The 72,089-nt window shown below is 44.7% G+C and overlaps 1 protein-coding gene and 1 pseudogene across 1 annotated transcript in view; both read left to right on the top strand.

The window, feature by feature from the left end:
* Positions 1 to 5,130, top strand: part of LOC141155535 (cytochrome P450 2A13-like) — an 11,723-nt gene extending 6,593 nt beyond the window's left edge. The window contains exons 4-9 of the mRNA XM_073642401.1: positions 27 to 187; positions 286 to 462; positions 575 to 716; positions 2,224 to 2,411; positions 2,507 to 2,648; positions 4,934 to 5,130. Coding sequence (XP_073498502.1) covers positions 27 to 187; positions 286 to 462; positions 575 to 716; positions 2,224 to 2,411; positions 2,507 to 2,648; positions 4,934 to 5,130 — 1,007 coding nt within the window. The remainder of the gene's footprint in view (positions 1 to 26; positions 188 to 285; positions 463 to 574; positions 717 to 2,223; positions 2,412 to 2,506; positions 2,649 to 4,933) is intronic.
* A 26,118-nt stretch (positions 5,131 to 31,248) lies between these two features.
* On the top strand, positions 31,249 to 69,363 carry LOC141154975 (cytochrome P450 2A13-like; annotated as a pseudogene).
* Positions 69,364 to 72,089: the final 2,726 nt, after the last annotated feature.

Genomic DNA, 72,089 nt, shown 5'->3' with positions numbered 1-72,089 from the left:
ACAGATATTTGAACACCCCTTTTCAGGCAATCCCTTTGACCCAGCACATGTGCTGACCTCTGCTGTCTGCAATGTTCTCTGCTCAGTTGTGTTTGGAGACCGTTTTGATTATCAAGATGTCAAATTTAGGACAATTTATACCTTGCTTAAAGAACTGACCCTACTTATGTCTACATCTTGGGGAATGGTAAGCTACTATTTTCTTAACTCTTGGTCAAGTCTTTAAAGAACTTGCCCAACAACAAAAGGGATTGAATAACTATCAAATCAACTTTATATTTTCAGTTTCTTAATCTCTTTCCTAACATTGTCAGTCGTATTTCGGGACCCCATCAGACTATATTTACAAATCTGGAGAAACTGAGGGACTTTATTTCCAAGTCCTTGGAAAATCACAAAGTGACACTTGACCCAAACTGTCCTCATGGTTTCCTTGACTCCTTCCTAATAAAGATGGAAGAGGTGATGTATTAATATTATGTGAAGCTTTACATAAAAAGTGAAACCGGTGAGCTCTCAGTGTCCTTTATAAAATTAACCAACCACACTGCTTATGACAATTACGATTTTGCAGGAGAAGAACAATCCAAAAACTGAATTCCACTTTGATAATTTATCTGGCACAGTCATCGATCTCTTCTTCGCTGGTACAGAAACGACAAGTGTAACCCTGCAGTATGGTTTACTCTACTTGCTCAAATACCCATATGTGGAAAGTAAGTGCTTCTCTGGTTCGCACATTTGCTGGGCTCCTGGGCTCAAATAACCCCCTCCCAAAGACAACATCTGTAAGGAGTTTGTATGATCTCCCTATGTTTGTTGGATGTTCTCTTGATCCTCCCACATTGAAGACATACTGATGGGGAGTTTAGATTGTGTTTTGCCTGGAAAGCTATGGCATATGATGGCGCTATGTAAGCACAATGGTCTAAAATGGCTCAACATAAATGTATCGATAATGCATGAATGTTATTAGAGGTTGTCAAACTTAAGGGGGACTCTCTTTAGGATCTGGATGTCTCTCTGAATGTAGGACCTGTCCTATACAACACACAATCCAATGATTGGTATGGGAATTGTGTAAAGCCACATTTTCACTTGGGTTGAGCTGCTGGAAATTTAATAGCTTTCCCAACCATGGGTTACAGCTGATTGTAGGATCTAACCTATAAATTTTCAACAGGCCCTGCTTGGGCAAGAGTCACTGCCATAAAACTTGAATGAGGATCGCAATGCTCTGACTGGCCATCAGCTGGCACGTCCTAATGGTGACAGCTGCATAGAAATATCCTCATTTATGTTATACTGCCATCTGACTTACAAGTAAGTGTCCAAAGCAAAGAACCAATTAATCTCGTGGTTAATAATACTTAGGTTTGAGTCCTCAGTGGTTGATGCAATCTTTTCAGTTAGCCATTAAAAAGGTATCAACCACTGAGGACTCTCAAATCTAAATATTTTTCTATCTACTGGCTTACACATTACAAAGATATATATTTTTCCTGTGGCTAATGATAGAATTAGTATTTAGAAAATAATAACATTTAAGCACCATTTAATTTTTATCAGTTCTAGTAACCGTTTAGGACATGAGCTGATCCAATCCTCACACTACAAATAACAGAGCATTGCATGGCCTAAAAGTCATCTTGCACTGACGTATCCATCTCCACAAGAAGAAATATTACCTTAGGTCTCCAATTGGAGGCCTTTCATACAGCCAAATTGGATTGCCTGCTTTATATTGAGGGGAAACATGCCAAAACACGTAATTTGCAAACCAAGATTCCAGTTTGCCTTTTATCTGGTCATGTGGCAAGGTGTGCTAAAGGGTAAAAGTTGACTTTTAGGATTACAACCAGTACATGGCAGTAAAGGTCAAATTCTCTCCTCCCCTCTGAAGAGGCAATTTGAATATCTAACTTGGTTGAAATTTGTGGCCTCCAATTATGGACTTGGAAAACTACAGGGATTTAGTAGCAATGTGGTTTTTTTTTTTTTAATCCAACTATTCAGAGAAATATGAGACAAGTAGAACCGGTCTACAAATACCACTCAACAAGAACTATTTAATTTAGCACAGGATCTTATATTGGGTAGAGCCATGTTGATGTGGACAACTTAAGTTGGACACGTTTCTGGTGCCACATGATTTTATTGTATAGAAATGACTGATTTTATATTTTGCGCACACTTAAGTCATGGTTTTATGTGCCCACAAAGGAAAGATTCATGTGGAGGTGGATCTAGTGATTGGCCAGGATCGATGTCCTTCATTAGAAGATCAAGCCCAGATGCCTTACACAAATGCTGTTATACATGAAATTCAAAGGTTTGCAGACATCACCCCAATGGGACTTTCACACGCAACCGTTCAAAACACAACGTTCCGAGGATACCACATTCCCAAGGTCAGAATCAAGAGAACTGAAATGCTGGGAGCGAATGTCCCAGCTTGTGTGTAGTTTTTTTTTTTGTTCATGCTCTGGGTTTCATCTTTTTGCAGGGCACTGTAATTTTTCCATTATTGACCTCAGTCTTGAAGGATCCCAAATATTTTAAGAACCCGCAACAGTTTGATCCCACTAACTTTCTGAATGTTAATGGCAGCTTCCGGAAAAATGACGCCTCTGTGCCTTTCTCATTAGGTAATTTAACAGATTTTGATGATAGAAAATACTGTGGTTATCAACTGATTGTATTATAAAGGCTTCAAGTAGGATCACTGATTCTGTCAAATCATTATACAACATTTAGGCAGAACTGGGACAAGTATTACCTACATCTACAATAGAATTAGGTTGGATTTTTACATGTTCTTCATCTTGAAACTGTGAAATCACTAAACTTATTGGTTTCCAGTAGAGCAAAGTGACCAGCTGTCTCCTACATTAATCATAACCCTGACACAGATGCTAAAGTGAGGTATGTACTCTTCTAGTAGTGTACGTACTTATCATGGTTGGCCCTCCTGTGGGGTAACAAAGGGTTTTAGGCATAACTTCTATTTTTCAATGGAGCACTCGCACTTCCCACCCCTTGTTTAATATCCCTCTTTCCCACTTTGTTTCCTTAACCCTTTTAAGGTGTTTATTTATTTTGTCACTTTTATATAAATTTATACTTTTATATAAATTTTTCTTATTACATTCAGTTGTATAAAAATTGTGATCTAGGCTTCTGTTCTCCCTTAAAGAATTTATATAAGAATTTTGTGTGTTAAAAAAAACCCCTCTTCTGTGACAGCCTGCACATTGCGTGTTCATAGGGGCACTGTAGTGACTGGCACAGGGGTCTTCAGTAGATGCACTGGCTTGCTGACTGGTGCACAAAACAGCATGCCTCCCACCCCACCAGCTTGCTGTTAAAAGTTGCAAGCAGAGCTGCAGCTGTTAGTGGAAGATGACTGATTAAATCAGCCATAATCTGCCAGCAAAGATGCAGATTTGGCTTGCAAGACTGTCAGTCAGGGAGAAGGCATATGAAGTACGTTACGTTAAAGGGAACCAGTCACCATGAAAATGCAGTCCAATCTGTAGGAATGATATAGAGCACAGTAGGTTGTTAGTTTTGACAAGATTCAGTATAATTTGATTCACTAATCTTCTCACAACTATATACCAATCTATGCAGCTCCCCCTACTCAATAACATGATGCCTGCAGAATAAACTGCATTTTCAGTGACAGGTTCCCTTTATTGTGGTGTCTGGTGCGTGCCTCCCCCACCCCCCCCTTCCCCCCCTGGAGCAATGGGGTACTCATTAGCTGGGCTGATCCTATATTGGGGTAATCACAGTGGCAGTAATCCGGTCCGTGGCCCAGGGCAGTCAAATTAAAGAACAGTTAATTGGGGAAATAAATATTTGGGGATAATGTTCGTGATGCCACACATGGTATCTGGCTGTATGGGGCCACCGCTGCGGTGCAGATCCACTGGGGCTGCTGGTGACTCAGCAGAGTTGGTTCAGCTCTCCATGGGCAGAGCTAAGCTCCAGGGCAGTATATGGTGATTTTTTAAAGGTAGATGTCGGTAGGGACAGTGTAATGCAGGGCAGGTGATGCAGCAATAAATGAATGACACTGGGGAGCAGGCTTTACTCAGTTCTTGGGTAGTTCCAAGTTACCGCTACAGCCGTATATAACCGCTCACGTCGTCCTATGTCCTCCAGGGAAGTGATCAGCAAACTCTCAGGTATTTTGGAAGAACTTGAATGGGACCCCGGTCTGTGTACCTGCGCTGACTCTCGCCCTGCGCCTCATACCCAGTGGCTGTGGGGCGTGTCGGGCGACATCCAGACTGTCTCCTTTGCCCTATATGACCACCTTTTTGGTGATTGAGTGGTTACAGCACACAAAATACTGCAACCTCCGGTTTGCTAGCTGAGCTGGCCTGATCCCTCAATGTCGGCGTGAATTCAGGCACATGGGTGGCCTCCATACTCGCCGTGCCCCTGGGATCCCTTCTCACTGTTCCTGTCTTCTCGCCTCACTCTCTCAACTCTACTCCTGCTCCAAGGACTGGAGCCAAGAAAAATGGGCCCTCTCAACTCCACAGAACTCCTCTCAACTACTTCTTCTAGATCTTTCCAGCCTTTTATATACTGCGCTTTCAGTGCTCCCCTGAACTTCTTCCTACACCCACTACATGGTTCCCTCTCCCTTCCAGCCAGGGACAGGGCTCAGCAGTGACCAAGTGCATCTTGCCCTGCCTACTGGTCTGGAGTGGTGTAGAGTTGGATGTAGGTGTGTGGGTCCTGGGTAGTGCTCCTTCCTTAACTGAGAGTGGGGTACCACACATCTGGATGAGATGCAGTACCTCTGTGGCAACTGGACCCACATGTCCAGGTCTTATGAATGTTGGAATTTCACTTTGAATTTGTTTTACTGCCCAAAGTCTAATCTTCTAATTGTCATTACCTGTCTTTACCACAGGCACCAGAAGTTGCATTGGAGAGAGTCTGGCACGGATGATATTATTTCTCTTTCTGACAAATATACTACAGAAGTTCACCCTAAAACCCATATTGACCCCAGATGAAATTAATATCACCCCAGAACCAAATAGAAACATGGCAGTACCAAGGACCTACAAGATGTATGTGATCCCCAGGAGACGGAAGAGCTCTTAAACGTTTATTTCTTTGTCGGGTAACCGCTTAATAATTTTCATGTTTGTTATACAGTAAAAATAAAATTTAAATTTGCCTTATATATTCATAACTACATTGTCTGTGTAAATATTTTTAGAACTTTACACTTCCAGTGATCTCAGGTAATCACTCCTTTTTGATCTTTCTGCTCATCACACAATTCTCTCCTATGCACCAATCCCCCCCCCCCCCAGAACTCACTACCTTGGCGCATTTTAAAATTGGCCTAAAAGAACAACTTGAAAGGCTTGCCACTATACAATTCTGCTACCATTACCACCTGAGCTGTTTTCAACCCTCTGTACCTATCTTTCTCAAAGTCTTACAGATGGGGATGACTGTGGGTAGTATCCTCCTTCTGGTTTGGAGACCTTGTGGTCAATGCCACTGGTTCAGAGGTCAGCTCCAGCCATCATTGTGTCCAAGATAACATTGCTGGTGAGGATTGCATAGTCTAGCTCTGCACCATGATAGCCTTTGATAGCTCTGGCATGAGGGCGATGGAAAGGTTGTCACAGGGGAACATAACACTCATACTGGCCATTTCCTGGGTTTAGTGTAGAGTGGCATCAGAGGCGTGCATAAAAATCATGGGGCCTCAGCAGAAGTTATAACTGCAAACCCACTCACCAGAAGCTATTTGGTCACAGAAGAGCATATCTTACAATTTTGTAGCCTATATAAAGGAACTCTACTCCTCTACTGGAGCCCTAGACTCCCAGAGATGTCAGCTGATGCTACCTATGTCTTCATTGCTTTCAAATCTTATCAGGATGCTGGTACAGTTGACCTTGTGAGGAAAAAAAATCATTTTAAGTGCTCTAACAGCCAGGGCCAACCTTGTGTTGAATGTTGTCCTTAAGTAAATTAACAGCAATAGTGCATGAAAATATAGGGTGCTTGCTTAGTTTACATAATTTTGATTAAAGTAAAAGCATCCCTTCAGTGATACTATTTGGGACAGGCCTAACCTCTAATATTTAAACCTTAACACTTGTCAAGTGACATGCATATGGAGAAATAGGACCCTTGCTAGTGGACACGCAGGGTTAGGAATGTTCAGAATAGGGTCACTGTGGTGGTATGGCTTTCTTAATTTTGCAAAGGGTATCCCACAATGTCACTCTGTGTCCACTAGTGGGGTCTTAACCTTTATCCACATGCACATCACTTTAACAAATTAAGGTTTTAATTTTAAAGGATAGAACTGTCCTGAAAAGGGTCACCATGACATGGTGGAATAGAATTTACTTTTTTTTTTTTTATCTTGTTCCAGTTCATCTCTTTAGGTTTAAATGGTGCCCTGTACAACATCTGATCTTCAGTGCCCCTCTCCTATTTTACTCAATAGTAACATCTCTTGAATCATGGCTGCGGCTTCCGCAATCTTCCCCTCCGTAGTTTGCCTTCCGTGTGCCTCAGGACTCTGCAGGGAGTAGAGGGCGTGGCATGATGACGTGGTGCACTACCACAGCGGTCACGTAAATGGACCTGGAAGTGCTCGTCACATGCGTCCAGGATGCCAGGGGAGCATGAGGGTTTTTTTTTTTTTTGCGCTTTTTACCACATTAGACACAAGTGTGACATGCCGAAGTAGTGCTGTTGCTGAATGTGACATGCCGAAGTAGTGCTGTTGCTGAATGTGACATGCCGAAGTAGTGCTGTTGCTGAATGTGACATGCAACACGCATAGGAGAGAGGAAGTGTTGTGCTCCTGAAGCATCAAGCAACTAGAGGGATTAACAGTCACTGGAGAAGGGGAGTGTTTTACCAGAGCCCCAGGGGGATTGTGGGGTAGTTTACTGTCTGGCCGGAGCTGAAGAGAAAGGTGGCTTACGATCTGTATCTCACGGAAGGAAACAGAATTCAGGTCAAGAGGGAAGCTAAAGAAAGGTCAGTTAGCTCACGGAGTCTAACAGTGTGGAGTATTATCGGCCAGGAAGATGAGGACTGGAAGGAATCCTGTCATAGAGATCATCTCCCTCATCACCCCCTCCCCTCCATCTCCATGTAGGATAAAGAATGCTGTGTACTATTGAGTCCTTGTGAAGGAAAAGCCTGTGGTGTGTATGCATCAAAACTGTGCTACTGGATAATAGACTGTGCTGCAAAGGAGACTGTACTGTTATTACTGGAGCCTGTTGCTCAGAGGCATTTGCATTGCACTGGCCGTGCCTCTTTAAATGTTACTTTTCAATTGTTTATGAAGACTCTTGTCATATGTATCTGGTCAACAAATGAATCTATCATGTGCCTGAGAGAAGCTGCAGCCTATGGTCGCCCTGAGTAACGGTTACCCCCAGGATTCCAGCGAATTCATGCAACCAGTCTCGCCCCTATCTGAACTTAGGCGATGTGCGTATAGCATTGGTGGAACCCTGAGCGGGAATTAGCGTGTAGAGCGAGAAGAGGAAAAGTGTCTGGGAAAACACAGCATCACAGCACCTCAACTGAAATTTTTTACACCAGTTAAAGGGGACCAGCCCTAAAGAAAAACTCAGTAGCAAAAATGGATGTGAAAATACAAATGGATAGAATTAGTGAGCTGCTTCTTCAGTTAACCTGTGAAGAATTGAGAACCGTAGCAGAACATCTAAAGATGTCATTTGAACAGATTTCTAAAGCGGGCAACTGTCAGCTGTCATTAATGCAAAAATGGATGAGCTGGGGGAGAAACAAGCTGAAGACGTCATGGGGACATTCCTCCAGGAAATAACAGTTTCTAACCAGGCTGAAGTTGGAGGATAGAGGGGCGGCACCAATTACCAAAAGTGGGAATCTCCATCCACAGACTGAACTACAGGAATTGAAAGAACAATTCAAATCCCTAACAGCAGCCTGCAGGAATCGACCAAAACCTCTGAACGGGTGATAGACTCAGACAGGACCTTTAACCTGCTTCGGTTAGATAAATCAGGGAGACGGTCCTCTCTAACACCACAAATCACCATAAGGAAAGAATTCAAGATCCTGGGACAGATTGGGGAGTGTGAAAAGAGAGACTGTCTTATAGGAACTTGTTGTACCAGATCGATGCAGGTTTATAGAAAGGCTACTAGATAGATGAGATCGTTGAGTGGGTGGTGAAAGCGATCAGCCCAGGACTGAACCTCCATAGTATGCTAGAGATGAAAAGTCAATTGACCTTGCAACAGCTGAAGATGATTTTAAAAGGGCACTATAAGGAAGAGAGTACTTCAGAATTGTTCCACTGACTCATTAACCTCTCACAGAAAAATAATGAATCACCCCAAAGTTTCATATTCAGAGCAATTGAACTGAAGGATAGACTGTTTGCATCCAGAGATGTAGAAGCGGAAGAAAAGTTTGATGCTGGACTAGTCCAATAGAAGTTCTTGAGATCTTTGGGAATGGGATTAATCAGCAAAGATATCAAGTTGCAGCTGAAACGGTACCTAAAAGATCCTGGCATTTTGGACGAAGTTCTAACTGAAAAACTTAATGAGGCCGCTAATTTAGGGTCAGAGATGGGTCGCTGAGCTAGCTAACTTCAATTTCAGCATCCAGTACAGGCCAGGAAGATGCAATGTGGATGCTGATGGATTGTCCAGAATGCCACTAGAGCCTGAGGAGTTCATGCAAGAATGCTCGGAGGAAGTCAGTCTGGAAGCAATTGAGAGCACTACCCAAGAGTACAAGCTTATCAGGAGGAATACACACCATTGTGGTGTCCGATGACGGTTGAAACCACCATAAAAGCGAGAGAACAAGTTGACCCCCGGTCTATTCAACAACTACCAAAAGGGAAAATCCATAAAGCACAACGGGAAGATCAGATAATTGGTAGAATACTCTTTTATTTGGAGCAAAATCAGTCTCCAAGTAAACGGGAGAGAGACAATGAGTCACCAGCAGTATCTGTTTTAATTAAGAATGGACAAAGTTTTAACTCAGTGAAGACGGTATCCTGTATCGTAAAGGAAGGACATTATGCCAAGGAATGCCAATGGTCACGATCGTTTGGGTTAAAAGACAGGAGGTTACCAGTGCGGGGCGCCTGGTAACCATGACCTGGAGGAGGCCCCAGAAGCAAATCCAAATCTCACCAAACCCCAGAAAGGCACATGAGGTAAAACGGCTGCATCAGTACTATCCCCAAGTGTATTCCCATCTACAACAGCTGCAAAGGAGACAGGGGCATCAGTTACTTAATGCCCAGTGCGGAGGTCAAACGATATACTCCTGGGAGGAGGATTCCTCGGTCAGTAAAGATAGCCTCATCAGTCTAATCGGTGAAAGGTGCTTTATACAGTGCCAGCTAGATGGACTCCTAGCGAGCCTTTTAAATGAAGAATGGAGAAGGCTCTACCTGCCACACACTTGCCTTCGGCCACTAAAAGAACTCTTGGGACTAGTGGTACTTCACGGCAAAGCCACCCACCAAACCGAAATCCCTTTCATAGGCTGAGTGCAAGTGACTTTCCAACACAGGGCCATGAAGAACAGTAATACCATGAGCTTTTCTCGTGATCAGAATGTGACAGAGGATCCTATCCTGGGTTATAGTGTAATCAGTGAGGTCATCATGAAACACAAGGCAGGGGCGTTGGTGGTGGATGCAATCGCCACATCTCTTGCCATACCCAATGCCGTGGCGGAAAATGTGATTCATAGAATAAAGAGAGCACAGAATAAAATGGACCTAAAAGAAGTCAAGGTAGGCTTCCACCCAACCATCACCCTGCAAACCAAATGGTGGGGTTGAGGTGTGGAGTCTGGGTAGAATCAGGAAGAAAATTCCAGAAAAGACTATTTGTGCCAAAAGACTCCTCAGAACTTCCAGGAGGCCTAGTTCAAGGTGAGACAGTGCTTACGATTACTACTGGTGGGTTTGCTCAAGTGACAGTACCGGTGATGAATACTACGAAACACGAAATTAGACTGGATCCAAAGACTGTGCTAGGTCACATCATAACCATTAAAACGGCATATCCAGCCAGTGTGAGACCAGCCCAGGGGTCTACAGTGAATTCAGTCTCCCCACCAATGAACAGGAGTTGCCCAGGAGAGGAAATTGCGCAACCCTCCTCGGGGTCCTGGGATGTCCCAGTACCCCAGGAACACTTGTGTGCTGAAGATCTAGTGGTAGCAAAACAGATGTTGAGAGAAGAGTGTCATGCGTTCTCCAATGATGACTCTGATATAGGCTGTATCCCGTTGTTGCATTTGGAAATCAATTTGAAAGACATGACCCCAGTAATCAGAAGTTACATGTCTGTGCCAAAACCATTACATTGTGAAGTGAAAGAATATTTACAAGATCTCCTCAACAGAGGTTGGGTCCAAAAGTCGAAGTTGTTTTATTCCTCTCCTATTGTCTGTGTTAGGAAGAAGGACGGTATGTTGAGACTCTGTTGTGATTTCTGGGAACTAAACTGAAAGTCAGTACCTGCTCAACACCCAATGCCAAAGATCCAAGATAGGCTATCCAGCATATCAGGAAGCTCTTGGTTCTCTGTCCTCGATCAGGATAAGGCATACCACCAAGGGTTTGTCAAAGAGTCTACTAGACCCTTGACAGCATTCATCACAACGTGGGGATTATATGAGTGTATCCACATACCATCTGGGCTCAGTTCAGCTCCAGCAGAATTCCAGAGGAGCATGGAGACCTGTTTAGAAGGATTGAGGGATGATATCTGCCAGCTGTACTTGTATGACAATGTGGTACACAGCAAAACCTTCCGGGAGCATGATGAACACGTGAGGACCGTATTACAAAGGTATCAACAACATGGATTTAATTTCACTAAAAGAAGTGTGAATTGTTCAAAAGACAAGTCCGATTTCTAGGGAAAATTGTGTCCGGAGAAGGATATTCCATGGACCCAGCAAAAATCGCTTTGGTACTGGCCTTAAAAGACAAGGGGCCCTCTACCGTCGGGGAGTTGAGGCAGATATTAGGATTCCTTTCCTACTATCGTACTTACGTTCGGAACTTCTCCAGGATTGCCACCCCACTATACCTCCTCTTGGGGGGGCGACAGAGACAACAACAACCACGGAGAAAAAGAACGCGGGTAGGACCGGGCTTAAAAGAAACAACGCTGTTTCGTCTCAACAGCCAATTCTCCGGACAGCAGACCACCAGGAGGTATTGGAAGAACTAGTAGACTACCTGGTAAAACCACCCATCTTGGGATATCCTGATTTCAATTTACCATTTGTTCTTCATTGTGATGCTTCTCAAGTTGGACTGGGAGCTGCCTTGTATCAGCATCAAGATGGAAAAATGTAAGTCATTGGGTACGGTTATAGAATGTTGATAGACTCCGAGAAGAATTACCATCTACATATCGGAAAATAAGAGTTCCTGGCATTGAAATGGTATATCTGTGAATGATTTAGCGATTATCTCTACTACAGCAAATAGTTTGAGGTATACACGGACAACAAACCTTTGACCTATGTCCTTATTACAGCCAAACTAGATGCAACAGGTTACTCACCCTTTTTCCTACTGTATGGACGATCGCCAAGACTACCCATTGACATCATGTTCGATACTCCGTTGTCAGAAACATTTAGAAAGTATCTGGGGTATGTTCGGAAATGGAAGGAAAGGATGACAAAGGCATACAACATAGCGTCCAAAGTGGTTACTCAAGGACCGAGCAAGAGTAAGGAGTTCTATGATCGAAAATGTTATGGAGTACAATTGGCACCGGGAAGTCGGGTGCTAGTCAAGAACGTACCTGAGAAAGGTGGTCCAGGAAAACTTTGTTCATACTGGGAAGACGAGGTGTATGTGGTCGTAAGGAGGAAAGCTGATGACAGCCCAGTGTATGAAATTCCATTGGAAACGGGAGACAAGAAAACAGAATAGTCCATCGGAATTTACTACTACCCTGTGATTATCTCCCACCACAATAAGGCTTCCCAGAAGTAGACCGACATCGTCCGAGATCGACTAAGGGACCACCACAGACTGAAGCTAGGGAGGTGGATAGTGACCTTGAAAGTTCCGATGGAGAAGAACACACCGTTGTATTTCTCGGACAGTCAAGGATAGGGATGTACCATCCTCAGGAGAGTGAACTAAGTCCTGAGGCTTCAGAGTTTGTACCAAGGAGTACAGATGAAGTCCAATTCAGATCTGATGATCGAACTCCAGCCCCTGAAGAGACCGATCGACACTCAGGAGGAGCGGAATTACCAGACCGTGCGGAAACAACCGACTCAGGAGAAGTACAGGGGCAGCTCCAAGAGCATCTGAGGAAGCATGGGAATTGAGTGCGGTGGAAGAAACTTCTGTGACCGAAGAACCCGTGGTCTCTGAGGAACAACCCACCAGGAGGATGTCGATTCGAGAAGTGAGGAGGCCCATGATGCTGACGTATGAGACACTTGGTGAACCGAGTCAAGTGCCAAGCACTGTCGACTGGAAACAGGTATCTCTGCCTGCAGACTTGGTAAGCCCACTTGAGTGGTATTCCCCACTGAGAGGCAGTATGGAAGATGTTGTCTGGTGGAAAGACTTGTTTTCATGCTTTGATTTTCCTTAAAAGACTTTTTAGAAATAAAGAACTGTTAAGGCATAGAGAGAGAGAGCTGGTTGACGACGTACAAAAGGCTCCAGCTGAAGAGATGCTGATTGTTTTAATTGTGTTAATTGTTTATTTCTTACAGGCATCCTATAAGAAAGGTCGTAAGATTAGGTTATCAATGTTTATGAACGTTATGCCAATTTGTATATGAAGTTATCCAACTTTCACCACTGTCTCAGAATTGGTCAGATTGACTAATTAAGATGAATGTCGAGGAGGACATTCAAAAAGGAGGGAAGAGTGTGACATGCAGAAGTAGTGCTGTTGCAGTGTGTGACATGTGGAAGTAGTGCTTTTGCTTTAAAAGCATTCAGCAACTATCAGAAGAAACACAAGCACAGGAGAGAGGAAGTGTTGTGCTCCAGAAGCATCCAGCAACTAGAGGTGTTAACACAGTCACATGAGAAGGGGAGTGTTTTAGCAGAGCCCCAGGGGGATTGTGGGGAAGTTGTTTACTGTCTTGCTGGAGCCAAAGAGAAAGGTGGCTTATGATCTGTATCTCACAGAAGGCAAGGGAACAGAATTCAGGTCAGAATGGAAGCTAAATAAAGGTCAGTTAGCTCAGGGAGTCTAACAGTGTGAAGCATTATCGGTCAGGAAGATAAGAACTGGAAAGAAGTCTGTCATAGAGATCATCTCCATGCAGGATAAAGAATGCTGTGTGCTACTGAGTCCTTGTGAAGGAAAAGCCTGTGGTTGTGTATGCATCAAAACTGTGCTGTACTGTGCTACCAGATAATAGACTGTGTACTGCTGTGCTGCAAAGGAGACTGTACTGTTATTACTGGAGCCTGTTGCTCAGAGGCATTTGCATTGCACTGGCCATGCCTCATTAAATGTTACTGTCCTACCGTTTATGAAGACTCTTGTCAGATGTGTCTGGTTAGCAACTGAATCTATTGTGTGCCTGAGAGAAGTTGTAGCCTATGGTCACCCTGAGTAACGGTTCCCCTAGGATTCCAATGAATTCATGTAACTTGTCTCGCCCCTACCTGAACTTAGGCGACGTGCGTGTAACACAAGGAGTGTGCATTGTGTAAAGCCCTGTTACCAGACTCATACCGAAAAAGGCTGTGTCAGTTCTTTATGAATCAGACTTTGGCAGAGTAGATCCCTAGTTTTTCATCATAATTAAAAACCTTGATCAAGTCAGAGATCAGCAAGATCCTCTTTAAAAAAGGGAAGAGGAAGGAAATACGGATTGGGAGGGTTCCCCAGTTTCGAATGCCTCCCTCCTATCGGACATTGAGGAAGAGTCTGACGGCTCTTGTTCCTCAAACTCGTCCTCAGATAGTGGGGCTGGGCGACATTGTTTCCCATTAAATTGATGGTCTTGTTAAAGCAGTACGCAAGACTATAGGCATTATGGTCACTAGACCAGAGAAATCTGTCCAAGATGTCATGTTTAGGGGCCTAAAACAAATTAAAAGAATTTTTTTCGGTTCATGATCAGTTTCAAGATACTTCGAGTGGGAAAGACCAGATAGAAAGGGTTCTCTTCCCCATTCCTCTAAAAGGAAATACCCCTTTGAGGACTTAGCCTCACCTTCTTGGAGAAAGTTCCAAGACTTGTGGCAATAACGAAAGCATCTACGAAGTCATCTCTTCCCTTTGATGATATGAGAGCCCTTAAGAACCCTTTGGACAGAAAAGCCTATACCTTTCTTAAGGAGACATGGGAGACAACTGCTAGAACCTTGAAGTCAGCGGTTGCAGCAACTTGTAAGACCAGGTCTCTGATGATATGGCTGGAACAGCTTGAGTCCCATCTGAAAGATACTGTAGAACGTCCAGTAAAGATATATTGTCCAGCATCCAAAATATGCAAGGAGCTGCTGCTTTCCTAGTGGATGCCTCTGCAGATTTGGCCATGTTGGCAGCAAGATCGGCCACCCTGTCCAATGCGGCTCGTAAAGCTTTATGGCTTAAGTGTTCGCTGGGTGATATCCATGCCAGAACGAGACTACTCTATTCCATCCCAGGGAGATCATTTCTTTGGACTGTCTCTGGATGAAATTTTGGACAAAGCAAGCGATGTGAAGGGATTCCCTTACCGATCTATGTCTACCTATAGACGTTCATTTTGCAAAAGAAGATTTGTCGGTAAAAGACAGCAAAAAGATCAAGACAAATGTGAGGATCGCAGGCCGAAAAGGTAGAGGGCTTCTGTTCGGTTCTTCTTCCCAGGGACCCCAGAATCCGAATCAATGACTCGTAGCCCAGGTAGGGGGGAGGCTGTTGGGTTTCTTACCTGCCTGGACAAATATTTCAGGCAGTAACTGGATCCTTGATCTGATAGGTGTGGATCTGAGGTTTGAGTTCCAGGTGATACCTCACAAGAGATTAATCTTGATCCCGGTCCATTCCTTTGTGAAAGAACAACTAGCCCTACAAAAGAAGGTGCTGGACTTAGTGCAGAAGGCAGTCCTGGTGGAGATCCTAGTGTCAGAAAGCGGGGTTGGGGTTCTACTCTCCCCTCTTCCTGGTTTCAAAACCTGACTGTTCCTTTAGAGCTATCATTGACCTGAAAGACCTGAATAGTTTCTCGAATATTAGCACATTTAAAATGGAGTCCATTAGTTCAACAATAAAATTACCATATTTTTCAGACTATAAGACGCACTTTTTTCCTCCAAAATTTTGGAGGAAAATAGGGGGTGCGTCTTATAGTCCGAATGTTGGGGGGTGTGTGTATATATATATATATGTGGGGAGTGGGGGGAGCGGTAGCGGTTGAGGAGGGGGGCACAGGAGGCAGCAACCGCCCACTGCAGCCTACACTGTCCCCACTGCTAAAGAAAATGAATATTCACTGCTCCCCATGCCCATGGGGCGTGGGGAGCACTGAATATTCATGCTCTTTAATAGCAGCACACAGTGTAGCCGCACTGCGGCTCCTGCTGGTGCCGGAATCGCCTGTGCCCACTGTTAAAGGGCATGAATATTCAACCTCTCTCCATGCCCATGGGCGTGAGGAGGGGGTGAATATTCATGCCCTTTAATAAGCGGGCACACGCGATAGCCCGGCAGCAGCAGGAGCCGCAGGGCGGCTACGCTGTGTGCCGGCTATGAAGGAGCATGAAGTCACTGCTCCCCGCGCACACAGTTCCGGCGTGGGGAGCAGTGACTTCCGGCAGCTGATCTCTCCTTGTGAGCCGCACATGGCAGTGACACCATGAGAGGCTCACATGGAGAGATCAGTGCGGGCAGTCAGGATGCAGCGCTGGAGGAGAGAGAAGAAAGGTGAGTAGGAGTGTTTATTTTTTTTTATGTGCAGCATGATCGGGATTAGAGGGACCATGCATACCAGGGTAAGGATGAGGGGGCCATACATACCAAGGTACGGATGAGGGGGCCATACATACCAGGATAACGCTGAAGGGGCCATACATACCAGGATTAGGATGAGGGGCCATATATACCAGGATAAGGATGAGGGGTGCCATGCATATCAGGACAGGGATGAGGGGTGCCATGCATACCAGGATTGGGGATGAGGGAGCCATGCATATCAGGATGGGGATTGCTGTGCCATGCATACCAGGATGGGGATTGCTGTGCCATGCATACCAGGATAGGGATGAGGGGTGCCATGCATACCAGGATGAAGGTATGCCAGGCATACCAGGATGGGGATGGGGACCATGTATAAAAGGAAGGGGGGGGGGCATATATACCAGAATGGGGGACATTGCCCCTATACCAGTGTCAGCAGAAGACCCCCTCCCCCTTAAAAGTGCATCATTAACACATTTTTTGCTTAATTTTTTTTTATTTTCCTCCTCTAAAACCTAGGTGCATCTTATGGTCCGGTGCGTCATATAGTCCGAAAAATACGGTACTTTTTCTGGGTGTTACATGATAGTATTGGATTTGAAGCATGGTGTGAAGACTTGGGGTCTTCTGTGGGCTTAACACTACTCAGACAACACAGGGTGAGGGTAAAACAAAGTGGCAATACTTTATTGAACCACAAAGCAGACAATAAACACATAGAACAGTCCCAGCAAGTACCCAAGATTGTACAACATTACACAGTCTCACCCTTCCTTCTCCACCCACCTGGGATAGAACAGCTGTGACTTTGGAGACTTCCAGGGCCAGCTACCTCAACCAGTGTCCCCCCGCTTCAGGTGGGCCCCCACAGAGAGGAGGTAGTGGCAAGCTTAGGAAGCTAGCAGTCCATCGAGGTACAAGGCCAGAAGACCCAAGGGTCCCACCCTGGCCTTCCCAAGAGTTTCCATGGGCCCAGGCGACCGGTGGGTCCCTCCTGGCAAGTCCAAATGCCTCCATGGGTTCTAGGCGACCGGTGAGTCCCTCCTAGCAACCCCAAAACAACATATCCATGGGGCCAGGTGACTTCTTTGTCCTCTCCTGGTCTCCCCAAAAGTATCCATGGCCTCTCTGATGGTTAAATGGAGAAAATCTGTATCTTTCCAGTCAGGGCCGATACCCTTAGACTAGAATCGTGTAGAATACAAATTGGTGTCTCTTTGGGTAATGCCATGCAATCTATCTGCTGTCCTGAAGGATGTGTCTCATTCTCCTTGTAAATTCTTTCTCCAATATCTGTTTCAAGTCTCTCTGCTAAAGAAGTACATGTCCTTTCTGCTTCTCTGGGCTCAAGTCTGACTCCTACAAAAGCATATCTCCTTGTTAAGTACACATCTACAGTTCAAGGGTTTTCTTTTTGGGAGGGCAGCCTCACATGGCTCTGCTATTATTGTTTGAGCTAATATATTTACATAGCTGGTATTACAGGGGCTATTGTAAATAAACTTTCAGCTGACTTGGTATAATATGTAATTAGCATAGTAACAACAATATTGTTCACCTAACCAAGAGGAGACAGCAATCAGGGTTAAACAAATACTGGTCTGACCTTTAGAAATTCTCAAACATATACAAGTCAATTTAAACATAATCGTATATTTCTCTTGGATTAACAAATCTAGACGTCTGGCTTATTAACATTTTAGGCTGTATCTTCACAGATGCGTACTATCACATACCTATCCATAAAGAATATCAGAGATACCTGAGGGTGGCCATAGTTATGGACAGAGAAATAAAACATTTTCAGTTTAGGGCCCTGTGGTTTGGTCTTGCTATAGCCCCTCGGGTGTTTGCTAAAGTAGTGTCAGAAGTTATGACTCGTATCTGGGAATGTGATATTTTAATTATCCCTTATCTGGACGACTTTTTAGTGGTAGGAAATTCAGCCTAACAGTGTAAAGAGCACCTAAAGAAGGTGATATCCATCTTTAATAATCTGGGCAGGGTGCTGAATTTATAAAAATTCAGATTGGTGCCCTCAAGGATTCAACAATTTTTAGGAATTATGCTGCATTTAATAGCTCAAAAATGTTACCTCCTGGAAGCTAAAATACAAAGAATTAAGAGCCAGGTGGAGAAAGCCATAACCAAACGGGTAATGTCCCTTAGGGGTGCAATGTCCCTGTTAGGTACCCTCACATCGTGTTCTATGGGCACAAAACCATTACAGGGTTCCGCAGTGGGATGTGTTGCATAATGAAGTTTCTCTTAAAGGGCACTTAGAAGGAATGTTTTCTTTATCACCTCAGTCAGTGAAAGCCTTACAATTGTGGCAGTATGAGACTACATCTATCCGGGGGTCTCCTGGGCACCCAAGGTTACTAGAATAATTATCACAGAGGCTTGCCCCAGAGGGTAGGGAGCCCACCTGGGGGATATGGTAGTTCAGAGAACCTGGTCAGATAACGAGAAGAATCTTTGCTCCAATGCAAAAGACCTTCTGGCAGTGGATAAGGCAGTGAATAATTTCTTAGTCTCCCTCCAAGGTCAAAATGCTAAGGTCCTCTCGGATAATCCAGTTACGATAGTTTATGTGAACCATCAGGGGGGTTCACGGTAAAGATCACTCAAAAGAGTGACAGATCATCTCTATCAGATTGCAGAAAGTAATCTCCTTTCCTTGATGGCCCTCCATATAAAGGGAAGAGAAAACTCCAGAGCGGATTACCTTAGCCGCTATCTTTTGATGCAAGGGGAATGGGAACTAAATCAGGAGATCTTTACCCAAATAGGCCAAAGATTGGGGTCTCCAGCAGTAGACTTATTTGCCACAAAACTAAACCGGAAGACAAGAATCTTCTGTTCTCTGAATCCCTTAGCAGTGGACACCCTCCTGGTACCATGAAACTTTAGCCTGGCATATGCCTTCCCCCCCATTATCATTGCTTCCCAGGGTCATAAGAAAAATCAGGGAAGACAAGCTGAGGGTTCTATTGATCGCATCCTTCTGGCCCAAGAGACCCTGGCTCTCATGTCTGAGGAGCATGTCTATCTCCGAGATTCCGGATCTCCTCTTCCAGGGTCCGATATCCCATCCTCAAACAGCAGGCCTCCTCTTGACGGCATGGAACTTGAAAGGATGTTGCTAAAACAAAAAGGTTTTTCCCAAAATCTAATAACTACCCTGATGCATAGAAGAAAACTGTTTACTACCCGGATTTAGTCCAGAATCTGGAAAAAAATTATCCTTATCAGGGTCTAGAGTTGGTGAGGGGGGTACCAATAGGGAAAATCCAGGAATTTCTACGGAAGGGTCATGAGCTACAGTTGTCCACCAGCACCCTAAAAGTTCAGGTATTTGCCCTGGGCGCCCTGTATAGCTGCGATCTAGCAGATAACTACTGGATTTATCAAGGCAGCTTTTAGGTCCAGACCCGTTGTTAAAAACAGCTTGGTCCTTTGGGATTTAAATCTGGTTCTAACTGCCTTGACTAGCTTGCCGTTTGATCCAATAGAGTCAGCAACTCTTAAAAAACCTCTCCCTTAAGACAGCTTTACTGATAGCTTTAACTTCGGCTAGGAGAATTAGTGACATTCAGGCCCTGTCTATAGCCCCGCCATTTACACAGAACCTGGACGACAGAGTGATTTTTAGGCCAGATCCTGCCTATCTCCCTAAAGTGGCCACTTGCTTCCACAGATTTCAGGAAGTCATCCTAAAGTCTTTTTGTCCCAATCTGCGTAATCAGAAGGGGGCGCAATTACATACGTTAGATGTGAGAAGGTGTGTGGTTAGGTACCTTTCAGTTACCAAAGACTTTATTAAAGATAGCTCATTGTTTATATCTTACCAAGGGTCTAGGAAAGTCACAAAGTCCACCATAGCTAGATGGATTAACCCCTTAATGACCAGAGCATTTTTCATTTTTGTGTTTTCCTTTTTTGCTCCCCTTGTTCCCAGAGCCAGAACTTTTTTATTTTTTGGTCAATATGGCCATGTGAGGGCTTATTTTATGCGGGACGAATTTTACTTTTGAATGACATCACTGGTTTTACCATGTCATGTACAGGAAAATGGGAAAAAATTCCAAGTGCTGTGAAATTGCAAAAAAAAGTGCAATACCACAGTTGTGTTTTTTTTTTTTTTTTTTTTTTACCACGTTCACTGAATGCTAAAACTGACCTGCCATTATTATTCTCCAGGTCATTATGAGTTCGTAGACACCAAACATGTATAGGTTCTTTTTTATTTAAGTGGTGAAAAAAAAATCCAATGTTTGCTTTAAAAAAAAATAAAAAAAATAAAATAAAAAAATCGGCATTTTCCGAGACCCGTAGTGCATCCAATTTTTGGGATCTGGGGCCGGATGAGGGCTTATTTTTTGCGCGCCGAGCTGATGTTTTCATTGATACCATTTTGGGGTAGATCCAATGTTTTTATCGTCTGTTATTGCATCTTATTGCAACGCTGCGGCGACCAAAAACTTAATTCTGGGCTTTTAGAAATTTTTTCTTGTTACGCCGTTTACTGTTTGGATTAATTCTTTTTTTATATTGATAGATCGGGCAATTCTGAATGTGGCAATACCAAATATGTGTATTTGTTGTTTTTTTTAATTTTATTTTGAATGGGGCAAAAGTGATTTAAATTTTTATATTTTTTTTACTTTTTAATATTTTGAAAAACATTTTTTTGCACTTTCTGCATGCTTCAATAGTCTCCATAGGAGATTAGAAGCAGCAGTTATCTGATTGTTTCTGTCACACACAGGCGACGAGCAGATCGCCTCTGTGTATCAGAAATGATCACTTGCTATGAGCGCCGACTACTGGGTGGCGCTCATAGCAAGCGAGACATGACAACCACAGGGTTGCTGTAGACCCTGGGTTGTCATGCCCGCCCATCGGTGACCCGCGATCATGTGACGGGGTCATCGAAGGGCGGGGCTAATGCCGCACTTCCGGTGCAGCGATGTTAAATGCCGCTGTCAGAGATTGACCGTGGCATTTAGCTGGTTAACAGCCGCGGGTGGATTGCGATTCCACCCACGGCTGTTGTGGCACATGTCACCTGTAAGAATCAGCTGACATGTGCCCGGTTCAGTGTGGGCAAATCGCGGGAGCCCGTGCTGAACCGGGGGTACTGACGTGATGAGTACTAATACGCACCACATCGGTAAGGGGTTAAAGAGCCCATTTCTCTAGCATATACACTGTGTGCAGAATTATTAGGCAAGTTGTATTTTAGAGGATTCTTTTTATTATTGATCAACAACTATGTTCTCAATCAACTCAAAAGACTCCTAAATATCCAAGCTTAATATTTTTGGAAGTTGGAGTGTTTTTTTTTTTTAGATTTGGCTATCTTAGGAGGATATCTGTTTGTGCAGGTTACTGTGCAGAATTATTAGGCAACTTAATAAAAACCAAATATAATCCCATCTCACTTGTTTATTTTCACCAGGTAAACCAATATCTGTGCACAAAATTTAGAAATAAACATTTCTGACATGCAAAAACAAAAACAAAAAAAATTAGTCATCAATATAGCCACCTTTCTTTATGATGACACTCAACAGCCTTCCATCCATAGATTCTGTCAGTTGCTTGATCTGTTTTCGATCAACATTGTGTGCAGCAGCCACCACAGCCTCCCAGACACTGTCTCGAGAAGTGTACTGTTTTCTCTCCCTGTAGATCTCACATTTTATGATGGACCACAGATTCTCTATGGGGTTCAGATCAGGTGAACAAGGGGGCCATGTCATTATTTTTTCTTCTTTTAGACCTTTACTGGCCAGCCACGATGTGGAGTAGTTGGATACATGTGATGGAGCATTGTCCTGCATGAAAATCATGTTTTTCTTGAACGATACCGACTTCTTCTTGTACCACTGCTTGAAGAAGTTGTATTCCAGAAACTGGCAGTAGGTCTGGGAGCTGAGCTTCACTCCATCCTCAACCCGAAAAGGTCCCACAAGTTCATCTTTGATGATACCAGAACATACCAGTACCCCACTTCCACCTTGCTGGCGTCTGAGTCGAAGTGGAGCTCTCTGCCCTTTACTGATCCAGCCTCTGGCCCATCCATCTGGCCCATCAAGAGTCACTCTCATTTCATCAGTCCATAAAACCTTTGAAAAATCAGTCTTAAGATATTTCTTGGCCCATTCTTGACGTTTTATCTTATGTTTCTTGTTCAAAGGTGGTCGCTATTCAGCCTTCCTTAGCTTGGCCATGTCCCTGAGTATCGCACACCTTGTGCTTTTTGATACTCCAGTAATGTTGCAGCTCTGAAATATGGCAAAACTGGTGGCGAATGGCATCTTGGCAGCTTCACGCTTGATTTTCCTCAATTCATGGGCAGTTATTTTGCGCCTTTATTGGCCAACACGCTTCTTGCTACCCTGTTGGCTATTTGCCATGAAACGCTTGATTGTTCGGTGATCACGCTTCAAAAGTTTGGAACACGCTCACCGTAGCAGAGTGGTAACCATGATAAACAGCGGGTTACTAGGTGCGCGTGTGCCCCTAGTAACCCGCTGTTTATCATGGTTACCACTCTGCTATGGTGAGCGGTAACCTCCTGCTCACCGTAGCAAAGTGGTAACCATGATAAACAGCGGGTTACTAGGTGCGCGTGTGCCCCTAGTAACCCGCTGTTTATCATGGTTACCAGCCTGCTCCTGCTTCAGCAGGCTGGTAACCAGGAGCAGGACATCGTGGAAAGATTCTTTCCACGATGTCGCTGCTCCCCTGATCGCTGGTGAGCCTGCCTGTTTGACAGCTCACCAGCGATCACATAGCGACGCAGCAACGATCCCTGACAGGTCGTATCGTTGTCGGGATCATTGTAGCGTGCTAAGTGTGCCGGGGCCTTAAGAAATATACATTCCTCACATGTAATAAAGCAGTCAAAAAGTTGCAAATCATGCACACGGGAGCGATTTAACCTTATCACCGAGCAGCTGTAAATACTCGGAGCTCGACCCGAGCATACTCGGACAGAACATACTCGCTCAACCCTAATCATGTACTGCCTACAGGTCATATGGCTAAATATTCCTTGTTACCATCATCTACATAGATTATATTGCTCCATATGAACATTTATCAAAATACTTCAATGCCACCATTGTATTATATTACCTTATTAGCTTAGAGTCCGGACCGGCAACGTAGCTCACGTCCCCCTATAGATTAGATATGGTTGTATCGGCTGACCTCACCTTTTGGGAGAAGAATGCTCCAGGCTGTGGTCCATCCCTAGATTACTTTCATCTCTGTAATTCTCTTGTGGTGATGTCATGGTCGACCGATAAAGTCCTAAGTTACTTACTGGTAACGAGATTTTTTGGAGACCATGACATCACCATTATATTCCCTCCCTTCACATTGTGGGAGCACTCCCTTTTTATTGAATTATAGTCTCATGCTTAAATGGGTATCATATGGTGTAGTAGAAATGTGGTTGTTGTGTTTATTAACCTGGCTGTCCTCTCATGCTCTGTAATCCAACTGAGGTGAAGAGGGGTATCGCCCTTTTTAAGCCTGTAGGTCTCCTGTTCTTGGTGGGCGGACCCTCTCTCGTGGTGCTGTCATGATCTCTGAGAAATCCTGTTACCGGTAAGTAACTTAGGACTTTTTTTGTGACCAGAAACAACTGCAACCAAGATATGCGCTTTATATATTCCTATAAATTTACAGCCGACAACAAAGTTGGCTAATTTTGATGTTTTTATTGGGGTATTTGCTTTCTTGACACTTTCCAAAAGGGTTTCTCTCTCTAGCATAAAAAATATATTGGAGTATTAACCCCTTTTACAACCTTGGATGTATAGATACGTCCAAGGTCATCTCCCTGCATTTGATGCGGGCTCGGGCGCTGAGCCCACATCTGTACATGACAGCTGATTTTTATCAGCTGTCATGTGACTCTAACAGTTGCTGGTGGATCCTCGATACAGCTGTTAGCATGTTAAATGCCGCTGTCAATCTCTGACAGCGACATTTAACTTGCTGTAGCCGGAAACGCGTAATAAGACACACCCATTGGCGCACTTGGCACATGATCTCGGAGGGCCGATTGGTTCTCATGACAGCCAGGGGTCTGCAGAAGACACCCGTGCCTGTCATTGTAAATCTCCTATGATTGTCAGCCCATGGCCGGCGTTCATAGGAGATCATGATTTCTGCTACACATAGCAGGGCTAAAGCCCTGCTATGGGTAGCTCAGGCAATCGGATGATTGCAGCTTCAAGTCTCCTGAGGGGACTATTAAATCAAGTAAAAAAAAAAAAAAAAATGTTTTAAAAAAATGAAAAGCATAAAAGCTTAAATCACCCCCCTTTTGCCCCATTCAAAATAAAACAATAAAAAATACACATTTGGTATCATTGCATTAAGAAATTTCGGATCTATCAAAGTATAAAGTAAATTAATCCGATTGGTCAATGGCATAACAAAAAAAAAAAATCAAAAAGGCCAGAATTACGTTTTGGGTCACCACAACATTACAGCAAAATGCAAGAAAAGGCAATCAAAACATCATATCTACCCCAAATGATATAATTAAAAATGTTAGCTTAGCGCGCAAAAAATAAGCCCTTGCCCAACCTCAGATCACGAAAAATGGAGTTGCTACAGGTCTAGGAAAATGATGATATTTTTTTTCTTACAGATTTTGGATTTTTTTCACCATTTAAATAAAAAGAACCTATACATGTTTGATATGTGAACTTGCATAACCTGGAGAATCATAATATTATGGTAAAAAAAAAAAAATCCCCCCCCCCCAAAAAATGTGATATTTTTTTGCAATTTCACCGTGCTTGGAATCCTTTTCCCATTTTCCAGTACACTATATGGTAAAATCAATGGTTTCATTCAAAAGTACAACTCGTCCTGCAAAAAAACAAGTCCCAATATGGCTATATTGATGGAAAACTAAAAAAGTTATGGCTCTGGGAAGAAGGGGAGCAAAAAAAAAGAGTATTTACAAATACAGAATTCAGGGAAAAATACCCTACAAAAAAAGGAAAAGAAGCAACATAAAGAGAATAGAATAAAGAGTAGAGGATGTGACGAAGGGAAAAGGGAACGGTTTCACTGTTGCACTTGCAGCAGTCTGAATAGATTTCCTAGAGAGGAGAGGAGCAGCTCTGCAATGTATAGAATATATAATGCTGCTTCCTGATCAGATGGGGGAGGGCGGCAGACACCACACAAGAGAGAACATAGTTCACAACGCCTGCAGCTTGCAGGAGACATTACACCTCCTAGGTAACACTTTCTCCGCACACCTGTGTGACAGATATCCAGGTGAGCGCTTGTTCTCTCCTCTTTTCAAACTATTATTTTGGAAATACTTCTATCTGACTTGAAGAATTTTAAAGGGGCTCTGCACGTAAAGTTTGATATCTGCTTGATTTGCCGCTGAATGCAATTAATGATGTTGTAGCCTCTTCGATAGCTCTAGATATGTGTCTGATCTTATGATTGTACTATCTTTTTTGCCCTTTTATACGCTGCTTGCACTCTGACAATATCCACAGGCCGTGTCATGGTGGGGGTGGGGTTCGGATGTGGGTGTGTTGTGTATACAGATCTATATGGATGTTTATAGTCTGCGCTCACTGGTGAGATCACAGATAGTTGGTGAGAACACAACTGGAGGAGATATGACATAGGGCAGACGTGCATTTTCTCTAAAGTTAAAAAAGTTAAAAAAATTACTTGTGTAAGATTTTTTTATTTTTTCGTTAGGGTTTGTTTTTTACAATTGGGAAAGTTGGGTGACAACCAATGTTTCCATCACCATCAGGGGTGGATTAAGAGTAGCAAGGGCCCCGGGCAATTTAGGAGGCGCAGCACACACACACGCAGCACACACACACGCAGTACACACACACGCAGCACACACACGCAACACGCACACACACCTGATGTGTCACATGATCCCCGTGATAGATCATGTGATAGTTCACTTGAAATTAATTTGGCAATTCCGCTGCAGAAACGCTTAAAAAACGCATGGTAAAAACGCTGTGCACATGCTGCGGAAATTTCCGCTGTGGATTATCATTGTGGAAAAATCTACAGCACTACCAATTATTTTGCGGAAGCGCGGCGTTTTCACCGCCATTGACTTGCATTGGAACGCATAATATCCGCATCACTACATGTGCGCATCATTTTACTTAGAAAAACAGAGTAATTACACATGCAGCAATTTTTGTGAAAAAGTCTAAATCCATTTATGTTACATATATGCTGACAAACAATTAAAAACAACAGTTATTTAACAGACAGTGAGCCGTAATAAATGATGAACCGATCAATTGGGGTGGTTTGCAGGTTTACAAGTGTATATCCTGAGTGGCATTAATATCAATCAAATCACATTGCAGTAAACAGTTTAAGGCTGCTTTCACACATTGCTTTTTTTCCTGCGTATTTTTACGCGTGCGTATTTCCTGCTTTTTTTACCTGCGTTTTTTTACGGAGGATGCAGGAGAAATGAAGTGTGAGGATGGAGGATTACACCTGTATGTAATGTAATGTAATGTCTGTGTCTGTGTGTCCTGTGAGTGTCCCCCTAGCAGTGTATGTACAGACAGCTTCTGGCTGCAGTACATACACTGCTTTAAGGGTATGTGCACACGATGCAGAAATGCTCAGGATTTTTTCCTGAGCGTTTCTGCATCTCTCTGGCAGGAAAAAACGCATGCGGATTGTACATGCGGTTTCTTGCCAGGGACATGCGGAAATGAAGCGGTCTTCACTTTCATTTCCGCATGCGGGTTGACAAGCGCTTCCCAAGCGATTTTAGCATCACTTGGAAAGTGCTTGTCAACTTTACACTGTATAAATCCATGCAGCCGGCATGGATTTATATAGTGTGTGAATGTCAAAAAATAAATCTATACTTTACCCTCTGATGGCCCCCGGTGTCCTGCTTCATCGGTCCCGGCTGCCGGCAGTGAAGACTGTAGGACCTTCCGACGTCAGCGTCACGTGACCCGTCACATGACTCTGACGTCAGCGAAGGTCCTTCATTCAACCGCGAAGTGCGCAGGAAGCCGGCAGGACGCAGCGCGGGCCGTCAGAAGGTGAGAATATATATATTTTTTATTTTATTCTTTTGGTACCTGGGTCTGGATGAGAGTCCTCTCCTCCACACCCGGGTACCATCCGCACATTAGACCGCATGAAAAGCGCATCAACATATACAGTGATGCGGATTCCATGCGGTGTAATGCAAGTCAATGGCGGCAAAAGAGCAGCGTTTCCGCAAAATTAATTGACATGCTGCGGATTTTTGACCGCAGCGTTTACGCTGCGGAAAAATCCGCATCATGGGCACAGCACATGCGGATTTCCATTGGGGAACATTGCTGCCCTTCTACCATGCGTTTTTCATGCGTTTCCGCAACTGCAAAAACGCCGCGGAAACGCATGAAAAACGCATCGTGTGAACTCAGCCTAAAACTATGGATACTCACCTATCCGATGGATGGGGGAGCCGTCCGCTCCGGTCCCGCCGCTTCCAGCATCTGCCGGAGAACCGATCAGCTGACTGTAACTTGCTGGCTCCGGTCCCGCACTTTTCAGCATCTGCCGTGAAGCGCTGACTGTCCGCACTTTCCAGCATCTGCCGTGAAGCGGCAAGTTACAGTCAGCACTTCACAGCAGATGCTGGAAGCGGCGGGACCGGAGCGGGCGGTGGTACCGGAGCGGACGGCTCTCCCATCCATCAGATAGGTGAGTATCCATAGTTTCTCCTGCGCCTCCATAAAAAAGCTATGGAATTACGCAGTATGTGAACACCGCACTGCGTAAAAACACACAGTGTCTGAACGGCAAAGTGAATTTCCCATTCACTTTGCTGGCAGACACAAGGCACATTGCGTATTTTGAAAAAGCGCGCGCAAAAATACGCAATGTGTTAACGCAGCCTTACACCAGTCTTTTTTAGTAATCCATAGGGCTTTATCTTCCCCTCTCCACGGGAGGTAGCAAACAGCAGGCAGAGAAAAAACAACAAGTCACAGTTTAACAGCACGCCATTATATACATGTCTCAGTCTATGCCTCAAGTGCAATCATGAATGCAGGCTGCAAACTATCAGTGCTCATGTACCCAGTACACAGTTACCCTGTGCTGAAATCTCAAACCCCAGTTAGTGTCACCTCACTGAATCAAGCAAGAATATCTCATTTTGCGGTGTTGAATCATGTATTACATGCTATTACCAGTCAGGAAGGCTGTTAGGACCCACTTACCACGTGACCCCTGGCCCCAATGCGCATTTCGCACTAGCTTCCTCAAGGGGGCGTGCTTTTTTTTTTTTGTGCACATGCGGATACCATGCGGTTCAATGTGCGGATGGTACCTGGGTCTGGAGAAGAGGAGACTCTCATCCAGACCCGGGTACCATAGTACCTGTAAATTAAAGAATAAAATAAAAAATAAATATTATACTTACCTTCCGATGGCCCCCGGTGTCTTTAGCCGATGCGTCTTAGCTTGCCGGCAGCTCGCGGTAGACTAAAGGACCTGTGGTGACGTCATTTAGTCATGTGACGGGTCACGCATTCGCTGACATCAGCAGGCCATCAGAAGGTAAGTATATATTTATTTTTTATTTTTTACCATTCTTTTACGGTCACACTATATAAATACATGTCGTTTGCATGGATTTATATAGTGTGACCAAGTTGTCAAGTACTTTCCAAGTGATCCTGAAATCGCTTGGAAAGCGCTTGACAACCCGCATGCGGAAATGCATGAAAAAAACGCTTCACATCCGCATGTCCCTGGCAGGAAATACGCATGTACAATCCACATGCGTTTTTTCTGCCAGGGAGATGCAGAAACACTAAAAAAAAAATCCGGAGCATTTCTGCATCGTGGGCACATAGCCTTACATTAATTGTATGACTTAATATTGAGCACACGTAGCCATCTATAGACAGTGGGAGGCCGCACGTAGCCATCTATACACAGCGGGAGGCCGCACGTAGCCATCTATACACAGCGGGAGGCCATACGTAGCCATCTATACACAGCAAGAGGCCGCATGTAGCCATCTATACACAGCGGAAGGCCGCACGAAGCCATCTATACACAGCGGAAGGCCGCACGTAGCCATCTATACACAGCGGAAGGCCGCACATAGCCATCTATACACAGCGGGAGGCCGCACATAGCCATCTATACACAGCGGGAGGCCGCACGTAGCCATCTATACACAGCGGGAGGCCGCACGTAGCCATCTATACACAGCGGAAGGCCGCACGTAGCCATCTAAATACAGCGGGAGGCCGCACGTAGCCATCTATACACAGCGGGAGGCAGCACGGTGCCATCTATACACAGTGGGAGGCCGCACAGTGCCATCAATACACAGCAGGAGGCCGCATGGTGCCATCTATACACAGCGGGAGGCTGTACGGCGCCCCCCCCAGAGACAACGGGAGGCACGCAGTCACGCACACACAGAAACATATACACACACGCATAAACACATTTGAAACACAAAAATACATATAAACAGACATCACACAATGATATCTGCCTGCACACATTCACTCACTCACACTCACACACACTCACCATCCCCCGGCTCGGCTCCAGTCGTCCAGCTTCTCTCTGGTGCAGCAGTGCAGACCAGGCGCGCACTGCGTGACGTCACACTAGCAGACACGACCGCGCACAGGGCCGTGTCTCCTAGCTGTGAGGTGGCCGGGCCAGCAAACAGGGAAGTTAACAGGTGCAGTGCTGGCCCGGTCGAAGAAGAAGCAGCGGCCGTGCACCAATGCTGGGGAGCGGTCTGGGGGCCCCCCCGCCACTGTCTGCCGGTATGTGCCGCAGCGCCGAAAATATTATAATGAGGGCAATCTGGCCAAGGACCTCCCGGAGACCCGGGGCCCCGGGCGGTAGCCCAGTTTGCCCTCATTATAATCCGCCTATGATCACCATTGCAGTTTTCTTGGGGGTAAGTTGTCAGGCAGCTTACCCAGGGTTCTGAAAGGCAAGTCTGAACAGCAAGGCATAAACCCTCTGGGCGTTCTGCAAGGACAATGGATTTGAAGGAAGCAATACTAGCTGTCATCCAACTTTCCTAGAAGCCAGTGGCGTACCACTAATAGCTGCAGACTACACTGCCACTATGGGGCCCTTGAGTCAGGAGGCCTAGTGCCTGCCAATACAGTTGAAAACAATGATGTCAGCTCCCCCCTCCATCATTCTCCCTGCGCGTCTGGCCAAGCAGTATAGTGTTCAGAACACACACTGCAGATACTATTTGGAGAACTGGATGGGGACCCTAAAACAGTTTGCAGGACTATGTAGGGGACATTATACAGTTTGCAGAACTATGTGGAGGCCATTATACTGTTTGCAGGGTTATATGGTGGCCATTATACAGTTTGCAGGGCTATGTGGAGGTCATTATACTGTTTGCAGGGCTCTATGGGGGCCATTATATAGTTTGCAGGGCTATATGAGGGCCATTATACAGTTTGCAGGGCTATGTGGAGGTCATTATACTGTTTGCAGGGCTATATGGGGGGCATTATATAGTTTGTAGGGCTATATGAGGGCCATTATACAGTTTGCAGGGCTATGTGAAGGTCATTATAGTGTTTTCAGGGCTCTATGGGGTCCATTATATAGATTGCAGGACTCTATGGGGTCCATTATATTGTTTGCAGGGCTCTATGGGGCCATTATATAGTTTTCAGGGCTCTATGGGGGCCATTATATAGCTTGCAGGGCTATGTGTGGGCATTATGCTATTTGGAGGGTTATATAGGAGTGATTATGCAGTTTGCTGGACTATTTGTGAACCATTATACTATTTGGAGGGCTATGTGGGGGTGCATTATACAGTACAGAGGGCTGTATGGGGGCCGTTATACTATTTGAAGGGTTAAGTGGGGGGCCATAATATAGTTTGGACGGCTATATGGGGGTCATCAAACTGTTTGCGAGTGGGGTACATTATATTGTGTGCAGGCCATTATAAAATGTGGAGGGTTGTGTCTGGGCCATCATACTGTAATTAAAAGGAAAGGATTAAAAAAAAATGCAAGTGATGAATCGGGTCCTCCATGACACTATAGTAATTCCATATCCTTATAGGGAGAGACGTAAACCTCTTGTCCATCAGCTGAGCTCCTTACTGTAGATCTCGCACAGAGAGTGTAAAAGTTACACATTGTATATATGTGTCTCTCCCTGTACTCAGGTTACAGACCACAATGGAGCTGGGAGTATCCGGAACTCTTCTCCTCGTAGTCTTGATCAGTCTTATCCTGTATTTCTTCACATGGAGGAGGAATCTAAAACAGAAAAATATGCCCCCCGGACCACCGCCGCTGCCCTTACTGGGCAGCCTGCTAGATGTGAACACTAAAGAAATTCCTATGTCTCTGATGAAGGTGAGTCTGGGTTAAACAAAAAGTACTATGGCATGTGCAAAAATGTCCTATATCCCTAAATGTCCTATATCACTATATGTCCTGTAGTGATAATGCTACGACCCGCAATCTCACTAATGTCGGTACAAAATCCTCATTTCGTTATTTTTCCGTTGATCATATACAGTAAAATTATTTTAACTTGGCACCAAAGGGACCTGATGGTAGCAGGAGAATCCAAAAAATCAGGCTTTGCAGCGATCATAGAATAAAAGTCCATAAGTTTAATATTTATTCAAAAGTGACACTGAGTGACATTAACCCTTCATAAGCCTGCATGTTTTACACTCAACTGTTCTTAATCATAGTTTACTGGGACCTGATAAATGCAGCTCATGTGCAGTACGGCTATCTGAGCTCTATCCAGTAATGGTGCGCCTGCGGGGTTTCTATATACTAGAGGTAAATAATGAAGTTTCCTACTGAATGACAGCGAGCATAGATCTTAAAAATAAAAATTGAAGCTGTCATATCCCTAAAATGCTATCAACCTGCAGATGTAGGGTTTATCTGCTGGTTAATAGCGTTACATTGATGTCCTGTCACATTGCTGAAAGCTACTGGGAAAAAAATGAATTTTTTCCTCCTGGCAGCGGCCAACTTTCAGTTATGGGGGCGTGACCCACACAGCTACAGTCTCTGCTCTGGCACTTTGATAGACAGCTGCCATGCTTCTGTGCAGAGTGAGCTGTCAATCAAAGTGTCGGGGTGTGCTTACAGCTCACTGTGTATTGAGTGATGACTGTAGCCACTCAGTGCTCACCCCCCGTGGCTGAAAGTTGGCAGCTCCTTAGGCGGAAATAAGTTTTCTTCTTGTAGCTGTGCTTTAAGTAAGGCAACTAGACAGCATTGTAACACTATTAACCTACGCATTAACCCTATATCTGCAAGTTAATAGCATTTGGGGACCTGATTGGTTCCCTTTAATTCAGCAAGTATACTAGAAAGTTGTATAACTCTTCATTATGCAAAAAAGACCCATACATACTATATTTAATCAATGTGGAATACCCCCTTTTTAAAAATTCTCTGTAAAATACCAGCTCTTGACCATCTTATCTGAGAATGAACCCTGCATTGGAGTGTTCTGTTATTCCTCCAGGGGCCCATCAGTTACATGGATTCTGAGGGCCCATCCTTCAGCTTCATGTAGATATTACTTGATCCTCATTCACAAGGTCTACCACAAAATGTTTCAGTTTTCAAATCAATTTTTAATGGCTGTGTGTCTTGTAGGGAAAACATGTCACTGCAGTTTTTGGTTGCCTTGTTATTTTGTCTCATGCCGGCTCCTTGCCCTGGACTAGGGCCCCTCTTTGAGCACAGGTAGCAGCATTGAGCATTTAAGAGGTGTAATGCAGATGTCAGAAATGCAACGCGCAGAGACATGAAGTGAGGGCTGTCAAGTATGTGTAAAAACAATATATATATATATATATATATATATATATATATATATATATATATATATATATATATATATATATATATATATATATATATATATATATATATGCTTTATACAAGGGGTTAGTAACAAGAATGAACAGGTAATTTACAATAACAATGAACAATCTCCCAAAATAATGCGATGCGCCCTGGCGTGGGAGTCATCACGGCAGTTCTTTAACTTTGTGAATGGCCCTAGCGGGAGTCACCGGTTATTCCCCTAAGCCGCAAGTCTTTTTCTAACAAAGTCAATTAAATCCAGTTTGGCTTTTTATACTTCGCCCATCCCCCTCCCAACCTGACATCCTAAACCCCACTGTCCCCGGTACCGTGGATGATCATTTCAAGTGACGGCCCTGTTCAGTGATGCAGCTCCTCTGTTTCTTCTGGCGTGACTCCTCCAACGCAGTTCTCTCTTATCTCCTCTTTGCTTGGCCATTGGAGGTGGTCTCTCGCGCCTTGGATAGCGGGGTCCAGACCTTGTCGGTTGACGGGCAATGTCAGGTACTGTGAAGTCACTCAGTTCCACAAGTAGATCCAGGCTCTCCTCAGCGGCCGCGGCACTCGGGGGACCTCTGCGGTGAATCCGGCATTTGTTCACCGGCGTCCGCATGTCCTGCCTCGTAGGTCTCTAACTCTGACTTGTCAGGTTGGTTTCCTCAGCGCATCCAGCGCGCGTCTCCTTCTCTCTGCAGCTTGACGCCGAAATCACCTCAAATTTGACGCGCTCGACTGTTATATTGAAAAGCTCCTCACAGGACGTCACCTGACAGAGCCTCACGTTCAAATCTGTTCCCCCTTCAACATTCCTAAGACATCTTGGTTCTGTTGGATTGCGGTCAACCAGGAGATGACAATAAGGGCAAGTGGATTCTTTGCGAGATTGATGCCTCCTCGAGGCAGTGTAAGTTCAGACAAGAGTTGAGCACACTCCTCTGTTTTTTATGGAATCTGAGACCAGATAAACTCCTCTTGAGCATACCGGATAGGAGGGATTCCGGCATCAGCCCGTTCAGTTCTGCGGGGTTCCTCCCGCGAAGGTGATTCCAGGGTATCTGATAAATCAACCAGTAGAGATTGTAAATCGCCTCCTGATCAATTTTGTATCTTACTCGGGACTGAAGGGCTCAATTGCTTTGTAGCCCATCCTTCTTCGTCTTCCAGAGTCCCTATTTGTGGCACTTTGTAGCATCGGCGTATCTGCCCCCTGCCAGGCAGAGACGCCGTCCCACTCACCTCCTCGCTCCCCGCTCTGCGTTCTCCAGTGCTCCTCTTCCTGCCGCCGGCGCGCGCAGCTCCCCGGGTACTGTGCTTAGGGGGTGCACGCGTTCCCTCCCTCTTAAAGGGGCCGCGCACGCCGTCCTAAGGAGTCCCCGGCCAATAGCCAAGGGTCCTCCCATATATAAGGCACCTCCTCCAAAATGGAGGTGCCCGAACAAAAGTTGTTGCACAGTGTTTCTGACCTCTGCTTCAGCCCTCAGGTCCCGCTGCGAGCCTGACTACCAGTCTTGCCCGCCTGCCTGTTACCTGCCGTGCCTTCCAGCCCGCTCACCTGGGAGCACTTGCCTGTTGCCTGCCTGTTACCTGCCGTGCCTGCCAGCCCGCTCACCTGGGAGCACTTGCCTGTGACCTGCCTGTTACCTGCTTGTTACCTGCCGTGCCTACCCGGAGACTCCTGCCGTCACTTGCCGTGACCACCTGCCAGCCCACCTAGAGACTCCTGCCGTCACTTGCCGTGTCTACCTGATAGCCTACCTGGAGGCTTCTGCTCGCCAGCCTGCCTGCTGTGCCTGCCTGCTATTCCGGGCAGTCTCTGCCATCTGTACCGTGGGAGTCACCTGCTCCCTTACAAGGTCGTCCCCAGAGTAGCACCTGGTCCTTCGGCTCGGTCCCTCCCTGGTCACGGAGTCGTTAGCCGCCGTACGACCAAGGTCGGTCCGAGTTGATACTTAGTTACGCCCCTCTGGGTCCCTCCTAGCACCGTAGCACAGAGGTTCCATCTCCTGGACCCATAACAGTTTGCTCGGGCCATGGAACCCGGTGGCCCCCAGACCCCCGCAATCTCTGACCTGCACCAGGAGGTCTTACGTCAGAGGGCTCAACAGGAGTCGGTCATGTCCTTCTTGCGGTCTGTTAACTCTCGCCTAGGCGCATTGTCCGATCCGTCTGTGTCCACCTCTGGTCAAGCAGCGCCTGCTTCCGCGGCACCACAACCTAGTCCTATTATGGCGTCCGGCCATGGACCCCGGTTCTCGGCACCTCCACGTTTTGCTGGGAACCCCACTTTAGCTCGAGGTTTCATAAACCAGTGCACCCTACACTTTGAACTCTTGGCACATCAGTTCATCTCTGACCGGGCCAAGGTGGCATTCATCATGTCCCATCTCACTGGGGAAGCACTGGCATGGCTAAATGAGAGAGGGAACACCCTGGTGTCCGAACTATCGTCTTTCCTCGCTGCTTTCCGGAAAGTCTTCGATGAACCAGGACGAAAATCCTCTTTAGCCTCCTCTCTGCTACGTCTCCACCAAGAGAGTCTCACCATGGGCCATTATGCCATACGGTTCTGTACCCTCGCTTCTGAGCTTGCCTGGGACAATGAGGCTCTGGTGTCCGTCTTCTGGGAGGGTCTTTCCTGTCGGATTAAGGACTAGTTAGCCGGTCGGGACATTCCTACCACCCTGGATGACCTGGTGTCACTAGCTACCCGGATTGACATCCGTTTCCAAGAACGTACCAAAGAGACTACCCGGGAGAGAAAGTTTCCTCGCCTTGCTCCTACTTTCCAGAGACCTGCCTCTCAACCAGTCACTCCCCGGGCGCACTCACCCGAAGTGAGTGCAGATCGACCAGACCAAGATGGTCAAATCTCTCCAAGAGTCACGCCGAGCCGAGGGGAGCTGTTTCTATTGTGGCAGTAAGGAGCACTTCATCCATTCCTGCCCGGAGAAGCCGGGAAACTCCAGTGTCTAGGACCGCTCGGAGAGGTAATCCTAGGCAAAAGTAAGCCCTCTCCGTCCCTGATTTTGTCTGTCTCTATCTCCTGGGGAGAGAACCGTCACTTTGAAATTGCTCACCTGGATTCTGGAGCTGCTGGAAACCTCATTTCCCAGTCCCTGGTAGAGAGATACCAGATTCCCACCAAACCTCTGGCTGAACCATTGTCAGTCGCCTCCGTGGATGGAAGACTCCTTCCGGTGACCATCCTGCTCGTCACTGAACCCATAACCCTGCAGGTGGGAATGCTGCACTCTGAGAAGATCTCCATCCATGTGCTGTCCGGACTCTCTAACTCCCTATTGCTAGGTCTACCCTGGCTCCAGACACATCAACCCATGCTGAACTGGCAAACCGGTGAAGGGTTCCGGTGGGGGCAGGATTGCCATAGGACCTGCCTGGTTCCGGTTCGCCCGGCTCGTCCTCCACCTACCCCGGCTAATTTACCCTGTCTACAGGCACCTTACTGGTCCTATGCAGATGTCTTCGGTAAAAAGGAAGCAGAGACACTGCCACCTCATAGGCCATATGATTGCCCGATCAACCTGGTACCCGGCGCCACTCCACCCCGTGGGCGTATTTACCCGTTGTCGTCGGCCGAAACCCGGGCCATGTTGGAGTACATCGAGGAGAATCTGGCCAGGGGATTCATCCGGAAATCTACCTCCCCGGCTGGAACCGGATTCTTCTTCGTCAAGAAGAAAGATGGTTCATTACGCCCCTGTATTGACTATAGAGGACTCAACCAAATCATGGTAAAAAACAAATACCTACTGCCGCTCATCTCCGTGTTGTTTGACCATCTTAAGGGAGCTAGGATCTTTACCAAGCTAGATCTACGTGGGGTGTATAACCTGGTCCAAATCCGTCAAGGAGACGAGTGGAAGACGGCATTCAATACCCCGGATGGTCACTATGAATACCGTGTGATGCCCTTCGGTCTCTGCAATGCTCCCGCCGTCTTCCAAGAATTGGTCAACGACATCTTCTGTGATATTCTTTACTCTTGCGTGGTGGTATACCTGGACGACATCTTGATCTTCTCTCTGGATCTTCCCACACACCGGAGGGATGTTCGTCAGGTCCTGCTTAGGCTCAGGCAGAATCACCTCTATGCAAAATTTGAGAAGTGCCTCTTCGAGCAGACCTCTCTTCCATTCCTGGGCTATGTTATCTCCCAGACAGGCCTACGGATGGATCCCGAGAAGCTCTCTGCTGTCCAAAAGTGGCCCCATTTGGAGGGGTTGAAGGTGATTCAGCGATTCCTGGGCTTCGCCAACTACTATCGTCTCTTCATCCCGCACTCCTCTTCCCGGACTAATCCCATATCTGCGCCCACCCGTTAGGGAGCAAATCCCAAGGAATGGTCGCCCGAAGCTGAGGAGGCCTTCCTTTCCTTAAAGCAAGCCTTCTCCTCTGCCCCAGTGCTGCACCGTCCGGACTGCAACAAACAGTTCTACCTGGAGGTTGATTCTTCCTCCTCTGGAGCCAGAGCGGTGCTCACCCAAAAGTCTTCTTCCGGGAGAATTGTAACCTGCGGCTTCTTCTCCAAACTCTTCTCCTCATCTGAGCGCAACTACTCCATAGGAGACCGAGAACTGTTAGCCATTAAATTGGTGCTGGAGGAGTGGCGTTACCTGCTTGAAGGGGCTCTATACCCGGTGATCATCTATGCGGATCACAAAAACCTGGCATATCTCCAGAATGCCGAAAGACTCAATCCGCGTCAGGCCCGGTGGTCTTTGTTCTTCGCCCGCTTCGACTTCGTCCTACATTTCCACCCGGCGGACAAGAATGTCAAAGCCGATGCCTTGTCCCGATCCTCCTGTCCTCCGATCAAGAGGAGGAGCCTATGCACATCATCGACTCCTCCAAAGTGATGAATGTGGCCCCCTTGGATCTGACTCGTCTTCCACCCGGTAAGACGTTTGTAGCGGTACCAGATCGTGAGATGGTTCTTTACTGGGGTCATTCATCTAAACTAGCCGGCCATGCTGGCCAAAAGAAGACCTTCCTACTCATTACCCGGCATTACTGGTGGCCTATCCTGCGCAAGGATGTGGAAGTCTTCGTCTCGGCCTGTTCGTCCTGTGCCCTCAACAAAGTTCCCAGGCATCTTCCAGCCGGTCGCCTCCTGCCTCTTCCCGTACCTGCTGCCCTGTGGCAGCACATTGCCATGGACTTTATTACTGATATCCCTGTTTCTGCCGGTTGTACAGTCATTTGGGTGGTCGCCGACTGCTTCATCCCTCTGCCTGGTCTCCTGTCTGCATCGGAGCTGACCAAGGGTTTCTTCTGTCATATCTTCCGTCTCCATGGCCTACCCCTCCACATTGTGTCGGATTGAGGGGTTCAGTTCACCTCACGTTTCTGGAGAGCTACCTGTAAGCTACTGGATGTCACCTTGGATTTCTCCTCCGCCTACCATCCACAGTCCAATGGCCAAGTGGAGCGTATCAACCAAATCCTTACCAGCTACCTCTGGCACTTTGTTAACACTCACCATACCGATTGGGTGGAGCTCCTACCATGGGCCGAATTCTCCTACAACAACCATGAGAGTGTATCTACTTCTAAATCCCTGTTCTTCGTGGTCTACGGTCAACTTCCTCGGATTCCGTTTCCCATCTCCGCCTCGGTGGACAACCCTGCCGCGGAGGTTCTTGTCAGCAAATTCTCCACCATTTGGCAAAATACTAGTTCCGCACTTCTTCAGTCCTCAGAGCGGATGAAGAGACATGCTGACAAGAGACGTCTGGATCCGCCTCAATTCCGCCCGGGAGATAAAGTCTGGCTCTCTTCCAAACATGTCCGACTCAAAATACCCTCCTATAAGTTGGGTCCTTTGTTCATCGGTTGATTTGAAGTTCTCAAACAAATCAACCCAGTGGCCTACAAGTTAAAACTCCCAGCCACCTTACGGATTCCGAACTCCTTCCATGTATCTCTCCTCAAACCTGTTGTGTTTAACTCTTTTTCCAACAATCCAGGTACTCCCCCTGCTCCGGTTTCCTCTGAGGACATTTTTGAGGTAGAGAAAATTCTGGCCACTAAGAGGGTAAGAGGAAAGACCCTTTTTCTAGTAGATTGGAAGGGGTTTGGCCCAGAGGAGAGAACTTATGAACCCAGGGAGAACATTCATGCCCCGCTTCTCCTTGAAGAATTCCTTTCTGGCCTAAAAAAGAGGGGGCGTAAAGGGGGGGGGGGGGGGGGGTACTGTAGCATCGGCGTGTCTGCCCCCTGCCAGGCAGAGACACCGTCCCACTCACCTCCTCGCTCCCCACGCTCCCCGCTCTGCGTTCTCCAGCGCTCCTCTTCCTGCTGCCGGCGCACGCAGCTCCCCGGGCACTGTGTTTAAGGCCCATGCGCGCTCCCTCCAATAGCCGAGGGTCCTCCCATATATAAGGCACCTCCTCCAAAATGGAGGTGCCCGAGCAAAAGTTGTTGCACAGTGTTTCTGATCTCTGCTTCAGCCCTCAGGTCCCGCTGCTAGCCTGACTACCAGTCTTGCCCGCCAGCCTGTTACCTGCCTGTTACCTGCCATGCCTGCCAGCCCGCTCACCTGGGAGCACTTGCCTGTTGCCTGCCTGTTACCTGCCGTGCCTGCCAGCCCACTCACCTGGGAGCACTTGCCTGTTGTCTGCCTGTTACCTGCCATGCCTGCCAGCCCGCTCACCTGGGAGCACTTGCCTGTTGCCTGCCTGTTACCTGCCGTACCTGCCAGCCCACTCACCTGGGAGCACTTGCCTGTGACCTGCCTTTTACCCTCTTGTTACCTGCCAGCTCACCTAGAGACTCCTGCCGTCACTTGCCGTGTCTACCTGATAGCCTACCTGGAGGCTTCTGCTCGCCAGCCTGCCTGCTGTGCCTGCCTGCTATTCCAGTCAGTCTCTGCCATCTGTACCGTGGGAGTCACCTGCTCCCTTACAAGGTCGTCCCCAGAGTAGCACCTGGTCCCTCAGCTCGGTCCCTCCCTGGTCACGGAGTCATTAGCTGCCGTACGACCAGGGTCGGTCTGAGTTGATACTTAGTTACGCCCCTCTGGGTCCCTCCTTGCACAGTAGCACAGAGGTTCCACCTCCCAGACCCGTAACACACTTAAGTATATTTTTCCGCAGGCTCAACTCTGTTACAGTCCCCTGCTTCGGACGAACAGGGCCGTAGCATATTACGGTGCAACACCCTAGATGTTGTGGCATCACCCCCTGCTGGCCTAACCTCGTAGACTGAATTCTTTGGGTGGATCTGTTTCAACACTCGATATGGTACTGCCTCCCAACAATGGTCTAGCTTACTCTCAACCGGTTTGGCCCTCACTAACACACGATCTCCTGGTCGGAGTGAGCCCACCGAAATCGAGGGCCACCCTGTATGCTCTACTTCCTGAAACTTCTGCGCAACCAGCTTTCTCACTTTATGAAGCCGCCGTCTGTGTTCTCGAATCCAGGTACTCGGACTGTTGCTCGGACCGGGATCTTCTGAGTCTAGCTCCAGTTCAGTAATCTATCGTCCGTTCCTTCCAAACAGCAGCATATAGGGTGTGTAACCAGTAGTCGCATGAACGCGATTATTATACACCCACACCAACTCGGACACAAACTCAGGCCATTTAATTTTCTTGTCCTCTTCCTTAACATCTCCAGCAAGGTTCGGTTGAAGCGCTCACATGCCCCATTTCCTTGGGGGTGATAGGGCGTTGTTCAAGATTTGTTGATCCCGTAGATATGGTATAACTCATCCATGACTCGCCCTTGGAAGCAGGCCTCTTGGTCAGAATGTATCTGCTTCGGGCACCCATAGATCCGAATGAAATCTTGACAAATGGCCTTGGCTGTGGTTTCTGCTGTCTTTTCCCGGGTAGGTGTCACCACTGCAAACTTGGTGAAGTGCCCGGTCATTACCAAGCAGTGTCCGTAGCCTTTGTATGAAGTTCCAATTGTCAGATAATTTATCATGAAAGCCTCTAATGGTGCAGAAGTTCAGATGGTCTGAATGAGAGCTCTTTGTTCAGGGGGCTTACTCAACTCACATAGGCGACACTTTTGGCAAACTTCTTCTATTTCTTGCTGCACTTGGGGCCAATACACCAGTCGTTGTAACCACCGAAAGGTCTTCTCCATTCCGAAGTGGGCACCCCTTCCATGAGCCTGCTGGGCTAACTGTGCTACTAATGTTCCTTGGACTAATACCTGCCAGGTCACGTCAAACTTTCGAGGTAGCTGGACTTTCTGGCATAGCAAGCCATCCTTCAGGAAGAGCCTTTCCCACTGACCTAAGATTTGTAAGGTAGTTGGGAGTGAAGCAGCTCTGGCCTCCTGGTTGGGTCTCTGACCTAGAGCGACCCATTCTTTAAGCTTTGCCAACTCTGGTTCGGACTGTTGCAACTGTATCCACTCATCTCTTGAGCGGCCCAGGATTTGAGTGGGCCTTGCCTTTTCTTTGGACTCCTGGTCATCGACTACAGCTGCAGCGAATTGACGAAAATCTGGAAACTCGTCACCTTCCAGTTCTTCATCTATATCTCTCTTCGGCCCCATCTGATTGACCCTGGACAGGCCATCTGCATGAGTGTTCAGGGCCTTGAACCGAATAGTGATTTTGTACTGATATTTGGACATCCTTGCGAGCCGCCGTTGCTCCAATGCTCCCAGCTTTACGTTCTCCAAATGAGCCAAAGGGTTATTGTCTGTCCGCACTTATATTTCTGAACCTGACAAGTACTCTGTAAACTTCTTGGTCATGGCCCACACCAGTGCCAGTAACTCCAACTTGAATGAACTGTAGTTGTCCGGATTCTTCTCAGTATCCCGGAACGACCGACTGGCATACGCAATCACCCGCTTTTCCTTCCTGCACTTGAGCCAACGCTGCTTCCAGTCCATGTAAGCTTCCGTCAGTGTACAACACAAAAGGCTGTGAAAAATCAGCATAGGCCAGAATTGGGGCATTCGTTAGCGCCATTTTAAATGCTCGAAATGCTTTTTCCTGTTATGGACCCCACTGAATAGGCTGTAGCTTGGCTCCTTTAGCCGTTCCTCTCTGCAATTCATTAAGCGGGACTGCAATCTTAGCAAAGTCTTTTATGAATCTGCGATAGTATCCAGTCCTAGAAACGCCCTCAGCTTCCTTAGGTTGATTGGTGTGGGCCACTTTTGCATTGCTGCTACTTTCTCCGCGGTGGGGTACAATCCTGTACTAGACAGTGTGCCCCAAATATTCAATCTCTCGCTTGAAGAGATGACACTTGCGGGGCTTGATTTTCAATCCATGCCTCTGAAGTCATTCCAACACTTGTTCCAGTCGGTGGAGATGATCTTCAAACGTGGCGGAATAGATGATTATATTGTCTAGATAAATTAAAGTAACCTCAAAGTTGAGGTCCCCCAAGCATCTCTCTATCAATCTTTGGAAAGTCCCTGGTGCATTTGTCAGTCCAAACGGCATCCGGTTGAACTCAAACAAACCCATAGGAAGGACATAGGCAGTTTTTGGACAATCCTTCTCAGCCACTGGGACCTGCCAGTAGCCACTGGCCAGGTCGAGAGAATAGAAGAATTTAGCATTTCCTGACGCAGATAGAGACTCTTCAGTTTGGGGTAATGGATAAGAGTCCCGTACTGTACATGCATTCAACTTCTGATAGTCTACACAGAATCTCAGGGTACCATCTTTTTTCCGAACCAGTACAATAGGAGCTGCCCAGGGACTCTGACTTTCGCGGATCACGCCGTTCCGCAACATATGAGCTAAGAGTTCTTTCACCTCCTGGTACATTTGAGGTGGAATCTGGCGATACTTCTCTCGAATGGGAGCTGTATTTCCTGTGGGCATTTCATGTTGAATGTCCCGAGTGCAGCCGAAATTGTCTTCATGTTGTGCAAACACCCCTTGATAAGTCTGTAGAAGCTGTGCAGTCTGTCTAACTTACCCAGCAGAGAACTCAGTAATATTAGCCTCCATTTGTTCTAAGAGGTGATGCCCAGTTAACGGTTGTCTTTCCGTTTCTTGTCTGTTGAGGGACACCTTCAGGGTCCATGGTTCCCCTTCTACGGGTGCCAACCCTATAGCATCAGCTCTGGTGAGATCCTCTGGCATTACGCAAACTCGCGCCATCTCTTGGCGGGGCAATAACTGCAAACTTGCGCCACTTAGATTAATGCAACGCACGGGTAGCCTACCCTCTCGCACGGTGGCCAGTGTGCATGCCACCAGAAGCCTAGAGGGCACTTCCTCTCCCTCTTTGGGTTCAATCTGAATGTCCATACCCTCTAAGAACACATGTGCCTGTACTGGCAAAGTGAGTACAGTCTGTCCCACTGGCAGGGTCACTGTAGCTTTAGGGGGCATTGACACTTTACCCAGATACTGAGAGGTAGCAGGCCATTTTTGAATTTGACGGACTCGTACGAGGTGGTGTAACACCTTCTTGCTGGCTGGGTTATGAGTGGCGCGAGTCCAGTTAATTCTGTCAGAACCCTCAGCCAGGAACTGTCCATCCTCTTTAAGCACATTCATGCCCAGGGTTACAATGGGCCCATCGCCTCCAGGTCCTGTGGTCAGTACTATCCCTTTTCAACCAAGGTTCTTTCCGCATGCCCAAACCGACATCCATACCACTCCTGCTACTGGAATAGGTAAATGATTAGCTGCTACCAACTTGACAGTAGGTTCCTTCCAGGAATGAGCAACTTCTGGAAAGTGACTTTGAAAATACTCCTCAGGCATAGTAGTCACCTGAGACCCATTGTCCATTAAACAATGAATCCGCTGTCTGTTAAATTCAGCCCAAATAATAGGCCGCTCGGAGACAATGGCTTCAGAGCCCCTTCTTCCATGCCCTGAAGTTTGAAACCCCACGGTATGCTCCACAACCATGAGGCGTCTTAGTTTAACGGCCGCCCTCGCTTTCTCTTTTCTCGATTTGGACAGTCTTTGGAAATATGCCCCCTGCCACCACAGGTCCAACACTCTGGTCCTCGCTCTACTGACGGGCTGGGTGCATGACGCGTTGGAGCCTGATAGGAACGTCTTTCTCGCTCTGGTCTCCGTTCACGTGGGGTGGCGCGGTCCATTAGCAAGGGGGCCGCAGGGGTCTCCCTAATAGTGCTCAGCACATCTCGAAGATCTCGAATTTCCTGACATATCTCTCGCGCCCAGTCGGGCAGTGGGCGAAAAACGGCATGCTGGGAAGTGAGTGGAAAAGGAGTCATTGCTTCATGACTTCTGACGGTGGCTTTGAGAACAGGAACTTCCTCCTCTAAAATTTTAGCTTCAGCCCCAACCTCCAAGAAACCCAGACTGGGCTTCAAACGCAGCTGCTCCTTTAAGATTTGCCTCAGGGCCCCTGACGGGCTTCTCCATCAAGGGTTAAGAGAGCCAACTTAGCCTGAGCTGAGGGGATACATGCGTAACATCTCAGTCTTTCTACCCAGTACTACAGTGACGTGCCATCCCGCCGTGAACTTGGGAAGGTGGCTCAGCATAGTTCCCAAGGGTATATGTCCACTGACAGACCCGGACACAGACTGATCCCCCATCTCTGCGTCTGAATGTTGCATTCTGCCGACTACGCCAAATGTAATGCAGGTGTCAAAAATGCAACGCGCAGAGACACGAAGTGATGGCAGTCAGACATGTGTAAAAACAATATATATATATGACTGCTTTGTACACTCTTTGCATTCTCTTGATGAGCTTCAAGAGGTAGTCACCCGAAATGGTCTTCCAACAATCTTGAAGGAGTTCCCAGAGATGCTTAGCACTTGTTGGCCCTTTTGCCTTCACTCTGCGGTCCAGCTCACCCCAAATCATCTCGATTGGGTTCAGGTCTGGTGACTGTGGAGGCCAGGTCATCTGGCGTAGCACCCCATCACTCTCCTTCTTGGTCAAATAGCCCTTACACAGCCTGGAGGTGTGTTTGGGGTCATTGTCCTGTTGAAAAATAAATGATGGTCCAACTAAACGCAAACCGGATAGAATAGCATGCCGCTGCACGATGCTGTGGTAGCCATGCTGGTTCAGTATGCCTTCAATTTTTAATAAATCCCCGACAGTGTCACCAGCAAAGCTCCCCCACACCATAACAACTCCTTCTCCATGCTTCACGGTGGGAAACAGGCATGTAGAGTCCATCCATTCACCTTTTCTGCATCACACAGACACAGTGGTTGGAACCAAAGATCTCAAATTTGGGCTCATCAGACCAAAGCACAGATTTCCACTGGTCTAATGTCCATTCCTTGTGTTTTTTAGCCCAAAAAAGTCTCTTCTACTTGTTGACTGTCCTTAGCAGTGATTTCCTAGCAGTGGTTTCCTATTTTACCACGAAGGCCTGCTGCACAAAGTCTCCTCTTAACAGTTGTTGTAGAGATGTGTCTGCTGCTAGAACTCTGTGTGGAATTGACCTGGTCTCTAATCTTAGCTGCTGTTAACCTGCGATTTCTGAGGCTGGTGACTCAGATAAACTTCTCCTCAAAAGCAGAGGTGACTCTTAGTCTTCCTTTCCTGGGGCGGTCCTCATGTGAGCCAGTTTCTTTGTAGCGCTTGGTGGTTTTTGCAACTGCACTTGGGGACACTTTCAAAGTTTGCCCAATTTTTCGGACTGACTGACCTTCATTTCTTAAAGTAATGATGGCCACTCGTTTTTCTTTACTTAGCTGCTTTTTTCTTGCCATAATACAAATTTTAACAGTCTATTCAGTAGGACTATCAGGTGTGTATCCACCAGACTTCTGCACAACACAACTGATGGTCCCAACCCCATTTATAAGGCAAGAAATCCCACTTATTAAACCTGACAGGACACACCTGTGAAGTGAAAACCATTTCCGGTGACTACCTCTTGAAGCTCATCAAGAGAAGGCCAGGAGTGTGCAAAGCAGTCATCAAAGCAAAAGGTGGCTACTTTGAAGAACCTAGGATATAAGACATATTTTCAGTTGTTTCACACTTTTTTGTTAAGTATATAATTCCACATGTGTTAATTCATAGTTTTGATGCCTTCACTGTGAATGTACAATTTTCAAAGTCATGAAAATCCTGAAAAATCTTTAAATGAGAAGGTGTGTCCAAACTTTTGGTCTGTACTGTGTGTGTGTATATACAGTGCCTACAAGTAGTATTCAACCCCCTGCAGATTTAGCTGGTTTGATAAGATGCAAATAAGTTAGAGCCTTCAAACTGCAAACGAGAGTAGGTTTTATGAACAGAAGCATAAATCTTACAAACCAAAAAGTTATGTTGCTCAGTTGAATTTTATTAAATTTTAAACATAAAAGTGTGGGTCAATTATTATTCAACCCCTATGTTTAATATTTTGTGGAATAACCCTTGTTTGCAATTACAGCTAATAATCGTCTTTTATAAGACCTGATCAGGCCGGCACAGGTCTGTGGAGTTATCTTGGCCCACTCCTCCATGCAGATCTTCTCCAAGTTATCTAGGTTCTTTGGGTGTCTCATGTGGGCTTTATTCTTGAGCTCCTTCCACAAGTTTTCAATTGGGTTAAGGTCAGGAGACTGACTAGGCCACTCCAACACCTTGACTTTTTCCCTCTTGAACCAGGCCTTGGTTTTCTTGGCTGTGTGCTTTGGGTCGTTGTCTTGTTGGAAGATTAAATTACGACCCATCTTAAGATCCTTGATGGAGGAGCGGAGGTTCTTGGCCAAAATCTCCAGGTAAGCCGTGCTATCCATCTTCCCATGGATGCGGACCAGATGGCCAGGCCCCTTGGCAGAGAAACAGCCCCACAGCATGATGCTGCCACCACCATGCTTGACTGTAGGGATGGTATTCTTGGGGTCGTATGCAGTGCCATCCAGTCTCCAAACGTCACGTGTGTGGTTGGCACCAAAGATCTCGATCTTGGTCTCATCAGACCATAGAACCTTGAACCAGTCTGTCTCAGAGTCCTCCAAGTGATCATGAGCAAACTGTAGACGAGCCTTGACATGACGCTTTGAAAGTAAAGGTACCTTACAGGCTCGTCTGGAACGGAGACCATTGCGGTGGAGTACGTTACTTATGGTATTGACTGAAACCAATGTCCCCACTGCCATGAGATCTTCCCGGAGCTCCTTCCTTGTTGTCCTTGGGTTAGCCTTGACTCTTCGGACAAGCCTGGCCTCGGCACGGGAGGACACTTTCAAAGGCTGTCCAGGCCGCGGAAGGCTAACAGTAGTTCCCTAAGCCTTCCACTTACGGATGATGCTCCCAACAGTGGAGACAGGTAGGCCCAACTCCTTGGAAAGGGTTTTGTACCCCTTGCCAGCCTTGTGACCCTCCACGATCTTGTCTCTGATGGCCTTGGAATGCTCCTTTGTCTTTCCCATGTTGACCATGTCTGAGTGCTGTTCACAAGTTTGGGGAGGGTCTTAAATAGTCAGAAAAGGCTGGCAAAAGAGATCTTTAATCCACACATGTGAAGCTCATTATTCTTGGTGCCTGAACTACTTCTTAATACTTTAGGGGGACCAAACAGAATTCTTGTGGTTTGAGGGGTTGAATAATAAATGACACTCTGAATTAACTTTTAACTTTTTAAAAAAAAAAAAAAAAAAATAAACAAAACAAAATTTGCTGCAGTGCATTTCCCACTTCCAGGCTGATCTACAGTACAAATGTCACAATGCCAAGTTAATTCCGCATGTGTCAACCAGCTAAATCTGCAGGGGGTTGAATACTACTTGTAGGCACTGTATATATACATATATGTGATGCGCCCTTACGTGGGAGTCACCACGGCAGTTTTTTAAAGGGGTTGTCCAGTACTTTATATTACCCCCTTCCAATGTATCCCTCCCAAGGATTATTGTAATTACCTTACATTGCAGATACTGCCTGTGAGCGGCGCTATCACTGGCCGCTCACAGGCATCACGTGTCAGCCGGCTCTGACGTCTGCTGACGTCACGACAAGTGCTGGCAGCAGCCGGGGGTCTCTGTCTTCTGTGTTCCACGTTGGATGCCAGGCTTTGGGCGGGGTTACCCCCCCCGCGTCACACCCGTCATCCACCGCGTGCTCTGCCTCTCCCCATTCCTTGGGATAGCGCGATGTGGATGCTGAGTGTGACACGGGGGGTAACCCCGCTCACAACTCAGCAGCCACCGCGGGGACCCCAGTGCTGAGTCACACCTAACTTGTCGTGACATCAGCGCGGGTCACGTGATGCCTATGAGCGGCCAAGGATAGCGCCGCTCGCAGGCAGAAACAGCAACGTAAGGTATTTACAAAAATTCTTAAGGGCCCCAGGGGGATACTTTGGGGGGGGTAATATAAAGTATTGGACAACTTCTTGAACTCTAAATGGCCCTAGCGGGGGTCACCGGTTATTCCTGCTAGGCCGCAAGTCTTTTTCTAACAAAGTCAATTAAATCCAGTTTGGCTTTTTCAATTTTGCCCATCCCTCTGCCAACCCGACATCCTAAACCCCACTGTTCCCGGTACCGTGGATGATCATTTGAAGTGACGGCCCTGTTCAGTGATGCAGCTCCTCTGATTCAGCTGGCGTGACTCCTCTGATCCAGTTCTTTCTTTACTCGGCCGTTGGAGGCGGTCACTCGCGCTTGGAAAGCGGGGTCCAGACCTTGTCGGTTGACGGGCAATGTCGGGTACTGTGAAGTCACTCAGTACCACAAGCAGATCCCGGCTCTCCTCAGTGGCCACGGCACTCGGGGGACTTCTGCAGTGAATTTGTTCACCGGCGTCCGCCTGTCCTGCCTCGTAGGTCTCTGACTCCGACCTGTCAGGCTGGTTTCCTCAGCGCATCCAGCACGTGTCTCCTCCTCTTTGCAGCTTGGCCCCCAAATCACCTCCGGTTTGGTGCGCTCAACCATTATATTTAAAAACTCCTCACTGGATGTCACCTGACCCGGGTCTCACTTTCAAATCTGTTCACCCTTCAACATTCCTATGGCATCTTGGTTCCGTTTGATTGCGGTCAACCAGCAGATGAAAATAAGGCTTTTTGACTTCTATTACATTGGTTATCAACTTCAAGAAAACTTTTCCTGATATGTACAGTTAGTTGTAATATCCGCCAATAAAACTGCACTCTGTCCCCTTCTCAACAGTTTCCCTTCACACTATCCCCATCTGCACACTCCCACCCCCAATGCTGCCTTCTCTTCACACTGTCCCGTCACATTGTACCCCCCATGCGGCCATCTCTCCATACAACCCCCATACTGTACTCGACCAACACTGCCCCCTCTCCTCTCACTGTTCTGTGCCCCCTTTTTACACTGTCTCCCAAACGCTGTTCCTGTCTTCCTTCCATCCCCTTTACACTCACTGTTTCTTGTGCTCTCACTGAATTCACATACGTGAAGTGGCAATCACACTGTGTTATATGGATTTGCCTCAACCCCACTCACAAACACTGTTTGTTGTATAGTTGGCATTGGCAACATTCCTGAGGTTGTATTAGTCTGTCTTCCCCTCCCAGGTATACCTCACATCCATTCTGGGAAGGCCCAGTATACCCCAGTACACCCTCTTTTTGATGAAAAAGATAAGAGAGTTTTTCCAGTGTTTTATGGCTTTCTCTCCCTATCACTATGGCTAAGTTATGAGATGTGACGCCTTCTCACACTCCAGATTCACCACTAATTGTGGGCTGCATTCCCTGCTTCTGCTTTTATGCAGGCTATTATAATCCCTTCTAAATGGCTGTGTTATACCGTGTGTAGTGATAACTGCAAGGCTGTCAAAATCTTCTACAATGTGTAAAATAATGGTGGACATTTTAGAGGATTCGTGCAAAGTGACGGGTGTCTTGTTTGAAGTCACCAACTTCTTGAAAATTTGACATGAATTTGACATTAAATGGATTTTCTTTTCTCTAATTACCATATGTCTGACACATTAATATATGTAACAATGCTTTATAGGTAAAAACTAGTGATGAGCGAGCACTAAAATGCTTGGGTACTCGTTGTTCGAGTCCAGCAAATTGGGATGCTCGAGTGCTCGTTACAATGTAAATCTAAGGGAAACTCGAGCATTTTTCCGGCAGCTCCCCCCGGCGGTCTGCAGAGGGCCTAAACATTTCCCAAATCGATGGGAACACTGCTCAAATGACATGGGAACAGCATGGGGAAGACCCCTGGAAGCATTTCTAACTCACAGGTCACTGCAGTCAACAACGTTGTCAGAGGTATTAAGCCAATTTTATGGACTCTCAATAAAACAAACAAAAACGAAACCAAAATGGATTTTCCTGGTAAATATGTTAAGGAACATCCTTTCCAGGATAATGACTTGTATATAAGGCAAAATAAATAACCAAAAACAAAAATACTCCTCCACACATTGGGCTATGTTCACACGTTTTGATGCATTTTTGCACTTTTGCATTGCTTTCAACCAAGACAAATGCGTTCACCGGGAAATATCATTTGAACATTTTACAACCTTATCTGGCCATGTGGTGTGTGAAATATCATCAGACACATCCTGTTTCATTTATGAAGGAGGGATTGTGAAGGTCACAAACACTATTTTACAGCCTTACTATTCTTAAAGGGTCAGCAGTTGGCCCTCGCTATTGTTAGAGAGCCATCAGTCGGCTATGCTTTGCTGTTCCCATTATTAATGAGTGGGTCTCCTATACTGTTATTATGCAGTGACTGCAAGGGCTGTCAAAAATTTGGACGCAACCCAATACCCCTTTGAAGAGACATAGAGGAGGGTCTCAGTAAAAAAAAAATGTTCCCATTATAAAGGAACGGGTCTCCTATAGTGGTAATGCCCATGCTGTGACTGCAAGGGCTGCCAAAATTTGGGAAAAACCCCACTAACAGTTTAAAGACACATAGAGGTGGGCCACCTGACATATTCCCATTAGAAAGTAGAGGGTCTCCAATACTGTTTGCCTCTGCAGTGACTGCAATGGCTGTCAAAAATTTAGAGGCACTCCAATGCCCCTTCCAAGAGACGTAGAGGTCAGGGTCTCCTGAAAACAATGTTCCAAGTATTAGGAAGAGGGTGTCCCATACTGTTTGCCTATGCCTATGTTTGCCTATGCAGTGAAGCAACGGCTGCCAAAAATTTGGAGGAACTCCAATGTCCTTCGCAAGAGACATATATATGTTGATATGGCACATATGGTGGTGATATAATGGTGGAGAATGAAGATGCGGAGAAGGAGGAGCACGAGCAATTAGACAAAATCAGAAAGTGTATACCCATGTCTGGGTGTGAAGACAGAGGTGCAGGGGAATAGGGTTAGACCTCCCAAAAAAAGACACTGTATTTGAGTTTGTTACGCTGCTATCATTCGGTGGTGTTGAGAAGTTTGGCCCAATCAAGCCCTTGTTCATTTTTATAAGAGTCAGCCTGTCAGCATTTCCAGTTGACAGGCGGATGCGCCTATCAATTGTAATTCCACCGGTGGCACTAAAAACCCGCTCTGACAAAACGCTACGGCAGGGCAGGCCAGGACCTCCAAGGCGTAGAGAGCCAGTTCATGCCATGTGTCCAGTATGGATATCCAATAATTATAAGGCACAGAGGAAAGGTACTCCCTCAGCATCTTCCGCAACTTTTCCCTCCTTGGGAGAGTACCCTGCGCATCAGGGCTTGTACGATGGGAGGGTCTGAGAAAACGGTCCCAGAACTTTGTCAGTGTTCCTCTGCCTCTGCTCGATTGCATTTGTGTCTCTCACGCCTGTACTCCTTGGTTGTCCAACGAACTGTGAACTCTGCCGCCTGCATTTTCAGATGGGAATTTTTTTAATCATTTCGCAACAAGGGCCTTCTCTTTCTGCCCTATTTTATTAGGCCTGTCCTGCGTGGGAAAAAGAGACAAAGTTCTCCTTGTAGTGTGGGTCTATAAGTGTCACCTACCAATAATGACTTTCACCCAAAATTTGGACAACGCGAGGGTCACGGGAAAGCCAGCGTAACATAAACTCAGCCATGTTTGCCAGACTGCAAAGAGGCAAGACTTTCGTGTCTTCACCAAGAGGATGACTGACCATGCTGTTCTCCTCATCCTCCTCATCTTCTCCTCCTCCCTGTCCTCAGGCCATGCACGCTGAACAGACGGTTTGAAAGTTGTGCAGGTAGTACCATCTATAATGCAGGAAACTAGCTCCTGTTCTTCCTCCTCCTCCTCCTCTTCCTCATTGTCACCCAATCCACATTGGGATGAAATGAGGCTGGGCTGTGTGTAATCACCCTGTATGGTTCCTTTCTCCATCTCATCATGCTCCGCCTGCAATGCATCCTCTTTAATTATGAGCAGAGAGCATTTCAGAAGACAGAGAAGCGGGATGGTAACATTACTTAAGGCGTCATCGCCGCTCACCATCTTGGTGGAGTCCTCAAAGTTTTGGAGGATGGTACAGATGTCTGACATCCATGTTCACAGATCTGCCTGCTCTTTCTGAGCTGTCCACAATTCTTTAGCGTTGTGCGGTTTGTCACCTAAACATATTAGCTTCAGCACAGCCTGTTTCCGCTTGCCTGAGGCAGTGCTGCAGTGCTTCCAGCTTGCGACTGAAGTGGTAATTTTGAAGATGGAGGCTGAAGAGGAAGAGTAGGAGGTGCAGGAGCTGTAGAATTTGGATGCAACCCTGATTGACCCAGGGCCCGCAATCCTCGGCTTCGGGAGGACGTGTTCCGTCCCAAGGTCCGACTGGGTCCCGGCTTCCACTATATTAACCTATTGTGCCATCATCGAGATGTACCGTCCCTGCCCACAAGCACTTGTCCACGTGTCCGTAGTTAGGTGGACTTTCCCTGTAACTGTTGTTGAGGGCACGTCTAATGTTAAAGGACATGCTCTTGTAATGCGAGGACAGCACACTGGGAGAAATAGTGGCTGCTCGGGACCGAGTACTGAGGGACAGCCGCCGCCATCAGGTTGCGAAAAGCTTCCGTCTCCACGAACCTAAAAGGCAACATTTCAAGTGCAGGCATTTGCGAAATGTGTGAATTTAGTAGTGTGGCCTGTGGGGCGTTGGCTGCGTATTTGCGCTTGCGTTCCAAGGACTGGGGTAGGGACAACTGAACGCTGCTCTGGGACAAGGACGTGGACGTGCTTGCTGATGATGCTAGTTGAGAGTGTTCAACGACAGGTGCAGGACGGGAGCTATCTTGGCATACGCCATGGATAGGGGATTGGCATGCACGCACAACAGCGGAAGAAGTAGAGATGTCTCCTGCAGACCCTGTTGCTGGACCCTGGGGTTTGGCCCACTTAGTCAGGTGCTTTACTGCCATGTGCCTGATCATGCTGATGGCGGTCAGGCTGCTAGTTTTGCTACCCCTGCTGATGCTGGCCTGGCAGGTGGTGCAAATGGCCTTTTTGGGGTTATCTGCAGAGTCTTTAAAAAATAACCATACTCAGGAAGACCTAGTAGTTGTACTGGCAACTTCGGTCGTGTTGGCGTTACGAAGAACGCTTTCCCGCCTTGTATCTGCGGCCACCACACTGCTTCTTCCTGCCTGCAGTGATGATACGCCTCCCTCCCCCTGTGTGCTGCTGTCCTCGCTCTGTAAGTCCCCCTGCCAGGTGGGGTCAGTTACTATATCATCCACCACCTTGTCTTCCATTTCCGCACCCTGGTCCTCCTCCTGACTTTCTGGCAATTGTGTCTCATCATCATCATCATCATCATCCACCTCTTGCGCCAGTAATTGCACTTTCCCACCGTTACCTTTGTATCCAGTGGCTACTCCAATATTTGGACATCGCTACAAACGTTCTCCTCTTGACTCTCTTGAAGCTGGCCGGGTGAGAGGCCCGAATCTACAAATGTAAAAGTGAACAGCTCTTCAGAGTGTCCAAGTATGGGATAAGTTGTCTCCGGGCAGTCGGCATGGTGGGAGGAAGGAAGATCAGGGTGAGGAATATGCGGTCCAGACTCACGGCTACTGAGACTTGACCGTGTGGAAGACAGGGTGGTGGTGGTGGTAGCAAAGTGACTGGAACCATTATCTGCTATCCAACCAACAACCTTTTGTCACTGATCTGGGTTCAATAGTGGTGTACTGTGGTCCCCTAGTAATTGGGACAGGAAGGTTGAGCAGGAAGATATGGGTGGTTGTTGTGGAGCAATTTCAGCTTGCCCACGGCCACGTCCTCGGCCTCTACCTCTGCATGCACCATCACAATCACGTCCACTTTCCCATCCCTTGCCACGCACCTTGCCCATTTATAATGGAGGACAATATTTTCCACGTTTACCAGAAATGGCTGATTTTGGAACATAGTTATATGTGATACGTCTGACAGAGAACCACAATTTTAAATAGCAGGCCTGTAATTTACTAATATTATTCCACACAGAGACCTAGTGTGAATGGCTTGACTGACACACTGCTACAGAATGGAAATGGAAGAAATAGCTGATTTTGGAACATAGTTATATGTGATACGTCTGACAGAGAACCACGGTTTTAAATATCAGGCCTGTAACTTACTAATACTATTCTACACAGAGACCTAGTGTGAATAGCTTGACCGACACACTGCAACAGAATGGAAAAGGAGGCCAATATTTTTCACGTTCAGTTTCAATTTCTGGATTTTTATTGCTGAAATATGGAACAGATCTGGCTTTATTCTGCAGTGAGAACAAGCCAATGGAGCAGAAAAATGGTGTACTCTGGATTGCTTTTTAAGCAAATAACCAGGATTAAGGTAAAAAAAAAATTGCCCTGGCCCCATATATCTGGGGCTATGTCTACAAATATCTGTAATTATTACAGCAGCATCAGACAGGACATTCAATGGGACCCTCTTGTGCTGTATCATACACTGCAGTCTGCCACATACACTGCCTGCCTGCCTGGTACTGATTATATGCAGCTGGATTAGTCCTCAGAAGGATTGTTAGTACTGATTGATATATACAGTACAGACCAAAAGTTTGGACACACCACCTCATTTAAAGATTTTTCTGTATTTTCATGACTATTAAAATTGTACATACACACTGAAGGCATCAAAACTATGAATTAACACATGTGTAATTATATTCTTAACAAAAAAGTGTGAAACAACTGAAAATATGTCATATATTCTAGGTTCTTCAAAGTAGCCACCTTTTGCTTTGATGACTGCTTTGCACACTCTTGGCATTCTCTTGATGAGCTTCAAGAAGTAGTTACCGGAAATGGTCTTCCAACAATCTTGAAGGAGTTCCCAGAGATGCTTAGCACTTGTTGGCCCTTTTGCCTTCACTTGCGGTCCAGCTCACCCCAAACCATCTCGATTGGGTTCAGGTCTGCTGACTGTGGAGGCCAGGTCATCTGGCATAGCACCCCATCACTCTCCTTCTTGGTCAAATAGCCCTTACACAGGCTGGAGGTGTGTTTGGGGTCATTATCCTGTTGAAAAATAAATGATGGTCCAACTAAACGCAAACCGAATGGAATAGCATGCCGCTGCAAGATGCTGTGGTAGCCATGCTGGTTCAGTATGCCTTCAATTTTGAATAAATCCCCAACAGTGTCACCAGCAAAGCACCCCCACACCATCACACCTCCTTCTCCATGCTTCACGGTGGGAACCAGGCATGGCATCTGTTCACCTTTTCTGCGTCGCACAAAGACACGGTGGTTGGAACCAAAGATCTCAAATTTGGACTCATCAGATCAAAGCACAGATTTCCACTGGTCTAATGTCCATTCCTTGTGTTCTTTAGGCCAAACAAGTCTCTTCTGCTTGTTGCCTGTCCTTAGCAGTGATTTCCTAGCAGCTATTTTACCATGAAGGCCTGCTGCACAAAGTCTCCTTTTAACAGTTGTTGAAGAGATGTGTCTGCTGCTAGAACTGTGTGTGGCATTGACCTGGTCTCTAATCTGAGCTGCTGTTAACCTGCGATTTCAGAGGCTGGTGACTCGGATAAACTTATCCTCAGAAGCAGAGGTGATTCTTGGTCTTCCTTTCCTGGGGCGATCCTCGTGTGAGCCAGTTTCTTTGTAGAGCTTGATGGTTTTTGCAACTGCACTTGGGGACACTTTCAAAGTTTGCCCTATTTTTCGGACTGACTGACATTCATTTCTTAAAGTAATGATGGCCACTCGTTTTTCTTTACTCAGCGGCTTTTTGCTTGCCATAATACTAATTCTGACAGTCTATTCAGTAGGACTATCAGCTGTGTATCCACCTGACTTCTGCACAACACAACTGATGGTCCCAATCCCATTTATAAGGCAAGAAATCACACTTATTAAACCTGACAGGGCACACCTGTGAAGTGAAAACTATTTCCGGTGACTACCTCTTGAAGCTCATCAAGAGAATGCCAAGAGTGTGCAAAGCAGTCATCAAAGCAAAAGGTGGCTACTTTGAAGAACCTAGAATATAAGACATATTTTCAGTTGTTTCACACTTTTTTGTTAAGTATATAATTCCACATGTTTTAGTTCATAGTTTTGATGCCTTCAGTGAGAATGTACAATTTTAATAGTCATGAAAATACAGAAAAATCTTTAAATGAGAAGGTGTGTCCAAACTTGTGGTCTGTACTGTATGTATATATATATTCATATATGTTCAATGGACCCTCTTGCACTATATGCACTGCGGTCTGCCACATACACTGCCTGTCTGCCTAACTCCTGCTATGACCACTGAATATATGCAACTGGATTAGTCCTCAGAAGGACTGTTAGTTCAGATGGATGGATATATATATATATATATATATATATATATATATATTTATAATGTGTGTGTGTGTGTATATATATATATATATATATATATATATAGTTAGGTCCATATATATTTGGACAGAGACAACATTTTTCTAATTTTGGTTCTAGACATTACCACAATGAATTTTAAACAAAACAATTCAGATGCAGTTGAAGTTCACACTTTCACCTTTCATTTGAGGGTATCCACATTAAAATTGGATTAAGGGTTTAGGAGTTTCAGCTCCTTAACATGTGCCACCCTGTTTTTAAAGGGACCAAAAGTAATTGGACAATTGACTCCAAGGCTATTTCATGGACAGGTGTGGGCAATCCCTTCATTATGTCATTCTCAATTAAGCAGATAAAAGGCCTGGAGTTGATTTGAGGTGTGGTGCTTGCATTTGAAAGGTTTTGCCTAATAGTGGTATAGAGAAGATTCAGTATTGATTTGATGTTTCTCTTCCAGTTGAGTGAGACCTATGGTCCGGTGTTCACCATCTACCTGTCCAGTGCACCAGTAGTGGTCCTTATCGATTATGATTGTGTGAAAGAGGCTTTGATAGACAATGCTGATGTGTTTAGCATGAGAGGACACTTGGAATTTACTCATCTGATCACTAAAGGTTATGGTGAGTAACAGATAATACACAGAGACTATAGGATCCTATGTAAACATATCACAGTATCATGAATTGCCTTGCCTTATATAAAAATTACGTACCTGGAGTGAAAATTTAGTTTTTGACAGAAAAATAGAAAAATAAAAAACACTCTCAGAAAAAAAGTAATGGAAATGTAGAAAATCACTGTAATCATGTCACTTATACTACAGGGTGGGCCATTTATATGGATACACCTAAATGAAATGGAAATGGTTGGTGATATCAACTTCATGTTTGTGACACATTAGTATATGGGAGGGGGAAAACTTTTCCAGATGGGTGGTGATCATGGCGGCCATTTTGAAGTCAGCCATTTTGGATCCAACTTTATTTTTTTCAATGGAAAGAGGGTCATGTGACACATCAAATTTATTGAGAATTTCATAAGAAAAACAATGGTATGTTTGGTTTTAGCGTAACTTTATTCTTTCATGAGTTTTTTACAAGTTTATGACCACTTATAAAATGTGTTCAAAGTGCAGCCCATTGTGTTGGATTGTCAATGCAACCCTCTTCTCCCACTCTTGACACACTGATAGCAACACTGCAGAAGAAATGCTAGCACAGGCTTCCAGTATCTGTTGTTTCAGATGCTGCACATCTCATATCTTCACAGCATAGACAATTGCCTTCAGATAACCCCAAAGATAAAAGTCTAAGGGGGTCGGATCTGGAGACCTTGGTGGCCATTCAACTGGCCCACAATGAACAATCCACTTTCCAGGAAACTGTTCATGTAGGAATGCTCGGACCTGACACCCATAATGTGGTGGTGCACCATCTTGTTGGAAAATCTCAGGGAACGTGCCATCTTCAGTGCATAAAGAGGGCAACACATCATCATGTAGCAATTTTAGATATCCAGTGGCATTGAGGTTTCCATTGATGAAGAATGGCCCAACTATCTTTGTACCCCATATACCACACCATACCATCAAGATACGAGATGTGCAGCATCTGAAACAACGGATACTGGAAGCCTGTGCTAGCATTTCTTCTGCGGTGTTGCTATCAGTGTGTCAAGAGTGGGAGAAGAGGGTTGAATTGACAATTCAACACAATGGGCAGCACTTTGAACACATTTTATAAGTGGTTATAAACTTGTAAAAAACTCATGAAAGAATAAAGTTACATTAAAACCAAGCACACCATTGTTTTTCTTATGAAATTCTCAAAAAGTTTGATGTGTCACATGACCCTCTTCCCATTGAAAAAAATAAAGTTGGATCCAAAATGGCCAGCTTCAAAATGGCTGCCATGTTCACCTCCCATCTAGAAAAGTTTTCCCCCTCCCATATACCAATGTGCCACAAACAGGAAGTTGATATCGCCAACCATTCCCATTTAATTTAGGTGTATGCATATAAATGGCCCACCCTGTAGATAGTGAATATAAATTAGAAAAACCCAAGAAACAAACATAAGAACAATTGCAAATTGCTGCTTATATTGCCCACCCCTCAAATAATGTAAAACAAATTTCAAAACATTTATGAGAAAACGGGCATATAGCTGGCATAGATTTTTTTTCTGGCTCACAGATGACCCATAATATGCGTCTAGTATAAATTAATCTTGATATATTCCCACTTTGGGCTAGACAGTAGATATGAGTTGATTTTTCACTTGTTGAAATTTTCCTTCAATTTATTCGCTACAAATCAAATTTCTTAGGGGAGATTTCAAATGATCCGCTCATCTCTGCTAGATAGTTTGTCAGGTCCCTCATGCCCTCCAACCCAGCAGCATTCACCTGTGTATCAGTAAATCCCCTGCTTATCCAGACTTGTATAACTTTGAGTGAATGCAAGGTTTAAAAAAAGCATTTATATTGTCCCCGTTTCCTATGCTAATGAGGGCTTTTACTAGTCGATGTGGCGTTAGTTGCCCCAGACTAGTCAGCCCTCGTTCCATGTTATCACGCCCCTGTGGGTGATATCATCAACTAGTCAAATCCCTCATTAGCATAGGAAACTGGGACATTATAAATGCTTATACCTTTCTATACCTTGTTTTCACTCAATAACATAATACAGGACTGGTTAGGCAGGGAATTTGTTGATACATAGGTGAATGCTGCTGGGTTGGAGGGCATGGGGGACCTGACAGGTTAAACTTTAAATAGAGATGAGCTGAAAAGGCTAAATTTGAAAGTTTGCCAGATGGCACAAATTTTCCAGGGAAATTAAATTCTCAGCAAAGATATTCTTCACAAATTAGATGTCCCTTATTATGCTCTGAGTATAGTAGATGTAATATGTTAAAAAAAAAACAACATACCTTAACGCACACCTATCCGGCCCCTCCGCTTGTAACAATCCCCTGTCCATTTTTTGTCACATCTTACCACCTCCGCAAATGATGTAACTTCAAGCCTCTTCACTTTAGACGGAGACTACCGGCTCAGATGAGATTGTTTTGCGCATGTGCACGTAAGGTCATGGCGAAAGGGGATTTTTGTCAAATTCCAGTAAAATTCTATTCCACTTGAATAAATTCTCTAATTTCTTGTCTTAAAATGTATAAGATTTATCACAGCAGCTCATGCTATTTGATAAATCTGGTGCATCTTTACAATGTCTACTCTGTTTGCACCACCTATTGTTTGGCTTTCTTTTTGCCAAAAATCTGCATCAAAATTTTGTACTTTAGCCTATGCCTCTTAGCAATAAACTGTAGCCATGAAATACCATATCAACTGAAACATTCATCATTTCAAAATAGCTGCATCCGGAAGGGTTTAACCACTTCACCCCAAGCCTGTTTTCACCTGCCTGACAAGTCCATTTTTTTTAATCCTGACTAGTGTTACTTTATGATGTAATAATTCTAGAACGCTTCAACAAATTCCAGTGATTCTGAGACTTTTTTCTTGGCATTTTGCACTTTATGATAGTGGTAAATTTTGGTTGATATGATTTGCGTTTATGAAAATATCAAAAATTTAACAAAATTACCAAATTTTGCAATTTTCTAAGTTTGAATTTATATGCCCATAAACCAGATAATTATGCTACACAAAATAGTTCATAAATCACATTTACCACGCGTCTACTTCACCAGCATCATTTTTTAAACATATTTTTTAGTTAGGAAGTTGGAAAAGTTAAAAATGTATAAGCAATTTCTAATTATTCCAACAAAATTTACAAAGCCAACTTTTTTAGGGACCATATGCAATTTGAAGAGACTTTGAGGGGCCTATGTGACATAAAGTACCCAAAAGTGACACCATTTTAAAATATGCACCCCTCAAAGTGCTCAACACCACATTCAAGAAATTTATTTACCCATTAGGGGCTTCACAGGACTTAAAGCAATGTGGAAAAATAAAATGAAAATGTTACTTTTCCCTACAAAAAATTTGTTGTAGACCTAAATGTAGGATTTTCACAAGGGTAACAGGAGAAAATGGACAGTATAATTTGTTTTGCAGTTTCTCCTGAGTACATCAATACCCCATATGTGGTGCAAAACTACTGTTTGGGAACAAGGCAGGGCTCAGAAGGAAAAGAAGAGCATTTGTCTTTTGAAGCGCAGAATTGGCTAGAATAGATAGTGGACGTCATGTCACATTTGCAGAGCCCCTGATGTGCCCAAACAGTGGACCCCAACCCCCACCCTAAGTGACCACATTTTGGAAACTTTCCTCCTCAAGTAACTTATCTAGAGGTGTAGTGAGCACATTGAACCCACAGGTGCTTCACAGAATTTTATGTGAGCCGTGAAAATGAAAAAAAAAAAATTTCTCCCAAAAAAATGTTGCTTTAGCCCCAAATTGTTCATTTTTACAAGACTAACAAGAGAAAATGGACCAAACAATCTATTGTGCAATTTCTCCTGAGAACACCAAATGACTATTTGGGCACAGAGCAGGGCTTGGAAGGGAAGAAGTGCCAATTGAATTCTAGAACGCAAAATTGACTGGAATAGATTGTGGATGCCATGTCACATTTGAAGAGCCCCTCCAAATGCTGCAATCGATATTGATCGTATTGATATAACTGTACCTCATGGGTCAGAACCCCTTTCTTACCATACCGTGAAGGTATGTTAAAGGTCATCAAAGGGTTAATGCTCTGTTACCAGTTATTTAAGTATGGTCTATATCTTTATTATCTCCTAATCTCAGGAGTGTTATTAAGCAACGGGGAGAGATGCAAACAGCTACGCCGGTTTTCTCTTTCTACCTTGAGAAATTTTGGAATGGGTAAGAGAAGCATTGAAGAACGAATACAAGAGGAAGTTTGTTACATAATGGAAGAGATTGAGAAGCTTGGAGGTGAGTCAACAAAAGTGGAAGAGGAGATGAGAAGTTGAAGCTTGACTTACATTATTTCAGTTTTGGATTCTCGAATGGCGTGATATAATTTTATAAAATACTCCAAATAAAATACATTATATCACATTTTGGTTTACAATATACTGTACTTTTTTAATAATTTATCTATAACACTACAGAGCTTTTCCCAAGAATACACATTGATGGCCTATCCATTACTGTATGATCGGTGGGTATCTAACTGCGGAGCCCCAACTATTCACCAGAACTATGAGACTGAATTGCAGTACCCAGATACAGCCTCTGTGTAACTGTGAAAAATGAAAAAAAAATCTAAATACTCTCCAATTAGAGACATCAATTCCACAAGAAACACAATGTAACGCATTATCCAAGCTGCAATTCACATCACAAGAACCGGGTAGCCAGACATAGCATAGACATCTCGGGAGTGCTGGTGATCTCATGTCACACATCTCTCAGGATGTCGAGTTAACAGCCAAGGTAAAGAATGACACATCTTTAGGTTATTGATTCAACAGATATGAACATCTCCTTGCAGGCACTCCGTTTGACCCAACAGATCTGCTGACCTTATTTGTCTCGAATATTATCTGCTTTATTGTGTTTGGAGAACGTTTTGACTATGAAGATGTCAAATTCATGACCATTCTTAATCTACTAAAAGAAATGTTTGTAGTTATGTCTTCTAGTTGGGGAATGGTAAGTTTCAACATTTTGCTTAACTCTTGGTAAACTGTTTGATGAACCAGTTCTACTATACAAGGATTTGCAAAATTATTAGATTTCATCTGCTGTATTAATTATACGGAGCTTACTGACCCTCTTGTTTACTACTTTTCAGCTTCTTAATGTCTTTCCTAAGATTATTAGTCTTCTTCCCGGACCCCACCAAAAGATATTTACTAATTTGGAAAAGCTAAAATATTTTGTTGCGGAGTCTTTGGAAGAACATAAAGCAACTCTTGACCCCAATTGTCCACGGGATTTAATTGACTGCTTCCTAATAAAGATGGAGGAGGTGACGTATAAAAATTAACATTTTTTGTGTGAAAATCTTTACATAAATAGTCTACACTGTGTGCACAATTAGGTAATTTGTATTTTTGATGGTTTAATTTTTTTATTGAACAACTGCAATGCTGTCGATCAATCCAAAAGATTAATAAACTTGAAACCTGAATATTTAAAGGATTGAAAGTGAGTTTTTGTCTCTTAGAATATCTGTGTGTAGAATTATTGGGCAACTAAATGAAAAACGCACATTTTCCAATCTGAATTATTTATTTTTTCTGTTAAAGTAAGAATAATAACTAAAGAACTCAAAATGTACAAGAATAGATTTCTGACATTTCCAAAAGAAAATATCAGTGAACTATATTGTAATATAGCTGCTCTTATTTTCAATAACAGTCATAAGCTTTTCCATCCATGGAGTCTGTCAATTTCTTAATCTATTGAAGATTAACTTTTTGGGCAGCACTAATCACAACCTCCCAGACACGGTTCAGAGAGGTCTACTGTTTTGTTTCACCGTAAATTTCCGTTTAAGAAGGGCCCACAAGTTCTCAATAGGGTTTAGATCAGGTAAGGAAGGAGCCATGTCATTATTCTTTCATTATTAAAGCACCACTCCAGCGGTTTTCTTTTTTTTTATTGCTGCATTGGAATGGTGCTATTAATGTAAGGCCTCTGCACTTAGTCTTATACTTACCATCTGCCATCTTCTGCTGTTATCGGCACCATTCTGGTCGGTCTCCAGTAGTTTGTGACCTGCTTTATCTCTCCGGTGTTTGCTGGAGCGAGCCAGAGGTCACTTTTCAATGTAAGTCTATGAGAACTTCATTCTGGTCCTTATAGACTTACATTGAAAGCTTGTGACTGTTACCTCTGATTTCCGGTCAGTCAGAAATTGCGGTCATAAGATGGCAATGCGGGACCAGAGGGGCGCCAGGAACAGCTGATGATGGTAGCTGGTGTGTATAATACCAGGGTCAGGGAACATACATTGGTAGCACCACTCTAGTGCTGAAATAAAAAAAAAACGCTGGAGTGGTGCTTTCAGGCCTTTACTGCCAGCCGAGCAGTGGAAACTTTGATGCTGTCATGAAGAATTGTCCTTGTAGTAGGTTTGTGAGTTGGTTGTGACTCCATCTTCAACCCAAAAAGGTCCAATTAACTCCTCTTTAATAATACCAGCCCATAGCATCTGAGTGGAAGTGGTGATCTGTGCCCAAAAACTAATTCAGCCACGGGCTCATCCATCACCGGTCTCATCAGTCCATAAAACCCTTGAAAAATCGGTCTTGACATTTCACTATCTGTGTTTTGTTTCGTGGTGGTCTGGTTTCATCCCTCCTTACCTTTGCTGTATTTCTGAGCACTGAACACCTTGTACTTCTGGGCACTCCATGGAGGTTACAGTTCTGGAATATGACAGCACTGGAGGATAATCGCTTTCTGGTCGTGTCATGTTTGATTCTTTTCAAATGTTTGGCAGTGATGTGGGGCTTTTTTTGGCGACCTAGTTGACTTTTTGCAGTAAAACTGCCAATGAAAGTGCCACCTATTGGAAGTAGCAATCCTAAAAATCAATATCAACCTTTTTAACGAGCATTGCCACATGATTTGGGCTAAAAGCCCAACTACTGTAGAATATCAATCTGCAGACACAGTGTTTCGGGTGTTTCCCCCTCATCAGTGCAAAGTATGAGATCTGATTTGGCTGTGTAAGATGCTTAAGAATAGAATCTAAGGGGTAATGTTTCTCCTTGTGAAGAGTGACATGCCTGGCATGTCAGTGTAAGGAGGTTTATATGCCATTACACTTCTATGGAAAATTAAATATGCAAATTGAGAGGGAGAGGACATGAACTCTAGTGCCACCTATTGGAGGTAGCAATCCTAGAAGTCAATAGAATTCAAGTCCTCTTCCTCTCCCTCTCTGAAGAGGCAATTTGCATATTTCATTTCCCAGAGGAGCATTGCCTGGTATATAAGCCTTCTTACATGGACCTGGCAGAGTCAGTAAAATCTCTTTTTGGTTCATTTTGTGAGAGAAAAACAATCTGTGTAAAAATTCTGCACACAGTCTAGTTTTCATAGTATCTACAAAATTAATTATAAAATTAACTAACCACACTTTCTATGCAAGCAAACCATTACAAATTCTCTGTGACTTTGCAGGAGAAGAGCAATCCAAAAACTGAATTTCACTTTGATAATTTATTTGGCACGGTCCTCGACCTCTTTTTCGCTGGCATAGAAACGTTAAGCAGAACGCTGCAGTATGGTTTACTCTACCTGCTCAAATATCCAAACATAGAAAGTAAGTGCTTCTTGGCATCTTATCAGAGGATTTAGGATTTATTAGTCATAAAGGCTCTTTCCAGGATTATAAAAACATGGTTTCTTTCCACTCAAAAACAGAAGCACAATTGTTCATCGATTGTAACTTGTTTTGCAGCTCAGTTCGGTCAAAGTGAATGGGATTGAACTGCAATTCCAGATACAACTTGTAGACAAGTGTTGCTCTGTTTTTGGAACAAGGCAGCCATGTTTTTAGAATTTGAATACTTCCTTCGAAAGGAAATGATCTAATTCTTAATTATTTTATGAAGATCAGTTTTCGTAAGGGGAGAACATTTTTAAAAGAAGGGTTCAGCTTAAATGTATCTGTATACTTCAATGATGTCTAGCTTAGAAAATCTATTTTCATAAACGCTATTGAGGACTTCTGAGTAACTAAGAGGAGCTTTCTTCAGGACCTCCGCCACAGTGAAAAGAGGTTAATAGGGGTATTATTCACCCTGTAGGTCCAGTCCTGCATCACATTGATTGGAATGGGCACTGTATAATGACACATTTTTCCATTGGTGGGGATGTTGGTAATTCTAACCTAAGGGCTCATTCAGACGTCAGTGGTCTTCCGTCCAATCTCGGACCGCAATGTATGGACTGGTATCAGATCTACCAAGAATGACAGCCTCATAGAAATACATGAAGTTATTACGCTCGGGTCATGTTTGCATGAGCCCTTACTGCCATGTTTCCAAACCACTGATAATAGCTAGTGGCAAGCAGGGGGACACTTCGTGACTAGTTTAGTTCATTTTCTTGGGACCCTTCTATCAAGTAGGAATTGTCTAAATCAGAAAACCAATTGTGGATAAAGATGGCGTTATAGAATTTGTAAAAATTATATATGTGTAATACCCCATAAATTATTTTGGGTAATCCCCAAAAATGGTAGTTTTTGTTAGAATCAAACTAGAGCCATGTTGATGTGGGCAACTCAAAATGTCTACCTTCCTGGCACCATGTCCTCTGTGGCTTCACTGTAATAAGTATACCATAACAGTAGGTATCAGAGAAATTTTACATTTTGGTAATACCTTTTCAAACCATGCGTTGTCATATGTGCCCATAAAGGCAAGATTCATGAGGAGATGGATCGTGTGATGGGTCAGAATCAATGCCCTTCTGTAGAAGATTGAGTCCAGATGCCTTACACAGATGCCGTTATACATGAAATTCAGAGGTTCGCAGCCATCGCACCTTTGGGACTTCCTCATGCAATCAGTCAAGACACAACATTCCGGGGATGCCACATTCCCAAGGTCTGAGATAATAAACTGTTACCTTAATGCTGGGTTACAACATCTTGTATATTTACTTTAGGTCCCAAATATAACCATAATATATACACAGGTGGGCAAAATTGTTGGTACCCATCGTTTAATGAAAGAAACATCCACAATGGTAAGAGAAATAACTTGAATCTGACAAAAGTAATAATAAATTAAAAATCTATGAAAATGAACAAATGAGTCAGACTTTGCTTTTCAACCCTGCTTCCACAGAATTTAAAAAAAAAATTAAACTCCTGAAATAGGCCTGGACAGAAATGATGGTACCCCTGAAAATAATGTGACAAAAGGGACATGTTAAATCAAGTTATGTCCACTAATTAGCATCACAGGTGTCTGCAATTTTCTAATCAGTCAGTGGGCCTGTATATAGGACTACAGATACTCACTGTGCTGTTTGATGACATGGTGTGTACCACACTCAACATGGACCAGAGGAAGCAAAGGAAAGAGTTGTCTCAGGAGATTTGAAAGAAAATTATAGACAAGCATGTTAAAGGTAAATGTTATAAGACCATCTCCAAGCAGCTTGATGTTCCAATGACTACAGTTGCACATATTATTCAGAAATTTAAGATTCATGGGACTGTAGCCAACCTCCCTGGACGTAGCCACAGGATGAAAATTGATGACAAATCAAAGAGATGGATAATACGAATGGTAACAAAAAAGACCCGGGTAACTTCAAAAGAGATTAAAGGTGAACTTCAAGCTCAAGGAACATCAGTGTCAGATCGCACCATCCATCGTTGTTTGATCCAAACTGGACTTCATGGGAGACGACCAAGGAGAACACCATTGTTGAAAAAACCATAAAAAAACCATAAAAAATCTCAAGACTACCAAGGGATTCTAGACAGAAAAGTGTTGCCCAGTGTCAGAAAACTTGGTCTCAGTCGCAGATCATGGGTCTTGCAATAGAATAATGACCCAAAACACACAGCTAAAAACACGCAAGAATGGCTAAGAGGAAAACATTGGACTATTCTGAAGTGGCCTTCTATGAGCCCTGACCTAAATCCTTTTGAGCATCTTTGAAAAGAGCTGAAACATCCCGTCTGGAAAAGGCAACCTTCAAACACGAGACAACTGGAGCAGTTTGCTCTTGAGGAGTTGGCCAAAATACCTGTCGAGAGGTGCAGAAGTCTCATTGACAGTTACAGGAATTGTTTGATTGCAGTGATTGCCTCAAAAGGTTGTTCAACAAAATATTAAGTTAAGAAGAACCATCATTTCTGTCCAGGCCGATTTCATGAGTTTAATTTTGTAAAAAATTCTGTGGAAGCAGGGTTGAAAAGCAATGTCTGACTTTCATTTGTTAATTTTCATAGATTTTTAATGTATTACTTTTTTCAGATTCCAGTTATTTCTGTCACCATTGTGGGTTTTTCTTTCATTAAACGAGGGGTACCAACAATTTTCACCACGTGTGTACTTTATATCTTTGGAGCTATCAGGTTTTATTAAGTTCAAAGAAAGTAAACCATAAACATGAGAGTAGCAAATAAATATAGTACAAAGGAAGAATGTCATGTGATTGGAAACCTTATAAAATCATGGTACTGTCAAGTTTTTGTGCTGAATTTCACACTTTGGTTTTGCAGGACACTGCAGTTCTTACAATGCTGACATCCGTCTTGAGGGACCCCAAATATTTTAAAAACCCAGAACAGTTTGATCCCACAAACTTTCTGAACGACGATGGCAGCTTCCGGGAGAATGAAGCATTTGTGCCCTTTTCATTAGGTAATGTTTTTGCTACATTAGTTAAAATGTGCTTCCTTTCTGTTGTCAGATATTTCTCCAAGACAATTTAATCACCATATTGATTGTTTTGTATGATCAAAGAGATCAATGTCAACAGTGTATCATAGTGGTTGTCAACTGATGGCAGTGTGGGAGGTTCAAGTACAATCATTGACTCTGTCAAAGCATCATGCATCACATTTAGCCAGGAATGATACAAGTATTAAATATCACCCACCAATAAGTTTAAATTTAGGATGATTTTACACGTCATGCCCTAGTTTGGGATTTTGGTTGTGAAATCAGCACTGAAATCTTATTTTGTTTTCTGAAAACAGCATTTATTTTCATCAGAAATAAAAGTGTCAACAGAAAAGTGACGAGTTGTCTCATAGGTTGGTCATAATTTTGACATGACTTCCACCTTTTAGCACCAATGTCCTCTACTAGTAGGAATTTATGTAGTCCATCACTGGCTGCTCTATGGAATTGTCCCAATGGACCTCATTGGGGTAACAAATGGCTAGTAGGCATAGTTAGATGTTACGTGATCCAACTAAAAGTGGTGCTGCTTTGCCTGTCTTAACTAATATCTACTGGTCTGTTTAAGATCCATATAAACTTAGATTGAAACTACTAGCATTGCAGCAGATATGAAGCAAGTAGAAGCAGAGAGAAATCTGAAAGATAGATACTGATGAAAAAGAAGTAATGTGAATAGAGAAAGAGTCCAGGCAGTGTAAACTGGGATCTAGAGGGCATCAGAAAGGACATAGTAGTGAAAACCATGACAGATGTTTGTAGTCATGATAAAGGGAGTATTTTCAATGTTCAGTTATGCCTCCTAATGGGAACTTTCCACTATAGCAACATTTTCAAAGCTTATATGAAATCCCTGTGTGATGACTTGATCCTTAAATTCTTTTTTTTTCTGTAAAACAAAAGTCAAGAGTCAAATCCTTTTAATGCATTTTGGGTAAGTGTCTTGTCTCACACTGTTTTCGGCTCAAATTCAAAGGTGATGAATCTCATCACAAGCATCGCACTTTACAATACAAATTATTAATGGTCATGTCCAGGTCTTATGAAAACTGTAATTTCGTTTCCATCAGTATGTTACAAAAATGTCAGATTATTTTATTATCATTACTTGGTACTCCCTTACTACAGGCAAAAGGAGTTGCATCGGAGAGGGCCTGGCACGGATGGAAATATTCCTCTTTTTTACCACCATATTGCAGAAATTTAACCTGAAATCAGTAAAGGACACAGAGGATATTGAAATCACCCCAGAACCAAATACAAATGGAGTAATACCAAGGACTTACCAGATGTATATGACCCCCAGATGGCGGAAGAGCTCCTAGGAAAGTTTTTCTTTTTTTGGTCCGTTAACCATTGAAATAAAATACAAGATCTCCTTCTTTGCCCTACTTTTGTCTCCTCATTGCACATTCATCTCCAAGATCTTTCCCATCAATCCCCCATTTTTTAGAAATTGCTACCTCAGCACAATCTGTAAGATTATTCTCCACGAATGAAGCCTCGAAGCACAACCTGAAAAGCCTACACCCTACTACCACATAAAATGTGTTCAACCACCTTATTCATTGCCTTCACCCCCAAAGGGGCTTCAAGTGGGTCCATAGATTCTATCACACACATCACATTTAGCCAGAGCTTGGCCAAACATTAGTTATGCCACATAAATAAGGTATATTTATGATGGATTCATATATCGCGCTCTTGTTGTAATATTTCAGCAATTGAGTCTGCACTGAATTGCCATCACATGTTATGAAATGGGTTATTAACAAATTTACGCAATTTACTTGCATAGTAAAGAACCCACCGTGGATTGAACGCACGGCACAGATTTTTATTGGATCCTAGCAGAGAAAAAAATGACTACAGGAAAGCAACAACTACATTACCCTTATAGCCTACCTATAGTACTGACATAACTTCCATATTTTAGCAATCATACTCTCGTAGTAGGAGTGTATGTAGCATATGGGCAGCTGCTCCAGGTAATTGTCACAGTTGGATTTTAATGTAGTAAAGGGTAGAAGGTGTAGTATCTGTTATGGAACCCAAGCACATTAAGGAGCAGTCAGACGGCCGTACAAATCGGGCCGAGATAGGAATGTAGTGCTCGGTCTGGCTGGTAGCTCTCTCGACCTGAGTGTAGCAGTTTAATTTCATGTATTTCAATGCACTGTCACACTCTGGTCTGGAGAGCCGCCATCCAGTCCATGCACTACGTTCCGATCTTGGTCCGATTTATACGGCTGTTCTTAGATTAACATAGGCCTAGGCCTAACCTGTCGATACTGACAGGCTTGGCTGACCTTTTAATGAGTTTGGGGGCACCACACAGTTATTGTCGGCAGAGTTAAGGATCTGGAATGTCCAATTTTCAATTGGAGAACCTTTTGTTCTCCTTGAGGTAAGCCGTCAATAGAATTATCTGACAGCAGTTCTGTTATAGAGAACATAGTAGTGCTCCTGTGTATGGGAGAGTCAGTTGAGATGGTTGCCGGTCGAACGATCGGCCAACAGCCATCCAAGATGTATGAGGAGCTTAAGAGTAGCCACCTCTTAGCCCACATAGCCTAATGTCAATTAATTGGTGATGGGAAGGAAAAAGAAATGACGTACAGCACAGACCAAAAGTTTGGACACACCTTCTCATTTAAAGATTTTTCCATATTTTCATGACTTTGAAAATTGTACATTGACACTGAAGGCATCAAAACTATGAATTAACACATGTGGAATTATATACTTATCAAAAAAGTGTGAAACAACTGAAAATTTGTCTTATATTCTAGGTTCTTCAAAGTAGCCAACTTTTGCTTTGATGACTGCTTTGCACAATTTTGGCATTCTCTTGATGAACTTCAAGAGGTAGTCACCGGAAATGGTCTTCCAAAATTTTGAAGGAGTTCCCAGAGATGCTTAGCACTTGTTGGCCCTTTTGCCTTCACTCTGCGGTCCAGCTCACCTCAAACCATCTCGATTGGGTTCAGGTCTGGTGACTATGGAGGCCAGTTCATCTGGCGTAGCACCTCATCACTCTCCTTCTTGGTCAAATAACCCTTACACAGCCTGGAGGTGTGTTTGGGGTCATTGTCCTGTTGAAAAATAAATGATGGTCCAACTAAACGCAAACCAGATGGAATAGCATTCCATGCCGCTGCAAGATGCTGTGGTAGCCATGCTGGTTCAGTATGCCTTCAATTTTGAATAAATCCCCAACAGTGTCACCAGCAAAGCAACCCCACACCATCACACCTTCTCCTCCATGCTTCACGGTGGGAACCAGGCATGAAAAGTCCATCCGTTCACCTTTTCTGCGTCGCACAAAGACACGTGGTTGGAACCAAAGATCTCAAATTTGGACTCATCAGTCCAAAGCACAGATTTCCACTGGTCTAATGTCCATTCCTTTTGTTCTTTAGCCCAAACAAGTCTCTTCTGCTTGTTGCCTGTCCTTAGCAGTGATTTCCTAGCAGCTATTTTACCATGAAGGCCTGCTGCACAAAGTCTCCTCTTAACAGTTGTTGTAGAGATGTGTCTGCTGCTAGAACTCTGTGTGGCATTGACCTGGTCTCTAATCTGAGCTGCTGTTAACCTGCAATTTCTGAGGCTGGTGACTCGGATAAACTTATCCTCAGAAGCAAAAGTGACTCTTGGTCTTCCTTTCCTGTGGCGGTCCTCATGTGAGCCAGTTTCTTTGTAGCGCTTGATGGTTTTTGCAACTGCACTTGGGGACACATTCAAAGTTTGCCTAATTTTTCGGACTGACTGACCTTCATTTCTTAAAGTAATGATGGCCACTCATTTTTCTTTACTTAGCTGCTTTTTCTTGCCATAATACAAATTCTAACAGTCTATTCAGTAAGACTATCAGCTTTGTATCCACCTGACTTCTGCACAACACAACTGATGGTCCTAACCCCATTTATAAGGCATGAAATCCCACTTATTAAACCTGACAGGGCACACCTGTGAAGTGAAAACCATTTCCGGTGACTACCTCTTGAAGCTCATCAAGAGAATGCCAAGAGTGTGCAAAGCAGTCATCAAAGCAAAAGGTGGCTACTTCGAAGAACCTAGAATATGACATATTTTCAGTTGTTTCA

Source organism: Phyllobates terribilis, unplaced genomic scaffold, assembly GCF_046119375.1.
Source record: "Phyllobates terribilis strain yellow unplaced genomic scaffold, ASM4611937v1 Scaffold_7__3_contigs__length_470593459, whole genome shotgun sequence".
In the NCBI taxonomy this organism is placed as follows: Eukaryota; Metazoa; Chordata; class Amphibia; order Anura; family Dendrobatidae; genus Phyllobates; species Phyllobates terribilis.
The sequence above is the reverse complement of the archived record's forward strand: the minus strand, read 5'-3'. Positions and strand labels throughout refer to the sequence as shown.